The 60,948-nt window shown below is 32.4% G+C and overlaps 5 protein-coding genes across 8 annotated transcripts in view; 3 read left to right on the top strand and 2 right to left on the bottom strand.

The window, feature by feature from the left end:
• Positions 1-1,541: 1,541 nt before the first annotated feature.
• mRpL21 (mitochondrial ribosomal protein L21) lies at positions 1,542-2,447 on the top strand. The gene is made up of 2 exons (XM_073981372.1): positions 1,542-1,719; positions 1,791-2,447. The coding sequence occupies exons 1-2, from the start codon at positions 1,653-1,655 to the stop codon at positions 2,330-2,332; spliced, it is 609 nt and encodes a 202-aa protein (XP_073837473.1). The 5' UTR covers positions 1,542-1,652; the 3' UTR covers positions 2,333-2,447.
• A 2,459-nt stretch (positions 2,448-4,906) lies between these two features.
• On the top strand, positions 4,907-39,065 carry LOC141404212 (uncharacterized). Of its 4 annotated transcripts, none has more exons than XR_012412974.1 (6): positions 4,907-6,418; positions 24,458-25,405; positions 30,412-30,629; positions 30,706-30,915; positions 30,971-32,492; positions 32,870-33,502. XR_012412974.1 is itself a non-coding variant. In XM_073987583.1 (6 exons), the coding sequence occupies exons 1-6, from the start codon at positions 5,398-5,400 to the stop codon at positions 37,973-37,975; spliced, it is 3,834 nt and encodes a 1,277-aa protein (XP_073843684.1). In that variant the 5' UTR covers positions 4,907-5,397; the 3' UTR covers positions 37,976-39,065. The 4 variants fall into 4 exon arrangements, 3 of the variants coding, with proteins under 3 accessions (XP_073843684.1, XP_073843685.1, XP_073843686.1); XM_073987583.1 differs by lacking the exon at positions 32,870-33,502 and adding an exon at positions 37,298-39,065 and having other exon boundaries at positions 30,971-31,729; XM_073987584.1 differs by lacking the exons at positions 4,907-6,418; positions 32,870-33,502 and adding exons at positions 21,881-21,999; positions 37,298-39,065 and having other exon boundaries at positions 30,971-31,729.
• A 5,884-nt stretch (positions 39,066-44,949) lies between these two features.
• Positions 44,950-47,104, bottom strand: ND-39 (NADH:ubiquinone oxidoreductase subunit 39). Its single transcript, XM_073987582.1, has 4 exons — positions 46,774-47,104; positions 46,187-46,625; positions 45,765-46,130; positions 44,950-45,703 (listed from the first exon to the last, which is right to left on the bottom strand). The coding sequence occupies exons 1-4, from the start codon at positions 46,811-46,813 to the stop codon at positions 45,310-45,312; spliced, it is 1,239 nt and encodes a 412-aa protein (XP_073843683.1). The 5' UTR covers positions 46,814-47,104; the 3' UTR covers positions 44,950-45,309.
• A 3,180-nt stretch (positions 47,105-50,284) lies between these two features.
• Positions 50,285-52,373, top strand: Poc1 (Proteome of centrioles 1). Its single transcript, XM_073981550.1, has 3 exons — positions 50,285-50,510; positions 51,020-51,783; positions 51,838-52,373. Exons 1-3 carry the CDS (start codon positions 50,390-50,392, stop codon positions 52,267-52,269), a joined length of 1,317 nt encoding a protein of 438 aa, XP_073837651.1. The 5' UTR covers positions 50,285-50,389; the 3' UTR covers positions 52,270-52,373.
• Positions 52,374-58,692: 6,319 nt separating this feature from the next.
• Positions 58,693-60,948, bottom strand: part of Atox1 (Antioxidant 1 copper chaperone) — a 2,701-nt gene continuing 445 nt past the window's right edge. The window contains exon 3 of the mRNA XM_073979922.1: positions 58,693-59,687. Coding sequence (XP_073836023.1) covers positions 59,554-59,687 — 134 coding nt within the window. The 3' untranslated portion in view covers positions 58,693-59,553. The remainder of the gene's footprint in view (positions 59,688-60,948) is intronic.

The raw sequence follows: 60,948 nt of genomic DNA, 5'->3' as shown, positions 1-60,948 counted from the left end.
TTTTCTATAGAAAACCGTGGTCTCCACCAAGTTTTCTATAGAAAACCGTGGTCTCCACCAAGTTTTCTATAGAAAACCGTGGTCTCCACCAAGTTTTCTATAGAAAACCGTGGTCTCCACCAAGTTTTCTATAGAAAACCGTGGTCTCCACCAAGTTTTCTATAGAAAACCGTGGTCTCCACCAAGTTTTCTATAGAAAACCGTGGTCTCCACCAAGTTTTCTATAGAAAACCGTGGTCTCCACCAAGTTTTCTATAGAAAACCGTGGTCTCCACCAAGTTTTCTATAGAAAACCGTGGTCTCCACCAAGTTTTCTATAGAAAACCGTGGTCTCCACCAAGTTTTCTATTGAAAACCGTGGTCTCCACCAAGTTTTCTATAGAAAATCGTGGTCTCCACCAAGTTTTCAATAGAAAACCGTGGTCTCCACCAAGTTTTCTATAGAAAACCGTGGTCTCCACCAAGTTTTCTATAGAAAACCGTGGTCTCCACCAAGTTTTCTATAGAAAACCGTGGTCTCCACCAAGTTTTCTATAGAAAACCGTGGTCTCCACCAAGTTGTCTATAGAAAACCGTGGTCTCCGCCAAGTTTTCTATAGAAAACCGTGGTCTCCACCAAGTTTTCTATAGAAAACCGTGGTCTCCACCAAGTTTTCTATAGAAAACCGTGGTCTCCACCAAGTTTTCTATAGAAAACCGTGGTCTCCACCAAGTTTTCTATAGAAAACCGTGGTCTCCACCAAGTTTTCTATAGAAAACCGTGGTCTCCACCAAGTTTTCTATAGAAAACCGTGGTCTCCACCAAGTTTTCTATAGAAAACCGTGGTCTCCACCAAGTTTTCTATAGAAAACCGTGGTCTCCACCAAGTTTTCTATAGAAAACCGTGGTCTCCACCAAGTTTTCTATAGAAAACCGTGGTCTCCACCAAGTTTTCTATAGAAAACCGTGGTCTCCACCAAGTTTTCTATAGAAAACCGTGGTCTCCACCAAGTTTTCTATAGAAAACCGTGGTCTCCACCAAGTTTTCTATAGAAAACCGTTGTCTCCACCAAGTTTTCTATAGAAAACCGTTGTCTCCACCAAGTTTTCTATAGAAAACCGTTGTCTCCACCAAGTTTTCTAAAGAAAACTATCTATTAAAAATACAGTCTCTATGCTTTCTATAGAAAATACTGGTCTCCGTCAACACAAGCAGTCTTTTCATAGAGTCATCATTAGTAGTTAATCTTCTGCCATTGTGAATTACTTATCTACCACAAAACTGATATTGTGATTTAACTATACAGTATTTTTGTCATTTATCTCTGTATATCAGTTTCCCCCTTTATCGTCTTCGCTCTCATTGCAAAAATAAAATTTATTATTTATTTTTTAATCAATAGCCAATCTAACTGTAAAAATTATTTCCGTTAATATGATTTATTCAACATAACCTCCCATTGTGAATTGCTTACTGCAATTGCAATTGTGATTTATTTACTCACCACAAGATAAACAGCTGTAATTCTCTCAGCTGACTTTCACACAATTGAACCCAAAAGTTCATTTCAGTGAATAGGTTAATTGAACCAATTCTCACCGCTGACCAACACAACCTAAAAAAAGAAAATTTTGTAAATTTATAACAAATAACTTAAAATTAACACAAAACATGGCTTTTTTGGCCCGAAATTTGTTGGCCATAACACGGCAAGCAAGGCTCTTGGATAATTTAACTCGTAACTATAAAGTTCTATTAAAAACAATTATAAAAAGACATTAACATGTGTCCAATCCCTCTTCTTTGCAGATACAATGAGATGTTTAAGTGTTACGCCACGACTTTGTCAACAGCCGAAATTGGAATTGCCCACAACCCAGTCTCTTCAACAGGAAATTTCCAAAGAAGAACAAACAGAATGCCAGAAAATTTTCGATAAAGTCAATCAACAGTTGGCCCAAAACGAAGAAGGACGCCTGTTTGCTGTAGTTCATTTGTGTGGTAAACAGTTTAAAATTACAGCCGGTGACATTATCCTTGTCGAAGGTTATTGGCCACCAACAATTGGCGATGAAATACGTTTGGAGAAGGTTATGTTGGCTGGAGCCAAAGATTTTACATTGATTGGTGCTCCCCTGCTAGAGCCGGGTTTGGTGGATGTTAAAGCAACCATAATTGAGAAAACTCTGTCGCACACTAAAACCCATTTCAAAAAGAAAAGGAGAAAGCAATATTTACGTATTAATTTCCAACGTTCCCCCCACACCATGATTCGCATTAATTCAATTGAAGTCAAACAACAAGTGGATAAGCCATCACCGCGTCCCATAAATGAAAATAGAATCTTCTAAGAAGAGTTAAGAGCTAAGCAGTAGTTGTCAATAGAATGAAAGTTAGATGAATGAGAATCACACTATATTGTTATTATAACATTTGTTTTGGAATAAAATCTGGAGAGAAAAGGTATTTACCAGGTGGTTTGTTTTAAAGGGGACGCTTTGTAGATATTCTAAAAATGAAGTACCATCATAAGTAATTTGTTAAGAGAAGACCTGTTATAAGTCACATATGGAAAGAACAGAAAATATGTATATGTTTTATATATTCAAAAGGGCCTTCTATAGGCCCTTTACTAGGTCTTCAGATAGGAGACCCCTTACTTGGGTATCCACCAAGACCGAAAATCGAGGTCTCAAAGTTTTCTTAAGAAGAACGAGGTCTCCACCAAGTTTTCTTAAGAAAAACGAGGTCTCCACTAAGTTTTCTTAAGAAAAACGACGCCTCCACCATGTTTTGTTAAGTAAACCAGGGTATCCACCAAACTTTCTTAAGAAAACCAGAGTCTTCACCAAGTTTTCTTTCTTCTATATTTACTTTACTCTAATCTTAATCTATAGAAGATATAAGAAGTTATATATAAGTATTCTATTGAAGATATTTTGTGAGGTATTAGGTGCGTTCGTTTACTCAACAATTTGTACAAGTCCATTAACTTCTTGTAATCGGCAAAGGTCTTTTGCATTGTACTGTAGAGTAAACGAACAACATCCAGTAACAATTTGTACAAATTTTGAGTAAACGAACACGCATATTGTCTACAAAGAACTTTTGGGTGATATTGTACAGATTGAAACTTGTAGGTATTTATAGATCGAGTTCCCCACTACAGCACCTTTATGATATCAGAAACTATTTTGCTCTACTGTGAAACACGACCTAGGAACCCTTGTTTTCATGAAATTGTTTCAATGAAATACTCTAGTGTGACCTTCGACTAAGGAGACCCCTTAGGGAGGACTTTTATCACAGAAGATACTGTTGAGAGTTATATAATCGTTCCCGTTAGCATCACTCTCCTCAATTGCAATTGTTACTAATGCTAGGTTTACATCTGAAATCGATTGGATTTCATTTGACGTTTATGCAATGGAATTGACAATTGAAATCAAGTGTACGAACTCCACTTGATTTCAATTGTCAATTCCATTGCTTAAACGTCAAATGAAATCCAATCGATTTCAGATGAGATTTCATTTGACATATCTTATTTCATGATAAAACTATCTTTAATTGCTATTAGAAAAACAATGACCTCCATATCATGAAAATAATAAGCTCCTCCTAGTTTTCTTACGAACACAGTGGTCCCCACAAAGCTTTCTCATTTCAAATCATTTTATAAGCCGGTTTAATAATTTGCTAACTTGCCATCTTTCCTAAATTACATCTTACGTTTAGATTACGATACGTCTACCACTAATCAACAGGTTTTAAAATGCATTATTGAACATTTCTCATTCACAATAGAGCCTTATCGTTGAATCTATAGACCAAATGTGTTCTTCTTTGACACAGCGGTGCCGAAGTTTTTCGTCAATTTACACACATACGACCCGAATGCATAGAAAGAGCGTACGAAAAAGAGACAATGTTTTGATTTGTTTTTGTTTTGTAGCGTGCGTGCATAAAAACACACTAACACACAGTCATAAGTTGCCAATAGTTTGAATACATTCACATTTTGGGCTGTTCTCTTTTTGGTCACGTCTGATCTAGAGGTTCTCTCTTGTAACGTTAGACTTCTCTTTCTAGATTATGAGCACGGCTTGCTCTGAGTGAGTCCTCTGCTAATATGGAGATGGAGATGGCCTTCAGCGCAGTTGTTGTGCTGCTTACGGATCCTATGCTATTGATGGGCAACTGGAAAGTTATTTCTGATGTGGTTGAATCATTTAATGAGAGATGTTTTATTCGATGTCGAAAATGTTTTCATCAATTCCGTTTGTTCCCATTTTTCTTTCTTTTTGTTTTAAACTATTGATTCTTCATTTTCTTTAGTTTCTCACACTTTTACGTCATGTTCACACGAGCGTTTGAAGTACGTTGTTCGCCTCTCGAAATACGTACACGAATTAACCCGTTTCCACGACACCATTCGTAGTTAAGAGAAACACATGGTACAAATACACAGGTAGTCGCATCGGTAATTGTTGGCAACATAAGATGTCAAAATTTGACATCAATTCAATGCAATTGACACATTATGTTACCATCAGCTGGCATGATAATGCTACCTGTACCATGGAGAAACTTAGTCCCAATTTACATTAGGCGAGTTTACTTGCGGCAATTGTCAGTTTGTAGGTGAGAGAGGGTGCTGAGAGGCAAAGGGTTACCATATGCCTCATCTCTCTCTCCTACAAAATGACAATTGCCGCAAGTAAACTCGCCCAATGTAAATTGGGACATAACTACTCATTCGAACAACGAATGAAGAACGAACGACGTACCGTGAAAATGGGCTTTTACATTTACCCTCCGCAATGAGAAAAGTAACGTAAGACCTCTACTTTACATTACGTTAGCCACTAAACCATATCCAATTAGTGTACATTTATCATTCACAGTGTTATGATGACTCTCTTAAGTCAGCTGTTTGAAAAACAGCTGTTGTTTGCCAAAATAATTTTAATTGGTTATGTTTTCTTGAATTTTGTTAATAAAATAACAAAAATAACATATATATTTTGTTTCTAATTAAAATAATTGCTAAATTAAACATCAAACTATAAGTGACATCATTGTTTACAAAATTAAATGTCAACAAATAGAGAAGAACAAATCAACAACATTTCTTGTGACAGCTAACGTCTTCATGTTTTTTTTCTCTGACAACAACAACAACGAGAGTGCGCCGGTCAAAGATATACAAGATTTTCATTTTCACATTTTAGTGTCTCTGAATGAATGTTCTGGAAGGAAACTTATCAAGTGTCGTTTGTTGCGTGGAGGGCGTTGTGTTAAGATAAAATAAAATATCAAGTTTTTTAATGATATCATAAAATATATTTTTGTTTATTTTGATTTTTCTAATGGAATTTATTATTAACAACAAGAAAAATGGCTAGAAAATAATATGAACGATTTTGTTCATAACCTACCACCACAATTTGAAGAGTGTGTTAAAGATTTGCACGGGTATTTGGAAATTGAAGTGAGCTATATAAGTTTTATAACAAAAATTATTGAAGCAGAAGAAGATTGCGGAAGTGGAAGAAGTGTTATTAACAAGAAGACGACGACGAAGAAGGCTAATGAAAACAAGAATTTGTATAATCGAAATTTGTTGTTGAATAATAATTATTGTGTTAATAATAATATTGAAAAAGAATTTCATAAAAGTTGGCGAAAAATTTATGAGGAGACGGCAGCAATCCCCCACCAAAGAAAAACAACAAGAAAATCTTTGGGAAACGATATTAAATGTGTACAAGTGAAAATTGAAATTGTTTGGTTCGGTGCAGAGAGTGCAGAGAGTGCGGCAAATATTGTGGTCAGCTGTGAGTCGTTGTCGCCAAAACGAATCAACAAAACCCAGCAAAATCAGCTTTTGAGGAAAAAGAAAAATAAACACTGCCAGTATTTCGTTGTGGTGTCCTCCTCATCGGTCTCCTCCGCTGTCAACAATAAACTACGTTACGGTATTCGTACGTCTATTGGTCTATTCTTAGATTACTTGCGTTCTTGCAAACCTATTCAAATAATAGTCTCTAGCAGCAGCAGCAGTTCCCAGAACAACAGCAACAACAACGGCGGCACACTAGTTCTGGGACAAACTTCAATAGCTTTGCCATCAATACTTTTAAGAAAATTTGCATTTAACATTGCAAAAGGTCATAAAAACTTCGAACATAAAAGTAAAATCTATACCTTATATCAAAGGGAACGGGAACAACAACAACATTCAGTGGTGACTACTTCGTCTTCATCTTTGAAATCGGGTGAAATACAATTACGTTTCAAAATGATGTTTGCTCCACCGGCTGCCTCGGTTTCCGTGTCCATGCCCCTGACCACCAAACATCATGTCCTTCATGATAACCATCACCACCACCACCACATGCACCAGCAGCATAAAGCAAAACTTGCCGAACAAGGTAGGTAAAAAGAGAGACTCGCACAGTTTTCAATTTTCCGTTGAACTTTAAATAATTTACTTAATGGCTGTAAGGAAAGAAGAAAATGAGTAATGTTTTCTACATTTGTTGTTTTTTTACCGGCTTATCAAAGTTTATTTCTTCTTTTTATAACATTAACATTGTGTTATTATGCAATAATTGTTGTCAATTATCATTTTTTTCATTCTGCTTTTTTATTGTATTGTATCTAGTATTTTCCTTTTATTTTTGTTCTGTTTACTTTTTTGTTTTTGTTTGCAAATATTTACCTATCGCGGAAAAAGAAACGGTTGACTTCGTTCGGCTGTTTGTGTGTCGTGTTGTCGTCATGTGTTTTCATAATGAATTCGTTATTCTCTCTGTTTGCTCTCCCTACTTCTCCTCTCAATTAAACTTGAATTACGGTACATAGATGCCAGACTTGTAAACATTTTAAAGCCGGCAAAAAAAGTAAACAGGCTCTGTTTAACAGACTGATGTTGTGGGTGGATCTGTTTAACAGAGTATTGCATTGTTAACAGGGTATTACAAAGATGGGATCAATGAATAGTTATCTCATTATTAATGGGGCACTGACTAATAGTACGTTACGTTTACATATACTAACTAGATTTAATAAGGTTAATTCTATTGGGTATTAAGCTTCACAGTGAATGTTAACTTATGCCTGATTTAGACTATGCTGGATTTAGCAAATCCAGTGGATTTAAGTTGTCATTTTCATACAACATATGTCAAATAAAGCCAGATAATTGCTAAATCCAGGGTAGTCTAAATGAGCTTTTAGCAAAATCTAACCATGGAGTTACAGAGTGTTAGACCATTGGCCTGTTCCCGTACTTTATAAAGTGGTAAAAGTCGTAAAAGTTGTAAAAGTCGTAAACGATTTTCATATAAATTTTGTGTACGGGAACGCAAAATGTGTAAAAGTGGTAAAATTTTTTTTTTTAGTTCTGGAACAGAGCTCATGTTTATATTATAGCCTTTTGCAGGGTTATACCCCGATTACACTTAACCGGATTAATCCAGTGGGTTTGGATTTCAAATGTCAATTCCATAGCGCAAACGTCAAATAAATCCTCTCGAAGTGGGTTAACCCGGCAAAAAACTAGTGTAACCATACTATTAACCTTTTTTATGAGTATTTATTTGAATTGAAATATAATAGTACGTTTATATATAAGCGGATTTAACAAGCCCACTGGGTTTCGAATGTCAATTCCTTTAGGTATACGTCAAGTAAATCCTAATTAAGAAGGTTAACCCTGCAAAAGGCTATAATATAAACATGGCTTAAGCAATGGAATTGACAGTGGGTTTGTTAAATCCGGTTATATATAATCGTATTATAGTACGTTTACATATAACCAGATTTAATAAACACACTGGGTTTCAAATGTTGAGATTCCATTGCATATACGTCCAATAAATTCTCATAAAGAATGTTTACCCCACAAAATGAACAAATTGAACTGTGTTTAAAATATATGATACAATTTACAAAATATGTTTACAAAACAAAATTTTTTACAATATACGACAAAAACAAAATGAAAAAAAGAAAAACTAAAATGACAAAGTTTAATGAACTTTTTTTTTGTTTCTATTTTGTCTTATCTCTATCTGGCAACTAAATAAATATGTACTTGAATAATAGTATAAACACACACATACCCCACAAAACTATGTACATACATATCAAACAGTAGTCGTTCCCTGGTCCGATCATTTGACATTTGTGTAAACCCCAGCACTCAAATTGATTGAGTGCGACATATATAATCTATAGCTTACGTCGTCACAAGTTGAGAAACTATTTTGCTTCGTTCTATCATCCGGGAACACTTTTTTGTGTTTTCTTTTCCCCTGTCATCTGTTTCAAACGGTTGACAGACAATATACAAGTAGCAAAACAATTCCATTCATTTGCAAAAAGAAAAACAATGTCTGAATGAACAAAATAAAAATTGAAAACAAATACAAAGAAACTAATCTCAAACTATTGTTGTATTGTTTGCTGGTCGTGCGATTGGCTAGCTAAGGCATCCATCCACGAATAGAACCCATATAACACGTGAAAGCTATGAATTTGAATATTATCATCAGCATTCATTATAAGTCCCATAAATGGCGTTGTGATCTTTTCTCAAACTTACTTATTGTGTAATTCCTCCATTCAAATCTTGATCCAATGGAGGAATATTGATAATTGGTTTGTTCCAGTACTGCATATTTCTACACATTTTTACTATTTTTTTCGATAACATAAAGGAAAAATCGGTTATCGGAGTAAAAATGTGTAGAAATGTGTAGTACTGGAACAGACCAAATGTATGTCTGAATCTGCAAAAAATGAAATCAAATTAGGAAATAAATAAACGCAACTCAAGCTAAATAATTTACTTTATAGGTGCTTTCGATAGGCCCTAACCTATATGATCCATGACATTAACTGTAGAAAAATTTATCGATAAAAAATTACACATAACTGATAAAAACATTTTCTGAAAAAAAAAAAACAAAAATTGATCGATAACAACATATTCTGTTAAAAAGGTTATTAAAAACAACAACAAAGTTTTTCTATAGAAATAGTTGTCGATAACAACTTTTTCTATAGAAATAGTTGTCGATAACAACTTTTTCTATAGAAATAGTTGTCGATAACAACTTTTTCTATAGAAATAGTTGTCGATAACAACTTTTTCTATAGAAATAGTTGTCGATAACAACTTTTTCTATAGAAGTAGTTGTCGATAACAACTTTTTCTATAGAAGTAGTTGTCGATAACAACTTTTTCTATAGAAGTAGTTGTCGATAACAACTTTTTCTATAGAAGTAGTTGTCGATAACAACTTTTTCTATAGAAATAGTTGTCGATAACAACTTTTTCTATAGAAATAGTTGTCGATAACAACTTTTTCTATAGAAATAGTTGTCGATAACAACTTTTTCTATAGAAATAGTTGTCGATAACAACTTTTTCTATAGAAATAGTTGTCGATAACAACTTTTTCTATAGAAATAGTTGTCGATAACAACTTTTTCTATAGAAATAGTTGTCGATAACAACTTTTTCTATAGAAATAGTTGTCGATAACAACTTTTTCTATAGAAATAGTTGTCGATAACAACTTTTTCTATAGAAATAGTTGTCGATAACAACTTTTTCTATAGAAATAGTTGTCGATAACAACTTTTTCTATAGAAATAGTTGTCAATAACAACTTTTTCTATAGAAATAGTTGTCAATAACAACTTTTTCTATAGAAATAGTTGTCGATAACAACTTTTTCTATAGAAATATTTGTCGATAACAAGTTTTTCTTTAGAAATAGTTGTCGATAGCAACTTTTTCTATAGAAATACTTGTCGATAACAACTTTTTCTATCGAAATAGTTGTCGATAACAAGTTTTTTAAACTTTTTTTATAGAAGCAGTTATCGATAACAACATTTTCTATAGAAATAGTTGCCGATAACAACCTTTTTTATAGAAATAGCTGTTAGTTAACAACATTTCATATAGAAAATTTTTAGATAAAAACAATGTCTATAGAAAAGCTAGTTTAATAACATCATTTTCTATAGAAAAGTTGTCCGATAACAACATTTTCTGTAGAAAAGTTGTCCGATAACAACATTTTCTGTAGAAATGGTGTTCGATAACAGCATTTTCTATAGAATCTTACTTCGATAACAACATTTTCTATAGTAAATCCGTTCGATAAGAACATATTCTATTTGAAAAGTTGGTCGATAACAGCACTTTTCTACAGAAAAAAATGTCCGATGGCCACAATTTCAATAGAAAAGTTGTTCGACAAAAATATTTTCTATAAAGAAGTTACTCCATTATCATATTTTCTATATAAATGTTGTTCGATAACAACATTTTCGATACAACATGCTTTTCGATAGATTCGATTTTCTATAGAAATGTGATTCGATAACAATTTCTACAAAAAGATTTATTGTCGATGTCATTTTCTATAAAAAATTTGATCGAAAACATTTTGCATATATTATTCGATAACAACATTTCCTACAGTGAAATTCTTCGATAACAATGTTTTCTATAGAAAACTGTTCAAACTGTTTTCTATAGAAAAATTGTTTGATAACAACTTTTTCTATAGAAAAGTTGTTCGATAACAACTTTATCTATAGAAAACTTGGTCGATAGCAACTTTTTCTATAGAAAACTTGGTCGATAGCAACTTTTTCTATAGAAAAGTTGGTCGATAACAACTTTTTCTATAGAAAAGTTGTTCGATAACAACTTTTTCTATAGAAAAGTTTTTCGATAACAACTTTTTCTACAGAAAAGTTGGTCGATAACAACTTTTTCTATAGAAATGTTGTTCGATAACAACTTTATGTATAGAAAAGTTGGTCGATAACATATTTTTCTATAGAAAAGTTGGTCGATAACAACTTTTTCTATAGAAAAGTTGTTCTATAACAACTTTTTCTATAGAAAAGTTGTTCGATAACAACTTTTTCTATAGAAAAGTTGTTCGATAACAACTTTTTCAATGAGAACATTTCCTACAGAAATGTTGTTCGATAACAACATTTTGTATGGAAAGGTTTATCTAAAACATTATCAAAATGTTGTATTCGAACAAATTTTCTATAGAAAAGCTGGTCGATAACAACATTTTCTATAGAAAAATTCTTCGATAGCAACATTTGCTGTTGAAAATTTGGACAATAACAACATTTTTATAGACAAGTTGTTCGATAACAACATCTTGTATAGAAATGTTGTTCGATAACAACATTTTGTATAGTAATAATATTTTCGATAGTAACATTTTCTTTTGACAGCTAGTTCGATAACAACATTTTCTTTAGAAAAGTTTTTCTAGATAACATTTTCTACAGAAATGTTGTTTTCGATAACATTTTCTATTGAAAATTTGATTATGAACACACTTTTCTTAAAGCGGGGTACACACGATCAGTTTTGCTCAAATTATCGGTTGTTTGTCAGTGTGGCCGTTCTTTTGTGTCAGTCTTCAGTGTGTCATTTATCGATATTTCTGAAAAATGGACAGTCAAAACTGATCGTGTGTACTAGACCTGGCAAAAAATCAATGGCACCATCGATAATATCGATTATTATTTAAAAATTCGATATCGATAGATAGTTTTGCCTGTCGATATTATCGGATAAAAACCCCTAACCTGAAATCCATTCAAATAAATAGAAATTTCGCTGCTTTTCGGTTGTGTGTGTGAAATAGTAAGCCCGTATTCGGTAAAATAAAATTTATTTTTTTATTTTTAATAAAATAAAAGCAATTGTTTATTCTCCTTTACATTTCTGTGAAATACTTGTTCAGTATTTCAAGAAAATCATTGACATTTCCGCCATTTTCATCTCCAAATTAACGTTGATGACAACTTAACGATAATATCGATAGCAATCGATATTTTAAAACATTATATCAAAAATATCTAATGTTGGGAATATCGATGGTTTGCCAGCTCTAGTGTGTACCCCAATTTAGAAAAGTGTGTCCATAATAGGTGTGTTCGTTTACTTTTCCCGTAACATTTACTCAGCAAGAAGTTACTGAGAAAAAAGAGCATTTTGACTCTCACAAGAGAAAAAATTACAAAAAGTAAACGAACAGCACATTACAAAACATTTGTAAGATAACAGCTGATCAATAAAAATAAAGAGATTGGCGCTAATAAATATAAATCGTAATTTCAAGCACTGAAAAATAAAAGGATTTGAACAATAAAAAATGAATAATAAAAGAAAACTGGTTTTTTGAACCTTTCATACTATTTTCTCAGGAAGTAGTGTTTTGCTCCTGATGAAGCTTGTACCGTCGTATGGGTGGCCGTGAATACAAGATGCTACAACAAAAATCAAAACGATTCAAGAGCAGGTCCTAAACTGAACTTTTCCGAATTTTTATGTGGGAGGTACCCGAAGGCGTGGACCGATTGAGTCCATATTGGGGCCTCATCTAAGTTTGGTAGAAATTTCACCATGTGCAAACTTTGGACCAAATCGGTTACTCCCTTCAATAGTTATCGCGCGCACAAATTTTCCGAACATTTGTGGGGGGAGGTACCGAAAGGAGTGGACCGACATAACCCATCTTCGAACTTAAACTAAGTTTGGACAAAATATTGCGAAAGCTAAATTTTGGACCAAAACGGTTCTTCCTTCGAGAGTTATCGTGTGCACTAGCTACTACATATGGTGCCGAACTATAACCAAGAGCATCTTTAAAGAGCCGGTGTTGGTGTGAGGAGCGTCAGCTGGATAATAAATATACTGTTACCACAACACATTCGCAAAAAATTCAAACTTTACACCAAGCTGATTTAAGTGTGAAACAAATATTAAAGTTTGGATTAAGAAAGCATGGACTTGTCCACAAAACACATTACATCACTGTGGACAGGACAGATGTTTCCAATGAAAACATTCTTGGAACTAGATGTACGCTTGGAAGAAGTTTTATTACCTACAATGTTTCGGAATAGATTCAACTTGGTCTAAGTTTGGACAAAATATTACAAGAACCAAATTTAGAACAAATCTAGAGTTATCCTGCGCTCCAACCAGCCGGACAGACAGATGGGCGGATATGGTTAAATCGACTCCAAAAAGTCCGAAACTGATTACAAAGTGTATATTCTCGATGGAAATGTTTGATGTTGTCTGCTCCGAGAATCGTACCAGGACATTCAGTGTGAGAGGCCGATGTGCTACCTTCTATCCTAAACAAATCCAAAATGTTTGAAGACTCTTGGGGTGTCTCGATAAAATCCAACTTCTTGCACCTTTGAATTTTTGTGTGGGACATAACCCCAAGATGTTCCGAGAGTTGTTTTTTAATTGCACTTATGAGATTCTGTGTGGGAGGTACACATAAATGCTCCAAGAGCTGTTCTTCCAAAAATACTTGGGATCCAAAGCCGTTAGTTTATCCAATCTGCTAAAAAACAAATTTAAATTTATATTTTAAAAATTCTTGTTTCTTTTTGTTTACAAAAAAACAACTCAAAACAACTGATTATTCAACAGCTGATCGAACTTACGAATTCTTACTGGACAAATTTTCCCAGCATGAATTTGTAAGTTCTCAGTCACACAACTGTCAAAAGTGCTCTCTCAATTCGCTCTCTTTTGCTGGATAATTGTGTAAACGAACAACATCTCGTAACAATTTGTACAAATTATCGCGTAAACGAACACACCTAATAACTGCTCTGTTCCAAACCTGCAAGAAGCTACTATTTTCTACTACGATAACAGATTTTCCTTTATGTTATCGGAATAATAAAAATTTGTAGATTCTTGTAGTTCTGGAACAGACCATACATTTTCTATTAATAGGATGGTCGATAGCAATATTTTCGGCCAGTTTTGTTCCATTTTATAGTTCTTGTTCACTTACACTTCCGTTACACATGCCAGTAAATTGGTGCCAATTGAGTACATGTATTATACTCGAAAATGCCGAAAAAGTGTTCGACTGGCATGTATTTTTCTTGTGCGTTTACACATGCCAGTGCAAGTTCAATTCCAAAATTATTTTAAGCCGCATATCACACACAAAATTGCATTATATTTCAGATTTAAAACACAATTCACAACATATTTTACTATTTTTATTTTATTTCGTTTTAAAAAGATTGTTTTCAATCATAAACATAATGAATCTGGTATTGCCGCCTTTTCAATATTGTATAATCCCAGAGGGGAAATTATGTATCAACCTATATTTGCATGAAAAACATTAAAATTATTTCTTTACTAACCACTAATATATTGCAGCTACCAAGACGTATTATTTGTGTTTCCTAATCTTTTTGAAAATATGCATTAAATCTTTGCATTCTTAAAAGAAACAAAAATGTACATGGATTAAAAAATAGTCTCGGCAACTCTTTTTTCATTTTCGACATATCATTGGCAGCCAACTCAAAATTTTGCTGGCATGAAAAAGTCGAGTGGAGTCGACAATTCAAAAAATGTAATTGTGGTAGTAAAATATTGTGTATGTATTGAATTTTTCGAACTGTCACTGGCATGTGTAAAGGTTGGGTTTTAGAACTGTCGCCTCTGTGTTAAACTGTTTACAAAACAATTCTTCTTATTCAGAAATTTCATCATAATTTTTTAATCGCAAATCCTCCTATTCTTTATTAGTCTATCATCCTCTTGTTTTGGGTTTTTATTTACATTATCGTCAATTGCACTTCTTCATCCCAACCATAAAAGCAAACACATCCATGCATGCCCCCCACATATCCATAATAAAGAACTAAAAGAAAAAGAAAAACATTTTGTCATTGGCCTTCAAAATAAGCAATTTTGCACACAATCTTCTGACTACAACACCTACCTACCTCCTCCCATCTTCATCCATGGAACTTATATTGTAGCTTATCGGATTTTGTTTTCATTTTAAAACATGTTGCTGCCTGCCTGCTTGCACACAAGAAAAGGAAATCGAAATGCGATTGTTTTTGCATAATTCTTTGCTTGCACTTGGGAATGTCTTGTCTTTTCCTACTCCCTACAGCTGTTTCTCCTCAGACCCACATGATTGCTTGTGGCTTGTGGGTTGACATAACCCAGCTTAATGTGATGCAAGTCAAGTGTGAAGGGGTGGGGGGGGCATTTATTGTCTGGTTCATTTTTCAGTTCTCCCCATTTCCTCTCATTCATTATTGGAGGGGGTTTTGACATAAGCCTGATTAAATGTAACGTAACACTCATGTAAACAATGCAATGTTACGTTTTAATGAGGGGTGCTGTAGACTGTGTGTCTTTTTTGAATGAGTGGATGTTTCTTTATTGTTAAATGGTAGAAATATAAGAAATTATGGCGATTTTAAGGGAATACTTTTAGCGAACGAGTGCTAGAGAAGTGAAAACATAAATGCTGAAGGCATTTTATGTAAAAATAATGCAACTTTAAGATTTCCTTAGAGCCGTTTTGGACTCTATGACATTATGAAAATAGCTATTCGGTAATTAATGAAATAGCTATTTATGTAAATGCCCCCTTATAGCCTGTTTATATTATATCTTTTTGTCGGGTTAACTTTCTTTGTGCGGATTCTTGACGTATAATTGCGGTTATGTGTAAACGTACTATTATAGACTAAGGCCTCATGAATTAGTAGCATGTTCACATTAGAGTTTTTGCTGAGTTACTTATCCAGTGCAATGTAAATGTGCTATTAGACAATGTAAGGAGGATACAAAGAAGATTGCTTCAAAGTCACCATTGTATGCAATTATTTCATTTGTAATTATTTCAAGAATCCTTAGGCATGTTCAGCCAGACATTTCTTGAAGTGTTATGCAAACACAAATTGTAGCTACATTGCTAAGTACGAACCAAACAGCAGTAAACAAAGAAATTAAATTATTTCTTGTGTCTGGCTACTAATCATTTATTCGAGCATTTCTACATCATATGAAGGTCATAATATAGAGGAGGAACACATTCTTTCTTCATATGGTGGTATATATTATAAGCCAAACATAAGTTGTCATAGAATTTTAATCGATAAGAAGGTATAAGCGTCACAATTGTGTATAGATGGGAATGTATGTATGAAAAATGACTAAATACAATCATAATTAGCAAAATGTTTCATCAATCTAATTGTATAATAGGTATATTTGCTTTTTTTTAAACAAAAAAATATTCTTTTTGTTTCCATTTGAAATAGATGTTTTGTTTTGCTGATAAACAATATTTAAATTCGTACAATGACTTACGTGAAATTATAAGGAAATGTTAGAAAACTAATAAAAATGATTGGAGGGGTTTTTACGTTGATCAACATGATTTGTTGCCAGGCTGCTATATATATTTATGAATAATTCATCTTTACAAAGGGCTAAGGTCGTTTCTGGCGTATGAACTGCACCATGTTCTCTCAAGAAGACAAAAAGTATTTACAATGATGGTACTCTTGCATAAACCCCTGTATAATTATTCGCAGAACTACATGAAATTCAATTTAGCCGAATCAGATTTTGTAGAAGCACAAATACCGAAATGTCCTATAGGTTTCGATAAACTAACAATCATTTTAGGGAAATATTTCATGAAAAATGGAAAGACTATTGCCCTGTTCCAGAACCTGCAAGTAGCTTTTTACCACGATAAGATTTTTTCTTTATGTTATCGGAAAAAATAGTAAAAATTAGTAGATTGTATTAGTAGAGTGTATTGACATTTGATGGAACGATGCAACCTAGCCGAACCTTTGTAGATGCCCTAAAAATATTCTTAAAAAATCCACGAGCCTTTGTAGGTGGTCTAAAAATATTTTTAAAAATCCACGAGCCTTCGCAGGTGCACTAAAAATATTTTTAAAAATCCACGAGCCTTCGAAGGTGCCCTAAAAATATTTTTAAAAATTCAAGAGCCTTCGAAGGTGCCCTAAAAATATTTTTAAAAATCCACGAGCCTTTGTAGATGCCCTAAAAATATTTTTAAAAATCCACGAGCCTTTGTAGGTGGTCTAAAAAAATTTTTAAAAAACCTCGAGCCTTTGTAGGTTCCCTAAAAATATTTTTTAAAATCCACGTGCCTTTAAAAGTGCCCTAAAATATTTTTAAAAAATCCACGAGCCTTTGTAGGAGACCTAAAAATGTTTTTAAAAATCCTCGAGCCTTTGTAGGTGCCCTAAAAATATTTTTAAAAATCCACGAGCCTTTCTAGGTGGTCTAAAAATATTTTTAAAAATCCACGAGCCTTTGAAGGTGCCCTAAAATATTTTTAAAAATCCACGAGCCTTTGAATGCGCCCTAAAAATAATTTTAAAAATCCACGAGCCTTTGAAGGTGCCCTAAAAATATTTTTTAAAAATCCACGAGCCTTTGTCGATGCCCTAAAAATGTTTTTAAAAATCCACGAGCCTTTGAAGGTGCCCTAAAAATATTTTTAAAAATCCACAAGCTTTTGTCGATGCCCTAAAAATATTTTTTAAAATCCACGAGCCTTTGTAGATGTCCTAAACATATTTTTAAAAATCCATGAGCCTTTGTAGGTGCCCTAAAAATATTTCTAAAAATCCACGAGCCTTTGTAGGTGCCCTAAAAATATTTTTAAAAATCCACGAGCCATTGAAGGTGCCCTAAAAATATTTTTTAAAAATCCACGAGCCTTTGTAGATGCCCAGAAAATATTTTTAAAAATCATCGAGCCTTTGTAGGTGCCCAGAAAATATTTTTAAAAATCCACGAGCCTTTGTAGGTGCCTTAAAAATATTTTTAAAAATCCACGAGCCTTTTTATGTGACCTAAAAATATTTTTAAAAATCCACGGGCCTTTGTAGGTGCCTTAAAAATATTTTTAAAAATCCACGAGCCTTTGTCGATGCCCTTAAAATATTTTTAAAAATCCACGAGCCTTTGTAGATGCCCTAAAAATATTTTTAAAAAATCCACGAGCCTTTGTAGATGCCCTAAAAATATTTTTAAAAATCCACAAGCCTTTGTTGGAGACCTAAAAATATTTTTAAAAATCCACGAGCCTTTGTAGGAGACCTAAAAATATTTTTAAAAATCCACGAGCCTTTGTAGGAGACCTAAAAATATTTTTAAAAATCCACGAGCCTTTGTAGGAGACCTAAAAATATTTTTAAAAATCCACGAGCCTTTGTAGGAGACCTAAAAATATTTTTAAAAATCCACGAGCCTTTGTAGGAGACCTAAAAATATTTTTAAAAATCCACGAGCCTTTGTAGGAGACCTAAAAATATTTTTAAAAATCCACGAGCCTTTGTAGGAGACCTAAAAATATTTTTAAAATTCACTTCCCTTTTTGATGCCCTAAAAATATTTTTAAAAATCCTCGAGCCCTTGTAGATGCCCTAAAAATTTTTTTTAAAATCCTCGAGCCTTTGTAGGTGCTCTAAAAATATTTTTAAACATCCACGAGCGTTTGTAGATGCCCTAAAAATATTTTTAAAAATCCACGAGCCTTTGTAGATGCCCTAAAAATATTTTTAAAAATCCACGAGCCCTTGTAGATGCCCTAAAAATATTTTTAAAAATCCACGAGCCTTTGTAGATGCCCTAAAAATATTTTTAAAAATCCACGAGCCTTTGTAGATGCCCTAAAAATATTTTTAAAAATCCACCAGCCTTTGTAGATGCCCTAAAAATATTTTTAAAAATCCACGAGCCTTGGTAGTTGCCCTAAAAATATTTTTAAAAATCCACGAGCCTTGGTAGTTGCCCTAAAAATGTTTTTAAATATCCACGAGCCTTTGAAGGTGCCCTAAACATATTTTTAAAGATCCACTAGCCTTTTTAGGTGCCCAAAAATAATATTAAAAATACACGAGCCTTTGTAGTTTTCCTAAAAATATGTCTGAAAATCCACTAACCTTTGTAGGTGCCCTAAAAATATTTTTAAAAATCCACGAGCCTTTGTAGGTGTCCTAAAAATATTTTTAAAAATCCACGAGCCTTTGTAGGTGTCCTAAAAATATTTTTAAAGATCCACTAGCCTTTTTAGGTGCCCCAAAAATAATATTAAAAATCCACGAGCCTTTGTAGTTTTCCTAAAAATATGTCTGAAAATCCACTAACCTTTGTAGGTGCCCTAAAAATATTTTTAAAAATCCACGAGCCTTTGTAGGTGTCCTAAAAATATTTTTAAAAATCCACGAGCCTTTGTAGGTGTCCTAAAAATATTTTTAAAGATCCACTAGTCTTTTTAGGTGCCCCAAAAATAATATTAAAAATCCACGAGCCTTTGTAGTTTTCCTAAAAATATGTCTGAAAATCCACTAACCTTTGTAGGTGCCCTAAAAATATTTTTAAAAATCCACGAGCCTTTGTAGGTGTCCTAAAAATATTTTTAAAAATCCACGAGCCTTTGTAGGTGTCCTAAAAATATTTTTAAAAAAATCCACGAGCCTTTGTAGTTGCCCTAAAAATATTTTTAAAAATCCACGAGCCTTTGTAAGTGCCTTAAAAATATTTTTAAAAATCCACGAGCGTTTGTAGTTGCCCTAAAAATATTTTTAAAAATCCACGAGCCTTTGTAAGTGCCTTAAAAATATTTTTAAAAATCCACGAGCCTTTTTAGGTGCCCCAAAAATAATTTTAAAAATCCACGAGCCTTTGTAAGTGCCTTAAAAATATTTTTAAAAATCCACGAGCCTTTTTAGGTGCCCCAAAAATATTTTTAAAAATCCACGAGCCTTTGTAAGTGCCTTAAAAATATTTTTAAAAATCCACGAGCCTTTTTAGATGCCCCAAAAATAATTTTAAAAATCCACGAGCCTTTGTAAGTGCCTTAAAAATATTTTTAAAAATCCACGAGCCTTTTTAGGTGCCCCAAAAATAATTTTAAAAATCCACGAGCCTTTGTAAGTGCCTTAAAAATATTTTTAAAAATCCACGAGCCTTTTTAGATGCCCCAAAAATAATTTTAAAAATCCACGAGCCTTTGTAGGTGCCTTAAAAATATTTTTAAAAATCCACGAGCCTTTGTAGGTGCCTTAAAAAAATTTTTAAAAATCCACGAGCCTTTGTAGGTGACCTAAAAATATTTCTAAAAATCCACTAGCATTTATAGATGCCGTAAAAATATTTTTAAAAATCCACGAGCCTTGGTAGTTGCCCTAAAAATATTTTTAAAAATCCACGAGCCTTGGTAGTTGCCCTAAAAATATTTTTAAAAATCCACGAGCCTTGGTAGTTGCCCTAAAAATATTTTTAAAAATCCACGAGCCTTGGTAGTTGCCCTAAAAATATTTTTAAAAATCCACGAGCCTTGGTAGTTGCCCTAAAAATATTTTTAAAAATCCACGAGCCTTGGTAGTTGCCCTAAAAATATTTTTAAAAATCCACGAGCCTTGGTAGTTGCCCTAAAAATATTTTTAAAAATCCACGAGCCTTTGTATGTGGCCTAAAAATATTTTTAAAAATCCAAGAGCCTTTGTAGGTGCCCTAAAAATATTTTTAAAAATCCACGAGCCTTTGTATGTGGCCTAAAAATATTTTTAAAAATCCAAGAGCCTTTGTAGGTGCCCTAAAAATATTTTTAAAAATCCACGAGCCTTTGTAGATGCCTTAAAAATATTTTGAAAAATCCAAGAGCCTTTGTCGATGCCCTGAAAATATTTTTTTAAAAAAACGACGAGTCTTTGTAGGTGTTCTAAAAATGTTTTTAATAATCCACGAGCAGTGATGCCGACTGTTCCGAGGTAAAAATCGCTACAGCCACATACGCACCATAGGTCTGTAGCGATTTTTACCTTAAAACAGTTGACATTCCTACTTAAACAGTGGTTTTTGTACGTCAAAAATCACCACAAGTAGCGGGAAAACCACCAACTTGGCACCCCTGTCCACGAGCCTTTGAAGGTGCCCTAAAAATATTTTTAAAAATCCACGAGCCTTTGTATGTGGCCTAAAAATATTTTTAAAAATCCACGAGCCTTTGTAGGTGAACTTAAAAATTTTTAAAAATCCACGAGCCTTTAAAGGTGCCCTAAAAATATTTTTAAAAATCCACGAGCCTTTGAAGGTGCCCTAAAAATTTTTTTTTAAAATCTACGAGCCTTTGTAGGTTGTCTAAAAATATTTTTAAAAATCCACGAGCCTCTGAAGATACCCTAAAAAAAATTTTAAAAATCCACGAGCCCTTGTATATGCTCCAAAAATATTTTTAAAAATCCACGAACCTTTGCAGGTGCACCAAAAATATTTTTAAAAATCCACGAGCCTTAGGAGGTGGAGGCCTATATCTCTGGAAGTATACATTTCCCAAAAAAAAAAAAAAAAAAACACATCATTAGAATCGGCATGAAGAGCACTACCTATGGTAGGTAATTTTTTCATAATTTTCTGCGGTGGGTCGGCAAAGGAAATTTTAGCAGTGCCATCTTTGAAATCAAGGAAAATAAATGCCAAATCTTCTTCGAAAACACTTGTGGACTTATTTGGAATATTTAAGAACGAAGAAGAATTTTTCGTATTTGTTTGCTCTCAAAATAAAAACAAAATATTGCAGCATTGGAAAAAAATCTTATAATCATCAACTAAGGTTCAAATTGGCATTGTCTAGTTTGAACTTTTGTGTGATTTTATTTTTTTGTCTAGACCTCTTTATCACTTTTAGCAATCTTTTTCATTTTAGTTTTATAAAGAAGCTGAGCTCGCTACTCAGTCGCTAAGTCTAAATTTCGCTAAGTGATAATGAGAAACATGGACTTGATAGGAAGCTAGCTAACACCACTATATACATGTTTTGTGTATATGTAAATTTCCAATTTAAATTGTATAATTCCGGTGATAACCAAAAGCTAAGAAGGCAACATCAACAACAATCAATTAAAGCGATGCTGATGATTCAAAATAAAATTGTTTTAGATTATTTGCTACAATTCCCAATCCCCCAATAAGAGAATTTCACTATTTATTGCCATACAATTGCTGCAATTGAACTTATTGTAATCAACACTTTGCAAAAGAAAGGTCGCGTACAGTTTTTTTTCGCAAAACTTGCGCGTTCATATTTATATTTTGTAGCGGGTAAGGATAAAAAAATAGTGTGAAAGTTTTTGTGAGATCCTTATTAAAAAAATAAGAAAGAAATATAAACCGAAAACGAGTGTTAAGTGTTTTTAAGGAAGCGATTGCTGCAAAACCTGCTGGACCCTCCTACAGATTTTTATGTATATTTTGAATTTAATTTTTTTATTTACAATAATGTGCTATTAAGTGATTGCCAATTAAGTATATTGAGTGAAAATTAACAAAGGGTTAAAAAAAAACAAAATTCAAGGTTTTGAAAAAAATTATTCGACATAACCTCAAAACAAATTTTTATAAACAACGAAAAAATTAAATAAAAGTTGGGAAAATTTGTTGAAAACAATGTTGGGCTAAAGATTCCAAAGGAAATATTTCCAGTTTCCTTTAACATAACCTAAAAAAGTGATATTTTGATTTATTTCGTGCTTAGTGGAAAATAAATTTGAGATAAAAAAATATTTCTCAAATTTCTTCTTTACATTTTCCCTCTTTTCTAGGGGATCCAATGTATATACAGATTCGTGTTGTTCGACAGCTCCCCTTTTACACTTATCCGCTAAGATCAAGTATTTTCCAAGATTTCAAAATAATTTGGGAAACCTTTCAAAATTTGCACCCAAAACAACGGGCACATAACCCATTTTATGATAGCGCTATTTTATTAGTATATATTGATCCTACATCTACATATTGTTTGGTGACCTAGGGTGAAATTTGATTCAGAAAATTTCTTCTATTAACACCAACTCCCTAGGCTGAAGTATTGTGGGACATTTTGGCAGATTTCCAAAAAGTTCAAATTAACTTAAAAAATTATTTTCAGTAAATTCCAATTTATTTTTCCACTTTTCTGGGGTATCCAATGTTTCTACAGATTCGTGTTGTTCGACAGCTCATAGTGAAATTTTATGGAGAACCTTTTCTCCTTTTACACTTATCCCCCCAAGATCAAGTATTTTCCAAGATTTCAATAGAATTGGGAAACCTTTCAAAATTTGCACCCAAAACAACAGCTTCGACACATAACCCATTTTATGATAGCGCTATTTTATTGGTATATATTGATCCTACATCTATATGTTGTTTGGTGACCTAGGTTGAAATTTGATGCCGAACATTTCTTCCATTAACACCAACTCCCTAGGCTGAAGTATTGTGGGACATTTTGGCAGATTTCCAAAAAGTACAAATTATCTTAAAAAATTATTTTCAGTAAATTCCATTTTATTTTCCCACTTTTCTGGGGGATCTAATGCATCTACAGATTCGTGTTGTTCGACAGCTCATAGTGAAGTTTAATGGAGATCCTTTTCTCCTTTTACACTTATCCGCAAAGATCAAGTATTTCACAAGATTTCAATAGAATTTGGAAACCTTTCAAAATTTGCACCGAAAACAACGGGCACATAAACCATTTTATGATAGCGCTATTTTATTAGAATATATTGATCCTACATCTACAAATTGTTTGGTGACATAGGGTGAAGTTTGATGCAGAACATTTCTTCCATTAACACCAACTCCCTAGGCTGAAGTATTGGGGGACATTTTGGCAGATTTCCAAAAAGTACAAATTAACTTAAAAAATAATTTTCAGAAAATTCCATTTTATTTTCCCACTTTTCTCGGGGATCTAATCCATCTACAGATTCGTGTTGTTCGACAGCTCATAGTGAAATTTTATGGAGAACATTTTCTCCTTTTACACTTATCGGCTAAGATCAAGTATTTTCCAAGATTTCAATAGAACTGGGAAACCTTTCAAAATTTGCACCCAAAGCAACAGCTTAGACACATATCACATTTTAATAATGGTATTTTATTGATATATATTGTTCCTACCTCTGCGGGTTATTTGGTGACTTATGTTGAAATTTGATGTAGAACATTTCTTCCTTTAACACCAACTCCCTAAGATGAAGTTGTGTGGGCTACTTTGTCAGATTTCCAAAACGTACAGGTTACCTAAAAAAATTCAGTAAAATCCATTTTTTCTGACAATGGATCTACAGATTCCTTTTTTCAATGGGCCATATTGAAATTTGATGGAGAACATTTTCTCCTTTGACCCATACCAGCTTAGATCAGGTATTGTGGCAGATTTTTCAATTGAATTCGGAACCTAAATTTGCCGCCAAAACAACAGTTAAAAATATATAGGTTGTCACATACACCAGATTAACTTGGAATTATGAAGTCCGACGTATCATTAAGCCTTATAAATCAAATAATTATTATATACCAGCGAAGATCTCGTTTTGTGAAAAATTCTAATAACATAACCTCAAAATTTCTTAATTCATATTTTTATAAAATTTTTTTAATTCTCTTCAAAAATTATAAATATTTCCCATAAATAGAACATTGGTGGCGTTTATTTAATTGGGATAGCTGTTACAATTTTGATAAAGATCATTTTAACTAATCTCTCCTTATTTTCCAACTTTCCTTGCAGGTGACAAATCCAAACGTTTATCAACACAAACTAAATCCGAAGAAATTGTTGAGGCCATGAAGAAACTCGATGCTAAATTAGTTGCCTATTTGGCTGGTGAAACTGAACTCACCTCTAAGTTATCTACCAATTGCGAGGTGGTAGAAAATAATGTTGATCATCTCAGCTTGCAAGAAGAAGAAGAACAACAAGATGAACATACCCATACCACCCGCTTGGACGATTTATCGCCCGCTACAAAATTGAACATTTTCAAAACCATACATGGCATTAAACTTGAAATGGAAGCTCTTACCCTACAACCGGAGGGTACAAAATCCATGAATTTAATGGCAAGTGAAATTCGTCCGATTTTCACGGTGGAATGTCAACTCTCCAATGAGCTTATCAAGAAGGTGCCACGCTGTGATATGTTCCATATTATACAATTCGAATCGGAAAAATTCCAAAGTTTAACACAATGTACCCGTTTTGGACAACAAGATGAGAGAGCTGTCAAATTGGATTTAGATGAGAATGGCAATGAATTGAGTGAAATCAATTTGGGACGCATCTATTTTACTGTGTGGTGGCGTGAACCTGGCACCTGCCTTAATGAAATGTTGGGCATGGGCTCTTTGGAATTGTCGGATCTATACAATGCATCACTGCTGGAACAGTGTAAACGCATTGAAATACAACGTCGTGGCCGTCATTTGGCATGTTTGTACTTTAAAATCACTTTGCAACGTGATGGCGGTAAACTCCCTGCGCCCAGGAAACGTGCATTATTTTTACCCAAACAATCCAGTTGTGATAGTGGTGATGAAAAAACACCCTCCTCAACCACATCATCATCGGCTGCTGATAAGCAAAATATGTCAAATAATGCTGCTGCCCAGCAGCAACAACAACAGAATCAATCGAATCAATGCAATTTAGCCACAGATAAATCATCCACAGAAAAAGGTGATTATAGTGAAAATTTCTGGTTTGTAAAACACAGCAAAATCCAATGACTAAGATTGTTGCAAGATCAGAAGATGTATACTTCCACAAATGTTAATAATTTTTATCACAACAAACCCAACAACAACAAAATTTGTATGACAATGACAACTACTGAAACTGGACTCTCCTTCCCCCATGTTGCTATTGTAAAGGACGACATGGACGACATTACAATGATTAATATTGTATGGTTATGCTATTATTATTCAGCAAATAATTTATTGGATTGGTTTATGATTATATGTTTAGAAATAAATATTTTATGCTTTGCAATTATGTTGCAAACAATCGAAAAAATAACAACAACAAAAAACAACCAAAAAAACACACAAAAACAAACGTTTGTTTCCTTTTCTTTATTATTTATTATTTAACAAAAAAATATTGGCGGTTTTCCCCTACAAAGTGGAAGAGATTTCTTTAAATGAGGTTTCTAAAAATGATAAGAATTTCGAAAGACCTTGTAGAACACTTCTTCCATTTACACCAACTCCCTAGGATGAAGTAGTGTGGGACATTTTGGCACAGTACCAAAACGTACAGATTAACCTAGAAAAATAATTTTCCGTAAAATCCAATTTATTTCATTTTCAACACCCATTGAAACTTGATGGAGAGCCTTTTTTCCTTTGCAACTTACCTGTTAAAACAACGGCTTGTGACAGATTTTGAAAGAATTCGGAAACCTTCTAAATTTATTCCCAAAAGAACAGTTTAGATAAATAATCTATAATGATAGTGCGATTTCATTGGTATATATTGTTCCTACGTCTACATGTTGTTTGATGACATATGGTGAAATTTGATGTAGACCAAAACGTCCTTAAAAAAACATTTTCAGTATAGTCCAATTCACTTGTCCCTCTTTTCTGGGGGATCCAATGTATCTATAGATTCGTGTTGTTCGACAGCTCATAGTGAAATTTTATGGAGAACCTTTTCTCCTTTTACACTTATCCGCTAAGATCAAGTATTTTGCAAGATTTCAATAGAATTGGGAAACCTTTCAAAATTTGCACCCAAAGGAACGGCTTCGACACAAACCATTTTATAATAGCCCTATTTTATTAGTATATATTGAACCTACATCTACATATTGTTTGGTGACCTAGGGTGAAATTTGATGCAGAACATTTCTTCCATTAACACCAACTCCCTAGGCTGAAGTAGTGTTGGACATTTTGGCAGATTTCCAAAAAGTAAAAATTAACTTAAAAATTATTTTCAGTAAATTCCATTTTATTTTTCCACTTTTCTGGGGGATCTAATGTATCTATAGATTCGTGTTGTTCGACAGCTCATAGTGAAATTTTATGGAGAACCTTTTCTCCTTTTACACTTATCCGCCAAGATCAAGTATTTTGCAAGATTTCAATAGAATTGGGAAACCTTTCAAAATTTGCACCCAAAACAACGGGCACATAACCCATTTTATGATAGCGCTATTTTATTAGTATATATTGATCCTACATCTACATATTGTTTGGTGACCTAGGCTGAAATTTGATGCAGAACATTTCTTCCGTTAACACCAACTCCCTGGGCTGAAGTATTGTGGGACATTTTGACAGATTTCCAAAAAGTTCAAATATACTTAAAAAATTGTTTTCAGTAAATTCCAATTTATTTTCCCACATTTCTGGGGGATCTAATGCATCTATAGATTCGTGTTGTTCGACAGCTTATAGTGAAATTTTATGGAGAACCTTTTCTCCTTTTACACTTACCCGCTAAGATCAAGTATTTTGCAAGATTTCAATAGAATTGGGAAACCTTTCAAAATTTGCACCCAAAGCAACGGCTTAAACACATGTCACATTTTAATAGTGGTATTTTATTGATATATATTGTTCCTACCTCTGCGGGTTATTTGGTGACTTATGGTGAAATTTGATATAGAAAATTTCTTCCTTTAACACCAACTCCCTAAGATGAAGATGTGTGGGCTACTTTGTGAGATTTCCAAACAGTACAGCAGATTAACCTAAAAAATAAATATCTGTAAAATCCAATTTTTTTTCTCACTTTTATTTTTATGAGAGAGTGAATGCATGTATAGATCCGTGTTGTTCGGAGGCTCATTGTGAATTTCGATGGAGAACATTTTCTCTTTTGATACTTACCCGTTAAGATGAAGTGTTGAGGCAGATTTTATAGAATTCGGAAACCTTTTAAAGTGTACGCAAAACAAAGCATATACACATAACCCATTTTGGTGGGGGAATTTTATTGGTATATATTTATCCCATCTCTACAAATTGTTTGGTGACTTATAGTGAAATTTGATGTAGTACATTTCTTCCATTAACATCAACTCCTTAGGATCAGGTAGTGTGCGACATTTTGCAACATTTCCAAAAAGTAAAAATTAACCTAAAAAATAATTATCTGTAAAATGTGATTTGTTTTACCTATTTTCGGTGGGATTCACTACCTCTACGGATTCGTATTGTTTGGCTGCTCATAGTGAAATGTAATGAGGAACATTTCCTCCTTTTACACTTACCCGTGAAGACCAAGTCTTGAGGCAAATTTTACTAGAATTTGGAAATCGGAAAACAAGAGCTTAGACACATTTTGATAGAGGTATTTAATGGTATATATTTATCCCACATCTACAAGTTGTTTGGTGACCTAGGATGAAATTTGATGCAAAGCATATCTCCAATAAAACACCAACTCCCAGGGCTGAAGTAATGTGGGACATTTTGGCAGATTCCCAAAAATACAAATTAACCTAAAAAATCATTTTCATTACAGTTCAATTTACTTTCCTTCTTTTCTGGGGGATCCAATGTTTCTACAGATTCATGTTGTTCGACAGCTCATAGTGAAATTTTATGGAGAACCTTTTCTCCTTTTACACTTATCCGCCAAGATCAAGTATTTTGCAAGATTTCAATAGAATTGGGAAACCTCTCAAAATTTGCACCCAATACAACAGCTTCGACACATAACCCATTTTGATAGGTGTATTTAATAGTATATAGTTGTCCCACCTCTACAAGTTGTTTGGTGATCTAGGGTGAAATTTAATGTAGAACATTGCTTTCGTTAACACCACCTCCCTAGGATGAAGTGGTGTAGGCTATTTTTTCAGATTTCCAAATTGTGCAAAATTAACCTAAAAATAATTAAAAATCCAAAACCCTATTTTTTCTGTAGGATTGAAAGCACTTACAGATTCGTGTTGTTCGGTGTGTTCGGTGACTCGTAGTGAAATTGGATCAGGAACATTTCCTCCTTTTATACTTACCTGCTAAGATCAAGTCTTTTGCCAGATTTCAATAGAATTAGGAAACCTTTTAAATGTTCGCCGAAAATAACAGCTTAGACATATAACCCAATTTGTGATAGCGGTATTTTATGGGTTATATTGTTCCTACCTCTACAGGTTGTTTGGTGACCTAGGGTGAATTTTGATATTAAACATTTCTTTTATTAACACCAACTCCCTAAGATGATGTTTTGTGGGATGTTTTGACAGATTTCCAAAAACTTCAAATTTATCTAGAAATAATTAAAAATCTAGTTTATTTTTCCTTATTTCTGGAGAATTATTAACATCTATAGATTCGTGTTGTCCTGTGACCAATAGTGAAATTTGATGTAGGACATTTTCTCCTTTGACATATCTTCTCCATGACCAAGTCTTGTACAGATTTTTAGCAGAATTCGAAGATCTCCCAAATTGAAGATCTTAAAACTTTAAAAAATATTTATTTATGATATAAATTTTATATCCGAATTATTTACTTCTTAAGGAACTTATGGTGAAATTTGTTGTAGAAAATATTCTCAATTGTTACCAAGTCTTTAAATTGTAATTGTATGTGCCAGGTTGATAAAATGAAAAACTAACCTAAAAATAAATGAGGTTAATTTTTGTTTGATACCAAAATCCACCTTAAAATTGATTTTAGCTTGATGATGTCAATGGAAAAAAATTTCTACACTAAATTTCACTAGGGGTCTCTGAAGCTATGAAATCGATAGCTATAATATGAATCAAAGAAAATATCATATCAATCTTATTTCTTTGATTTTTTTGTTATCACGACATAGTAACATTTCTCTTGAAACATAAAACTACCATTAAACTTCATTTTTGAGTTCAGGTATCAATGGAAGAAATATTCTTTAGGAAATTTCACTACTAGTCTGGAAAGAAACGAAATCTGTTTCTATAATATTTATCAAGAAAATGTAGATTTTAATGTGGCTATATAAATAGTACAATTTGTTTGGTACATTTTGTAATTTCTTCATCCACAGCCATTTGTCCCATAATAACTCATTTTAAGGTTTTGGTGTTAAAGGAAAAATATTGTTCATCAAATTTCAATGCTAGTCTCTGAAGAAATGAAATCTGTATCTGCAATAACTGTTGAGATGTTTGAGGTTATGTTCAAGTTTTTCATATAACTTCATTCAATGTGTCATTTGTTTGGGAACCATTTCGTTGAAATACATTTATCAAAACATTGGGAGTTTCGTTTTCTGCAGTCACCTGTCTAATTTGATAAAAAACAACATCATTAACGAAAAAAAATTTTGAGGTTAGGAAAACAAATTTCACATAACCTCACTTTCCGAAATGGTATTTGTTTGGGAAACCAATTCCTTGAAATACATGTATCAAAACTTTGAAAATTAAATTTTCTGCAGTCAGCGGTCTAATTTGTTTAAAAATCAACATCATTAACGACAAAAATTGTTGAGGTTAGGGAAACAAATTTCACATAATCTCACATTTCGAAATAATAACCTCAACAAATCATTGAAATGTAACTAACGTATCATTTTTATCACTTACTGGACTGGACTGAATACAAAAAAAGGCATAAAGTAACAAAATCTTGGGGGTATGTGTGAAGGTCCCTACATAACCTCACTTTTTTGGATGGAAATTTTTCTAAAATCTCTCAAGACTTTGTTGTTTAAAATTTCCATTACATTTCCAGGACAAAATAACAACTCGAACAAACAACAAATAGCCCAAACTAACTTTGATGATGAGACCACAAAAATACGTTTGCTCAAGGGTTTCATCTATGTAAATGAGGCACGTAATCTGGAGCAACAACTTCAGCCACAAAAGTTTTTAATATGTCGCCGTTTTTGGTCAGATGAACCGGTGGCAGCCAAGGCTGATGATGGCAACAAATTCAATTATCAGGAGGTAAGAAAAATCTCCCGTTCCACAAAATCAAGTCTCGTTAATAATGTATGTACATCTATTATCCTTCGTGTTTTAGCAATTCTCCGTTATAAATGACGACAAATTCCTACAACGTGTTGACAAACAATATTTGCACTTGGAATTGTGGCAACGCATGAGTTCGGATGATGGCAATGGTAATTGTGAAGAGAAACTTCAGCCCATTGGTGTGGTGCGTATACCATTACATCAGTTTTATATAGCATATCGTGATGCAGCCATTACCAATCATTTGTGCAAGGGAAAGGTAAAAAAGAAAATAAAATATTTTTTCACATTTTATTTAATCGATTTTTCTTTAGCTTCCAGTCATCTCCATAGATGCTTGGGCACCTATTCTAAATTGGGAAAGTGGCATAAAAATTGGTGAACTCAAATGTCTACTGGCTGTGGGTAGTGAGGAACAAATCAAAAATCTTAAAGATACACGAGGACTAAGTGTTACATTTAACTCGGAAATGGCTACAAGTTTGCAGGAGCGAAAGCTGTTATATGATTTAAAACCTTTACAAATTGCAGCAGGCACTTCAAAGAAGGCACAAATGAATGTCACGGGCAAAAACTCTGCCACAACAACACCAAACGCAACATCCACTACGACAGCAGCAGCATCTAAGCTAAAAAAGACTTCAGATCTTTTGGATATGTTGAACAAAGTTTTAATGACACCCCCAGCAGCTACTGCGTCTTCTTCTGATATAATTACTGCACAACCAGCAACAACTTCTGCTGCTGCTAGTAGCACAACTGCATTGAGACCCTTGCAACAATCAAATTTAAAACTTTTCAAATTCGCCTTGGAAATTCAAAAAGCCATGGGTTTGCCATTGAATCCTGCGGGAAAATCTAAAAAAGGTTCCAAACAACGGAATGCCTCTAAGAAATTCCCACCCAATGAGGCACCCAATACCTATGTAACATTCCAAGCTGAAGAGGGACCATATCCCACGTATAAATCACATGAAGGTTTAGTTTATGCCACTAATGTTGTGGAGAAATCATGCCAGCCTCAGTGGCAGCAACGTTATCGTCTCTCGGCCACCATCGATTATCTTTATAATGTAAGTTGAATTTTTTTGTACTATTTATCCCCCATTACGGAAGGGAGAGAAGTATACAAAAATTGTCATATGAAAAGGAAGATGAAGTGTTGAGGCAGATTTTAATAGAATTCGGAAACCTTTTAAAGTGTACCCAAAACAAAGCATAGACACATAACCCATTTTGGTGGGGGAATTTTATTGGTATATATTTATCCCACCTCTATAAGTTGTTTGGTGACTTATAGTGAAATTTGATTTAGTACATTTCTTCCATTAACATTAACTCCTTAGGATCAAGTAGTGTGCGACATTTTGACACATTTCCAAAAAGTAAAAATTAACCTAAAAAATAATTATCTGCAAAAAGGAATTTGTTTTACCTATTTTCGGTGGGATACACTACATCTAAGGATTCGTGTTGTTTGGCTACTCATAGTGAAATGTAATGAGGAACATTTCCTCGTTTTACACTTACCCGTTAAGACCAAGTCTTGAGCAGATTTTACTAGAATTTGGAAATGGCAAAACAACAGCTTCGACACATAACCCATATTGATAGGGGTATTTAATGGTATATGTTTATCCCACCTCTACAAGTTGTTTGGTGACCTAGGGTGAAATTTGATGTAGTACATTTTTTTCGTTAACACCACCTCCCTATGATGGAGTGATGTTGGGTATCTTCTCAGATTTCCAAATTGTGCAAAATTAAACTAAAAATAATTAAAAATAAAAAAACCTAATTTTTCTGTAGGATTGAAAGCATTTACAGATTCGTGTTGTTTGGCTACTCATAGTGAAATTTTATCAGGAACATTTCCTCCTTTTACACTTATCCGCTAAGATCAAGTAATTTGCAAGATTTCAATAGAATTGGGAAACCTTTCAAAATTTGCCCCCAAAACAACGGGCACTTAACTTATTTTATGATAACGCTATTTTATTAGTATATATTGATCCTACATCTATATGTTGTTTGGTGACTTGTGATGAAATTCGATGCAGAACATGTCTTCCTTTAACACCAACTCCTTGAAATGAAGTAGTGTGGGATATTTTGGCAGATTCACAAAAAAATACAAATTAACCTAAAAAATCATTTTCAGTAAAGTCCAATTTTCTTTCCCTCTTTTCTGGGGTGATCTAATGTATCTACAGATTCGTGTTGTTTGACAGCTAATAGTGAAATTTGATCAGGAACATTCCCTCCTTTTACACTTACCCGCTAAGATCAAGTCTTTTGCCAGGTTTCAATAGAATTGGGAAACCTTTTAGATGTTCACCGAAAATAACAGCTTAGACATATAACCCATTTTGTGATAGCGGTATTTTATGGGTTATATTGTTCCTACCTCTACAGGTTGTTTGGTGACCTAGGGTGAATTTTGATATTAAACATTTCTTCTATTAACACCAACTCCCTAAAATGATGTTGTGTGAGATGTTTTGACAGATTTCCAAAAACTTCAAATTAAACTAAAAATAATTAAAAATCTAATTTATTTTTCCTTATTTCTGCAGAATTATTAACATCTATAGATTCGTGTTATCCTGTGACCAATAGTGAAATTTGATATAGAACATTTTCTCGTTTGACATATCTTCTCCATGAACAAGTCTTGTACAGATTTTAGCAGAATTCGAAGATCTCCCAAATTGAAGGTCTTAAACCTAACATTTTATATCCTCATAGTTTACTTCTTAAGAAACTTATTGTGAACTTTGTTGTAGAAAATATTCTCAATTCTCTTTAAAATTAAATTTTATGTGTTAGATTGATGAAATGAAAAATTAACCTAAAAATTAATGGGGTTAATTTTTGATTGATACCAAAATCCACCTTAAACTTGATTTTAGTTTGATAATGTCAATATTCTACACTAAATTACACTAGGGGTCTCTGAAGATATGAAATCGATAGCTGTGGCAACAACGTTATCGTCTCTCGGCCACCATCGATTATCTATCTTTATAATGTAAGTTGGATTTTCTTTGTACTATTTATCCCATTAAGGAAGGGAGAGAAGTATACCAAAATTGTCATATGGAAAGGAAGAAAACCTCTTGAATTGTAGTTTTTAGTTATCAGGTTTATTCAACAATATTGTCAATAACACAACAACCAAATTGGAGAACATCTTAACCCGCTAAATTCTTTCTGAGGGGTTTCTATGCCATCTTTCCAAAAATAAGTATTTTTTTCATAATTTTTGTTAACCCCCTATTTTGATAACTCATTTTGTATGGGTGTTTTTTACATCAACTGATTTTGTTTGGCCTATGACCTAGAACCTTTGTTTCATTTGCACTAATATCGTTAGTTCAGTATTGTTGGAGAGATTGACAGATTTCCGAAATAACCCTAAACTGTTCAATACTTAGTTTTTGTAACCAAATTTGATTGCTAGTATTTAACAAATTTATGTTGAAAATGCAGTCTTATTTTCGTCGGTAGCTTATTTTAAAATTCGATGTAGAACATTTTTTCCATTGACACCAACCATGTAAATTGAAGATTTGTGGGAGAGATTGGCAAAATTCAAAAATAACCTAAAAAAAGCTCTAAAAATAATTCCTTTTCTGTATAACCAAATTAGTTGCTAATTTTTAATCGTTATATGTTGAAACCACAGGTTTTTCTTGTTAGGTGACTTTTTGTAAAATTTGATCTAGAGCCCTTTTTCCATTGACACCAACCTCGTAAATTGAAGATTTGCGGGAGAAATTGGCTAATTCGAAAATAACCTAAAAAAGCTCTAAAAATAGTTCGTTTTGGTATAACCAAGTATTACTAATTTTAATCGTTACATGTTGTAACCACGGATTTATTTTGTTAGGTGACTTGTTGTAAAATTTGATGTAGAAACTTTTTTCCATTGGCACCAACCTTAAAAATTAAAGATTTGTGGGAGATATTTGCAAAATTCGAACTTAACCTAATTTTTTTTCTGGTTGTATATCTCTAAGAGTTACTGACTTTTTATTCGTATATATTAAAGAGACGGTTTCTATTATTCTTCAACGTACCAAGGTGAAATCTGGTGTAGAATCTTTTTTTCATTGGAACCTAACCCATAAATTGGGGAATTGCGTGCACATTTTGCAAAAATTCAAATTAACCCAAAAACCCGTTGTTGCATATAAAAAATAAATTTTTGCTTATATTTCAGTGTAGCTAGTGCATTCTTTCGTTCAGTGACTGAAGGCGAAATTTGCTGAAGGATATTTTCTCCTTTACAAAATCTGAAATTAGCCCAAAAATAGAAGTATTTTTAGAAAAAAATTGCTATTGCTGTTTTTTCACTTATTTATTATTGTTATGGGGATATGTTGTGTGGTGACCTATAATGAAATTTAATGTAGAATATTTCTTCCATTAACACTATCCAGCTAAAATGCAGTGTTGCAGGTTAGTTTGGCAAAATTCCAATTTAAACTAAAAAATATAACCCTAATTTGTTACTGCTATTTTATTGATATGTGACTAAGCTATCGGTTTACGTTGTTCAACGGCCTATAGTAAATTAAATATAGAATACTTTTTCCTTTGACATCAACGCCGTAATGTGAAGTATTGTGGGAGATATTGACAAAATTTCAAATTAACCTCAAAAACTGCTGCTTTCACCTGGTTACCCGATATTTTTGGAATTAGTCTTATAACTAGCAAACTCTTGGGGGCTAAGTGTAAAATTAGTTGTAGAATTTGTTCTTCATTGACACCAACCCTCCAATATAAATTGTTGTGATACTTTCTTTTGGAATTCGAAATTTACCTAAAAATGTATAGAGTAATTTGTTATTGGTGTTTTTATTGATTTCTTTCGTAGCTATAGATTTCTTTGGTTAGGTGACTTGTAGTGAAATTTGATTACGAAACCTTTTCCCATTGGCACCATCCACCGAATTTGAAATATTGTGTCATAGATTGGCCAACTCCATAACTAACCCCAAAAAACAATAAGAAATTCCTTTGCTGCTGTAGCTCAATTTATTACCCATATTTTATTGACAAATATTATAGCTATTGATTTCTTTTTTTTGGGGACCCACATCATTCATTTCCCTCTTTGATATCATTTCGTTAAAAAGACATCTTGTTGGAGATTTTGGCAAAATTGTAGTTTAACCTCAAAAATGTCAAAGAAGAATTTCTTTTTTTAAACCGCAATTTGTTGCTGCTATTTTTATTGATATAGAATGAAGTTAGGCGTTTCTACTGTTCCGTGACTTATGTTGAAATTTTATATAGAATCTTTTTCCCTTTCACACCATCTGCCTATAGCGATGTTTTATGAGAGATTTTGTCATATTTCAAAAAGGTACCAATTTAACCTCAATATTCACTTTTTACTCCGTTTTTATGTTAGGATCCGTATTTGACTTCCGATTTATTCAGAAGTCTGTAGGAGTTTTTGTATAGAACATTTTCTCCCTTGACACCATTTGGCTAAAATACCATATTATTGAAGATGTTGGCAACATTTGAATTTAACCTCAAAAAATTCAAAGAATATTGTTTTATTTATAACACAATTTGTTGATGCTACTTTTATTGATATAGAATGAAGTTAGGGGGTTCTACTGCTCGGTGACTTATGTTGAAATGTTATATAGAATCTTTTTCCCTTTCACATCAATTTCCTAAAAAGACGTTTTATGAGAGATTTTGACATATTTCAAAAAGGTGCCAATATAACCTAAAAATGTACTTTTACTTTTTTCGCCGTTTTTATGCTTGGATCATTATTAGACTTCCGTTGCATTCAGAATCATGTAGGAGCTTTTATGTAGAACATTTTTCCCCTTGAAACCATTTCGCTAAAATGTTACATTGTTGAAGAGTTTTGCTGAATTGGAATTTAACCTTAAACACATTCAAAAAAGATTGTTTTCTTTTATAAAACAATTTGTTACTGCTATTTTTATTTATATAGAATAAAGTTAGGCGTTTCTACTGTTCGGTGACTTATGTTGAAATTTTATATAGAATATTTTTCCCTTTCACACCATCTGCCTATGGCGACGTTTTATGGGAGATTTTGTCATATTTCAAAAAGGTACCAATTTAACTTATAAATTCACATTTTACTCCGTTTTTATGTTAGGATCCGTTTTTGACTTCCGGTTTATTTAGAAGCCTGTAGGAGTTTTTGTATAGAACATTTTCTCCCTTTGCACCATTCAGCTAAAATGCCATATTATTGATGATTTTGGCAACATATGAATTTAACCTCACAAAATTCAAAGAATATTGTTTTATTTATAACACAATTTGTTGATGCTATTTTTATTGATATAGAATAAAGTTAGGGGTTTCTACTGTTCGGTGACTTATGTTGAAATGTTACATAAAATCTTTTTCCCTTTCACACCATCTGCCTATTGCGATTTTTTATGGGAGATTTTGTCATATTTCAAAAAGGTACCAATATAACCTAAAAATGTACTTTTACTTTTTTCGCCGTTTTTATGCTTGGATCATTATTGGACTTCCGGTGCAATTTGAATCCGGAGTATGATGGCTTAAGACCTCTTTTTCGAATATGCAAATTAATTGTTGATTTCTTTTCTTCTTTTTTCCAGCCCCAAAAACGTTTCATACTAAAGGTATGGAAGAAATCTGCCCTAGACATGGCCCAGGGTCGTACACAACCCACGCCCATTGAAGATGCTATTATAGGGTTTGCCGCCCTGGATCTAACAGTTTTCACCAAGGGTTTACACATTGGTGGACGTTTTAATATTGTCGACTTTAATGGACGTATAAATGGCCAGCTAGAGATACGATGTCATCCATTAGAAGAAATACCACCTGCAACAAGTGCAGGAGCAGCATCAACACCCAGTGAATTGGGTATTGGTCCCTCAACATCTGTTGATTCTGTCATTGATCAATTTGAACAAACCTTAGATTTGACCCATTTGAATTTGGGCCAGGCCATTAAACGTAAATTTACCGAATTAGAAGGTATTTCGCAGCGTTTAAGAGCCCGCCTGGGAGATGTAACTGGTAGTGAAATACCAAGAGAATTTGATCCTGAACAATTGGACAAATGGCAACCGTTAACGGCAGATTTAAACGACAATGATGATTTGGATGAGTTTGAACGTGATCTCAATACCCCGGTGGTAGAGGAGGATAACGACAATGAAGAAGGTGACAAGGTGAAGGAAAAGCAGAAAAATCGGGAGAAACCGGAAGCCTCTCCCAAAAAGAAACAAGGGACTTGTGAAACCACCCAGCAAGGCCCCAGTGAATAGTGTTTGTGGTTAGGACAAACCTTCGTTGTCTGTCATTTTAAATATAATTGCACGTTATTTTTACTTCAATTTATTAACTCAGTTATAATTTTATATTCCTCCCTCGCATTTTTGAACAACAGCAACTCTCCTCCTGCAGCAGCGCCCACTAGTAGGAGGCGACGGCACTTAATAGATGTATTTCATTATAAACAAGTTAATACTTCTTATTCATAGCATCACAGCAACAACAAAATTAGTTATAGCCATAGTCTTATAAGTTATGATCATCATATTACTCCCGCTAAAACTAAATTAAGTCATGCCATCACCACCAACAACAACCACACACAAGAGTTTCCTATATTAGTGTCATCATGACAAAGAGGCTCTCACTTCCTTAGTTTCCTTTTTATAGCCTAAATGAAAGTACTTATTAGGATGGATCAAAACTTTTTTTATATACGTAGTCAAAAAGAAAGGAATATAATTCGCAAGGCAAACTAAAAGAAACCTTTAAATAAGCAAATGCAAACAAAACGTGATTTGTTTTTATAAAACACTTTAATTTTTTATCATTAATACACACAATATATATTTAAAAACAACATTTGGATTTACAATTTATATACATGTGTATATTTTTAATTATAGTATTTATTTTTAAAATTATGAGAATTATTTTTTAAACAAAATTATGATAAAATTTTAGCTAAGCTTTTTTTTACAAAAATATTTTTTGTAGAATTTATTTTTTTTTTTGTTAAGTATGTACTTAAAACCAAACCACCACAACCACCAAGCATATACATACATAAATTTATAACACACACACACACTATATAGTCACTAGTATTATAACTTACTTATAATTATTATTATTATTATTCTTAATATTATTGTGAACGAAAAAAAAATGAAGCAACAACAATGAAGGCATATTGAATATGGAATGATATAATATACCCAAGAAAAAATAAATAAATATAGAAATGCTGTACATGCATTCATGAATCTTACGAAATATTGATGTTAAAAAATAAAAAAAAAACTTATGAATTTTCTTGATGATGCAAATAAAACTACAAAATCAAAATAAGAAAAAAAAAAACAAGTTTTGGACATTTTTTATTATATTTTCTAACAAAATTCTCTACAATAACGTTTCAAATTTTACTCACACCTCGGTATACATAATGTAAAACATGACAAAAATGTAAAAAAGGTACTATTTATTTTTTTTTAAGTTATTTTCAAATTGTTACCCCTTTTTCCCATAACCGTCGCTTTTACGGGTACGGTGTCAAATGGAAACAAATTCTACATTAAATTTCACTATTAGTCCCCGAATAAAATAAATCTGTTGGTGTCATATATCTCAACGAAAATTACAATTTTTAATTACATCAACAAAAAATATTTTTTGAGGTTATTTTCAATTTATAACAATTTCTCCCACAACCCTATATTCTAGTGGTATGGACTCAAAGGAAAATATATTCTACATCAAATTTCATTGTAAGTCTTCGAATAGAAGAATTCTGTAGGTGCAATATATTGCAATAAAAATTCCACTTCTTAATTGAATATGTGAAGAAGAAACTTTTTATTCTAATATTTGGAGGTTAATTTCAAATTATACCAATTTCTCCAAGACGATTTCATTTTAGGGTGTTGGTGCCAAAGGGAAAAATGTTCTCCATCAAATTTCAGTACAAGACCCGGAACAAAATAAAACTGTAGGTACCTTATAATTTAATGAAAATGTCACTTTATAATTGAACACATCAATAAAAATACTTTCTTTTACATTTTTTAGGCTATTTTCAATTTATAACAATTTCTCCCACAACCCTAGATTCTAGTGGTATGGAGTCAAAGGAAAATATATTCTACATCAAATTTCATTATAAATCATCGAATAGAAGAATTCTGTAGATGCAATATATAGCAATAAAAAATCCACTTCTTAATTGAATATGTGAAGAAGAAACTTTTCATTCTAATATTTCGAGGTTAATTTCAAATTATACCAATTTCTCCAAGACGCTTTCATTTTAGGGAGTTGGTGCTAAAGGGAAACACGTTCTTCATCAAATTTCAATACAAGCCCCTGAACAAAATAAAACTGTAGGTACCTTATAATTTAATGAAAATGTCACTTTATAATTGAATACATCAATAAAAATACTTTCTTTTACATTTTTAAGGCTATTTTCAATTTATAACAATTTCTCCCACAACCCTAGATTCTAGTGGTATGGAGTCAAAGGAAAATATATTCTACATCAAATTTCATTATAAGTCTTCGAATAGATGAATTCTGTAGGTGCAATATATAGCAATAAAAGTTCCACTTTTTAATTTAATATGTGAAGAAGAAACTTTTCATTTTAATATTTGGAGGTTAATTTCAAATTATAGCAATTTCTCCAAGACGATTTCATTTTAGGGAGTTGGTGCTAAAGGGAAACACGTTCTTCATCAAATTTCAATACAAGCCCCTGAACAAAATAAAACTGTAGGTACCTTATAATTTAATGAAAATGTCACTTTATAATTGAATACATCTATAAAAATACTTTCTTCTACAATTTTTAGGCTATTTTCAATTTATAACAATTTCTCCCACAACCCTAGATTCTAGTGGTGTGGAGTCAAAGGAAACTATGTTCTACATCAAATTTCATTATAAGTCTTCGAATAGAAGAATTCTGTAAGTGCAATATATAGCAACAAAAATTCCACTTCTTAATTGAATATATGAAGAAGAAACTTTTCATTCTAATATTTGGAGGTTAATTTCAAAATATACCAATTTCTCCAAGACGATTTCATTTTAGGGTGTTGGTGCCAAAGGGAAACATGTTCTCCATCAAATTTCAATACAAGTCCCTGAACAAAATAAAACTGTAGGTACCTTATAATTTAATGAAAATGTCATTCTATAATTGAATACATCAATAAAAATACTTTCTTTTACATTTTTTTAGGCTATTTTCAATTTATAACAATTTCTCCCACAACCCTAGATTCTAGTGGTATGGAGTCAAAGGAAAATATATTCTACATCAAATTTCATTATAAGTCTTCGAATAGAAGAATTCTGTAGGTGCAATATATAGCAATAAAAAATCCACTTCTTAATTGAATATGTGAAGAAGAAACTTTTCATTCTAATATTTGGAGGTTAATTTCAAATTATACCAATTTCTCCAAGACGATTTCATTTTAGGAAGTTGGTTCTAAAGGGAAACACGTTCTAGATCAAATTTCAATACAAGTCCCTGAACAAAATAAAACTGTAGGTACCTTATAATTTAATGAAAATGTCACTTTATAATTGAATAAATCAATAAAAATACTTTCTTTTACATTTTTTAGGTTATTTTCAATTTATAACAATTTCTCCTACAACCCTAGATTCTAGTGGTATGGAGTCAAAGGAAAATATATTGTACATCAAATTTCATTATATGTCTTCGAATAGATGAATTCTGTAGGTGCAATATATTGCAATAAAAATTCCACTTTTTAATTTACTATGTGAAGAAGAAACTTTTCATTCTAATATTTGGAGGTTAATTTCAAATTATACCAATTTCTCCAAGACGATTTCATTTTAGGGTGTTGGTGCCAAAGGGAAAAATGTTCTCCGTCAAATTTCAGTACAAGTCCCTGAACAATATAAAACTTTAGATACCTTATAATTTAATGAAAATTTCACTTTATAATTGAGTACACCGTAAAAATACTTTTTTTAATATTTTGGAGGTTATTTTCAAATTATACCAATATCTCCCTTAACCGAAGATTTTAGGGGTATGGTGTCAAAGGAAAACATATTCTACATCGAATTTCATTATAAGTCTTCGAATAGAAGAATTCTGTAGGTGCAATATATTGCAATAAAAATTCCACTTTTTAATTTACTATGTGAAGAAGAAACTTTTCATTCTAATATTTGGAGTTTAATTTCAAATTATACCAATTTCTCCAAGACGATTTCATTTTAGGGTGTTGGTGCCAAAGGGAAAAATGTTCTCCGTCAAATTTCAGTACAAGTCCCTGAACAATATAAAACTTTAGGTACCTTATAATTTAATGAAAATTTCACTTTATAATTGAGTACACCGAAAAAAGGTACTTTTTTATATATTTTGGAGGTTTATTTTCAAATTATAACAATTTCTCCTTAACCGTAGATTTTAGAGGTATGGTGTCAAAGGAAAACATATTCTACATCGAATTTCACTACGGGTCTTCGAATAAAAGAAATCTGTAGGTTTTATTGATATCAAAAAAATGGCTCTTTTTATGAAGACCTTGTTTTACTATTTTGAGGTTAATTTCGAATTATACCAATTTCTCCTAGAGAATTTCATTTTAGGGAGTAGGGGCCAAAGAAAACCAAATTCTCCATCAAATTTTACTATAAGTCCACGAATAAAAGAAATCTCTAGGTCGCATATAAATACATATATCAATGAAAATTACACATTTTAATTGAGAACATCAGAAAAAAACTTTCTTATTTTTTAGGTTATTTCAAAAAATCTAGCAATTTATCCCACAACCGTATATTGTAGGACTATGGTGTCAAAGAAAAACATATTCTACATCAATTCTCACTCTTAGCCCCAAATAAAATGAATCTGCAGATGCCATATATCAATGAAAATTTCATTTCTTAGTTGAGTATATCAAGAAGAAAATATTTATTCTACTATTTCGAGGTTAATTTCAGATTTTACAAATTTCTCCCAGATGATTTCATTTTAGGCAAGTGATCTCAAAGAAAAACAAATTCTCCATCAAATTTTACTATAAGTCCACGAATAAAAGAAATCTGTAGGTACCATATATATCGATGAAAATTATATTTTTTAACTGAGTACATCAACAATAACATCTTATTTGGGGTATTTTCAAATTACAACTATTTCTTCCACAATCGAAGGTTTTAGGGTTAGGGTCTCAAAGAAAAATATGTTTTGGAACAGTCCATAAATATATTTTTTATTTTTTGAGATTATTTTCTAATTTTGTAAACTTTTCCCTCAAACATTGATTTTTTCATACAGTCAACACAGAAGAAAAAAAAAAATACAGTGAACTTTTTCATAAAAAAAAAATTCACCACAGTAAACATTTTTATAGAAAAAAAATCACCACAGTCAACTTTTTCATATAAAAAGTTCACCACAGTTAACTTTTTCATACAAAAAAAAATCACCAAAGTGAACTTTTTCATAGAAAAAAACCCACAGTAAACTTTTTCATAGAAAAAATCATCGAAAATCATAGGAAAAAACTTTTTCAGAGAAAAAACTTCTTCATATAAAAATTCATCACAGTATATTTTTTTATAAAAAAAATTCACCACAGTGCAACTTTCCATAGAAGACATTCACCACAGTAAACTTTTTCATAGAAAAAATTCACCAAAGATATTTTTCGTAGAGAAAATTCACAACAGTGAACTTTTTAATAGAACAATTCACCACAGGGAACTTTTCTTTAGAAAAATTCACCAGAGTGAACGTTTCCTTAGAAGAAATCACCACTGCAAATAGTGAACTTTTTTATAGAAATATTCACCGCAGTATACTTTAAGGAAAAAATTTATCACAGTGAAATTGTTCATAGAAAACATTCACCACAGTAAACTTTTTCATAGAAATAATTCACCAGAGATATTTCTCGTACAAAAAATTCACCACAGTGAACTTTTTCATAGAACAAATTCACCACAGAAACTTTTCTTTAGAAAAAATCACCAGAGTGAACGTTTCCTTAGGAAAAAATTCACCACAGTAAACCTTTTTATAGTAAACAAATCAACACAGTCAACTTTTTCATAGAAAAAATTCATCGAAGTGAACTTTTTCATAGGAAAAAATTCACCACAGTATATTTTTTTATAAAAAAATTCACCACAGTGCAACTTTCCATAGAAAACATTCACCACAGTAAACTTTTTCATAGAAAAAATTCACCAGAGATATTTATGGTAGAGAAAATTCACCACAGTGAACTTTTTCATAGAACAAATTCACCACAGAAACTTTTCTTTAGAAAAAATCACCAGAGTGAACGTTTCCTTAGGAAAAAATTCACCACAGTAAACCTTTTTATAGAAAACAAATCACCACAGTCAACTTTTTCATATAAAAAGTTCAGCACAGTTAACTTTTTCATATAAAATATTCACTAAAGTGAGCATCGCTAAAGTGGGCTTTTTCATAGGAAAAGTTTACCACAGCGGACTTTTTTACAGAAAAAATTGAATTTTGAAGTGAATTTTTTCGCAGAAAATAATCACCACAGTGAACATTTTCACAAAAAATTACCACAGTGAACTATTTTATAGAGAACAATTCAACACGGTAGACGTCTTCATAACAAAATTCACCTCAGTGAACTTTTTCATAGAAAAATATTCACAGGAGAGAACGTTACCATAGAAAGATTCACCACAGTGAATTTTTTCATAGAAAAGCGTAAACACAGTGATCTTTTTCACTTTAAGAATTCCCCACAGTGAACTTTTTCATAAAAAAAATTCAACACTGAACTTTTTTATATAAAAAACCTTGTTCATAGAAAAATTCACCACTATATTTTTTATAAAAAAATTCACCACACTGAATCTTTCCATAGAAAAAATTCACAACAGTGATCTTTTTTTATAGAAACATTCACCGCAGTAGACCTGAAGGAAAAAATTTACCACAGTAACATTTTTCATATAAAACATATACCATTGTAAACTTTTTCATAGAAAAAATTCACAAGAGATATTTTCGTAGAAATTCACCACAGGGAACTTTTCTTTAGAGTGAACGTTCCCTTAGAAAAAAATCACCACAGCAAACTTTTTCGTAGAAACCATTCTTACATCGAAAATATTTCTCTCATTACATCTTTCACCACAACAAAATGAATGCCCATGCCCGTTTCCAAAATTTTCTCGACATTAAAACACCTTTCGCTTGGTAAGGTTTTTGAGTGTTACACTCAGTATTTTTTGTTATTTATTTAGTTTCAATTTAATTTATTTTAACAATTATCCTCTCTTTTACGACTTGTATTGATTTTCGACTGCATTACTCTGTTGAAAAAAAATTCTCAATTTCATTTAAATATTCATCACTAAATACACCATACCACAGCGAACGCACTACCAAAACAATAAACAATAATTCACGTAAACGCAACCGTTTTGCTACTAAACGATGTGCCGGCCACCACGAACCCCAACTTTGTTGTTTTTGGTAACGTTGGCGTTCATGCTGCCCGGCATTCGGAATCGTTCTCATCGTTTCAGTATCGTGGTAGCGTTTACGATCATCTTATGCAGCAAGTCGCTGTTCTTCACGGGGTGTGACTGTTTTTGGTGGTGCTGGTTTTTCGAATTCATTAAGATCGGCATCGTAGTACAAAGCAGCACGATACGGACGCAATTCCCATGGTACTTGATTTTCCATGGGTGTCAATTGTACACCCAAATCTTCTAGTGTGGGAACATTGTTGAGTACTTTATCTGTGACACACTCAAGTTCAATGCGTTCGGGATGGAGGTTACCGACGGGTGCACCGGGACAAATCATTTCGGTAAGTTTGGCTTTCAAAACAAAGGAGGGATCGAAACGGGAATCGTAACGTTGATAACCCCACCATTCAGAATCTTTGCGCATAATGCGATGGAACCAGTCGACCAATTCGCTTAATTGGTAACGTTTGGGGCTGTAATCAATGGGGAATGAATTAATGAAGGAACTTTCAATTACATATTTGAAATACCTACCCCACAGCTTGGTAAACTTGACCGGCAGTATCGGGATCCTTGGCACAATTGACAATGGCTTGGGCCACATCCGATACATAGACGGGCTGCTTGAAGGTACGTTCACCCTTGTGCCACAAAGGCATGGAACGCATTTGACGACGCCAGATGTGGGCATAATAACGCAAGAAACGATCTTCTGCACCATAGATATCAGCTGGCCTGATAATGGTGGCATCGGGGAATTCTTCACGTACGGCCTGTTCGCCCCAGTATTTGCTGCGCAAGAAATTGCTGCCACCCTCAATGATGTAGCTCTTGGGATTGGGATCGGCATTCAAGGCCGAGACATGGATCAAGCGATCAACGCCCATTTCACGGGAAATGCTGAAACCGAAACATGTTACAACAAAACAAAAGGTTATAAATTTGTCCTTACTCACCGTGCAATACGACGGGCACCATCAACATGGACATCATTGAATTTGAAATTCTTGGTTTCATATTCGCGTCCCACCAAATTAATGACCACATTGGAGTATTTGACAGCCTTGCGAATGGCCTCTTCATCACACAAATGATAGAATTGGAACAGAACTTGGCCCAAATCACCACAAACCTTCAAACGAATGGCTTCGGAATCTTCACCACGATAGGGCAAGATCATTTGGGTGCCGGATTTACCCAATTTGTTGCACACGTAACGACCCAAGAAGCCGGTACAACCGAACACTGTGGCTACAATACCATTGAAACTGCTGCGTCCACCGGTACCGCGTTTCATTGCAGCCAAGTTAGTGGTCTTGAGGGGACGTGGGGCATCACTGGAATAGTTAGCCGAACGCATACACAGTACACCCAAAACGCCATTGGTTTGTTGTTCTGTAAAGAATAAAATGAGTAAACGGATCTAATTCCAATATATGATCAAAAAGTGGTGGAGCCTTTACGTAACATAATTTTGTTTGCAATTTTTTTGAGAAATTCTTAGTAAAATCTTTGGGGGCCACCATTTAGTTTGTTTACTTACTTGCCAACTGGACATTCCTTGTTAAAATCAGCGCAGCCATTTTTTTCCTTGGAATGCTACGCCACCAAACCTGAAAGAATGTGGAATTGTTCCTTCAACCTAAAGAAAAATAAAAAATCTCACAGTCTGGTATCGGGTGTTATCAATTATTTGTGGATGGCCCAGATGTTGTCAATTGCTATGAATGTAATGCAAAGTGGAATGATGACAGAAAGTTGATTATAAATACTCAGTTCCGATAGTTTATTTCATGAGTAGTTCCAATTCCTTAAGCGGGGTACACACGATCAGTTTTGACTGACAGCTTTGCTCAAATAATCGGTTGCTTGCCAGTGTGGTCGTTCATTTTTGTCAGTCATCAGGCAACCACAAAATTTTTTGTGGATGTTGGACAGTCAGCTGTTGGTTGTTTGTTTGTTTGACCGTGTGAACGAAACAACGTCAGTCAAGGAATAAATTAGCAGAGTAAATATCAAATAAAAGTTAAAAAGTCGTGTGTTTTTATTAATTTGATTGATTATTATTGCAAATAAGAGATAAAAATAGCAGACAAAAATCTGTTCCTTCATTTTAATATCGGCCAAGCAAAAAATTGCAAACAAAACGACAAACATGGACAACGAAAATGAATTTTTAAAGGAATTTTTATGTTGCTACGAAATGCTAAGATGCCTCTGGGACATAACCAGTCCAGAATATATGATGCGCGACATTAAAACAAAAGCATATGTAGAATTACTAAATGTTACGAAGAAATACAAGAAGGATTGTTCTATTGACGACGTCAAGAAGAAAATAAACGTAATCCGCTCATCGTACAGAAGGGAATTGAAAAAAATAAAGCAATCTGAATCTTCTAGAGCTGGAGTGGACATCGTTTGGCTCAGAATCTCGAATTTCTTTTAAAATATTAACATGTGAATATTGTTTTCGGGAGGCTATCCATTTTTTTACCCATTTCCTTCTTCTTGTCACTTTATTTCCTTCCTCTAAAAGCGAAATGATCAAAAATGCACATCCGATCTTTTTGTCATCCATATTTATTAATAAAAGTTGTTATTTATATGATTTTATAGCTATGTGAACACAGTAATTTTTCAACTTGACTGTTGGTTTGTCATCCAACTTGAATGACTGTTTGGCCGCTACGAACAGCACAACAAAACTGAAACAATCGATATTTGACCACAAGCTGTCAGCCAAAACTGATCGTCTGAACCCCACTTAAGTGGGGTACAAACGATCAGTTTTGACTGTCAGTTTTGCTCAAATAATCGGTTGCTTGCCAGTGTGGCCGCTCATTTTTGTCAGTCATCAGGCAACCACAAAATATTTTGTGGTTGCTGGACAGTTTGACATTTATCGATATTTCCGAAAAATCGACAGTAGATGCATCAGCTGATCGAATGTAAAATGTCAAAATAGACAGGGAATTCGCCATGAAACATCAAAACAAATACTCAAACGTCAAAAATAATCAAAAAACATATGATTCACATACTCTGCGTTTTGATTAGTAAAATAAATTTGCCACGAAGTTCATATGACAAGGCGAATTGTTTTGTGTTTCGTCTTGTTTACAATTTTTGACATTTTGCATTACAGAAAAAGTTGCTTTGTTGCGTCTACGTCATGGCACAATCATACAGGTACCCGCATCAGCCCAGCTGATGTACTGTGAGCTGTCAAAAAAGTTGTTGTAATTGAAAACACAAAATTAAAAAACAAAAATTTAAGAGAAAAATTGTGAATTTTTGACGGATTTTTGTAATTATGTGTTTATTAGTAACTGACTAAAAAAATTTTGTTGAAAAAATTGGGAACAAGTGTCGTTTAGGGGCACCTCTCTCGAAATTTTACCCATAAGTGGCCCATGGGACCCTGAACACAACGATATATAATTTTCCGGGGGGATGACCATACATCCCGAGATATGGGTCTTGACATTTCGGAAATTTCGTACTTGTAACACCTTTATGTTGTTTATGGGCACCTCTGGGATCGGGCTGAAATTTGAACACAACGATATATAGATTTCCGTGGGGAAGTCCGTACTTCCCGAGATATGGGTCTTGACTTTTTTACTTTTATCACCATTATTTTTAAAACCTATGCAATATTGGACTCGTTTTAAAGCTCACGAAGAGTACTTTCCAATGCCGCAAATAATTGATAATGGTAATTACATTTTCTAATAATTGCTCTGTTCCTTTACGTGCCTGAGGTTACCATTTCTTACTATTTTTAACCTGTAAAGTGTTCCCTTACTTTTAATAGCATACAATTTATATGATAGCAGTTTACCACTTTTACCATTTTCTGCCACTGTTACCATTTTTAAAAGTAAAGGAACAGACCAAATAATTTATTAAGTTATTATTGGCCTACACAATCAAAACTCTCTTTTAAATTGAAAGTGTTCTTAAGTAGCCGGACTTCGGCCGTGGATTTAAGAATTTCTCCTATGGACAGGGACAAACGTGGGCTACTCGATCAAAACTCTCTTTTAAATTGAAAGTGTTCCTAAGTAGCCGGCCTTTGGCCGGGGATTTAAGACTTTCTCCTATGGACAGGGACAAAAGTGGGCTACGCGATCAAAACTCTCTTTTATACTATGTTTACATTTACGAAATCCTTTCGATTTCAACTGTCAATTCCATTGCTCAAACGTCAAATGAAATCCAATCGATTTCAGATGAGTTTTCATTTGACGTATACACAAAGGAATTGACAGATGAAACCGAGTGGATTTCGTAAATGTAAACATAGTATTAAATTGATGGTGTTCTTATGGGTACTTTACACGATATGTTTTTTACATATGGGTTGTCACTTTTTATATACAAAATGTATATGCAAAGTGACAACACATATGTTAAATAACATATCGTGTAAATTACCCATTAAGTAGCCGGCCTTCTTTAAGACTTTCTTCTATGGACAGGGACAAAAGTGGGCTACGCGATCAAAACTCTCTTTTAAATTGAAAGTGTTCTTAAATAGCCGACCTTTGGCCGGGGATTTAAGACTTCCTTCTATGGACAATGACAAAAGTGGGCTACGCAAACAAAACTTTCTTGTAAATTTAAAGTTTCCTAAGTAGCCGGCTTTGAACAGGAATTTAATACATTCTCCTATAAACAGGTGTAAAAATAGGTCGCGTGTATAAAAGTATTCTCCATAAGCTTTAAAACGATGCCCATATTGCCCACTTTAGAATTGTAAAATGTCAAGACCCATATCTCGGGAAGGATGGACTTCCCCCGGAAAATTATATATCGTTGTATTCAGTATGCCAAGGACTATATACTGTAAATATTTCAGCCCGATCCGAGAGGTGCCCCTAAACGACATTTAGGCCAAAAATTGTGTGAATCGCTTTATTTTTGGAAAACATTTTTGACATTTCACAGTACTGAACTCGTTTTTGTTGTAGTTGCTGGCTGATGCATCTACCTGCTGATTGTGCCATGGTCTACGTTTAATAGTGCAAATAGTTTTGATAGTTCATTCGACAGAATCATTCCTTTGAATTTGTTCATTGTTTGGCGCTTCACTTTGTTACTTTTTTCCATTTTTCAAAATACAACCAACTGAAAATACTGAAAATAGAATCATGGCCAGCTGCTCTGAATTTGCTGATCCTTGCCTAGAAAGGCATTTTGCTGGGCATCGCAATGCAATTACGCAGGTGCGCTTCAATCCCGAAGGAAACAGAATAGCCACAAGTTCTTTAGGTGAGAAAAAATAATTGGGAACAAAATTTCGGAACAAAGAAATGTTTACCACAGATAGATCGTCCTAATTAAAAAATATAAAGTTCTTCCCGAGATATGGGTCTTTGAAGTCCCATCAAGCCACATCATTTTGCACACCACAAGCATTTCGTTCACCCCATTTACGCTTATTTTTCGAATATTTTATGGACGGACTAGGGTGTACTCTTTTTAAATACCCTAATGAATCTTGACCCCAATAACTTCGCAAAAATGGAGTAAATGGGTTGAATAAAATGCTTGAGGCGTGAAGTGTGTCTCAGAAGAACACACCCATATCTTGGGAAGTATGGACTTCCGCAACAAATGTTATATACATATATATGTATGTATATGTGATCAGGGTGACGAGATCTACCTGTGAAAAAATTTCATCCCGATCAGAGCCTAGTGCGTAAACTCGCTTTACGCCAATATTTGAATATTTTCTGACAATTCTGTGGATTAAAATGCTCTTTTCCTTTGTTTAGATTCCTCTGTGATATTGTGGGACTTAAAACAAGCGGCGCGATGTATTCGCTTTGCAGCCCACAGTGAAGGTGTATATGGTGTCAGCTGGTCACCAAGATCAAATTTGGTAGCATCCTGTTCCAAGGATAAATCTGTAAAAATATGGGAACCCAAGCTGAGAGGTGTATCGGGCGAGTTTTTAGCTCATGCCAAAGCGGTGAGATCTGTGGACTTTGATCCGACGGGAACAATGGTGGTGACCGCTTCAGATGATAAATCCCTTAAAATATGGAAAGTGGCACAACGTAAATTCCTTCAATCATTTGCCCATCACACAAACTGGGTACGATCCGCCAAATTCAGTCCTTGTGGTCAATTAGTAGCCTCCTGTGGTGATGACAAAACACTACGTATCTATGACATAAATTCCGGACAATGTGTTCGCTGTTTTACCGAAGAAAAGGGTATGGGAAGGCAATTGGCTTGGCATCCTGAGGGAAATATGATTGCAGTGGGCATGACTTGTAATCGTGTGAAAATTTTCGATTTGGTTGCCCAGCAACTGATACAGCTGTATCAGGTGCACGCCGCACCTGTCAATGATTTGGCATTTCATCCAAACGGGAAATTTATGCTTACCTGTAGCGATGATGAAACCATGAAAATTTTGGATTTATTAGAAGGTCGTCCCGTGTACACACTTACGGGACATACAGGCAAAGTCTCGGCTGTGGCGTTCAATCATGATGGTTCTCGCTTTGCCACGACTGGGCATGATAAACAGGTGAATATTTTATCATACATTTCCATAACTTTACTAAATATCAAATTTCTTTAGCTACTTGTTTGGAAATCGAATCTCCACACCTATGACATAGAATTGCTTACGGAAAAGGTGAATAGAGAATGCCAACTGAGAGAAAGTGGTGTAGAGCCTCATGCGACGACATCAACAACCATCACAACCACCACCAATGCCAGTGATCAATCAATACTCATTGATCCAAGACAATCTGTGGCCTATAGACATCATGATGAAAATTTTCAGGTGCTTGATTGTGAATACTCTGAAAATGCAGCACAACACCACCCTTATGATGGAACACCTACAAAATCTTCACCACAACCAAAAACATCTTCACACTCGACCACAACAGAGTCATATGGTAATGACGGCAGTTCCCTGTTACATTTGACCGCTACAAAAAATGCTAAGGGGGGTTGCACACCAAACAAAACCTTTAGTCCACGTAGAGACAACTTTTTTTAAGCATCTTTTTAACCTAGTTTTGTAATGTTTACTTATCTACATATACAAGTTTTTTTTTTAGTTTTAGAAGGGGTATTTTTTTCAAATAAAAATAACTACAGAACTTATAAGAGTTTTTATTTTTCAAATATGACATATTCGGACCATAGATATCTTTTTTGAACTCAGCGAATATATAATAGTTTTTTGAAGCTTTTTAGGGGACCACAAAGTATTCTATAGACGGCCTAAAGATAGTTTTTATAGGCGATCAGAAGGAATTCTTTTTAGACGAGCTGAATAAAGTCTTTTATTTTTTGGGGGCCAGAAAGGCGTCTTTATGGACCAATAGGGAGTTTTTAGGCGACCAAAAGGATGTTCTTTTATACCCAAAATTTATTTTTTTTTTACCATTAGAAGGAGATATTTAGAACAAACAGAATATTTATGGATTCCCCTACCGTATCAGTTAACTGTGGTGATTGATTTCTATAAAAAAAAAGTTCACTGTGTTTATATTTCTATGGAAAACTCCACTGTGGTGATGATTTTCTATAAAAAAGTTCACTGTAGTGAATTTTTTCATGAACAAGTTCACTGTAATGAATTTTTTTCTATGAAAAAGTTCACTTTGGTGAATTTTTTCTATGAAAAAGTTCATTGTGGTGAATTTTTTCTATGAAAAATTTCACTGTGTTGAATTTTTTCTATGAAAACTTTCACTGTGGTGAATTTTTTCTATGAAAAATTTCACTGTGGTTAATTTTTTCTATAAAAAATGTCAATGTGGTAAATTTTTTCTATAAAAAATTTCACTGTGGTAAATTTTTTCTATAAAAAATTTCACTGTGGTGAATTTTTTCTATGAAAAATTTCACTGTGTGAATTTTTTCTATGAAAAATTTCACTGTGGCTAATTTTTTCTGTGAAAAAGTTCACCTAGATGAATTTTTTAAATGAAATAGTTTATGGTGAGTTTTTTCTATTACAAAGTTCACTGTGTTGAATTTTTTCTATGAAAAAGTTCACTGTAGTGAATTGTTTCTATGAAAATGTTCAATGTGGTGAATTGTTTCTATAAAAAAGGTCACTGTAGTGAATTTTTTCTATAAAAAAGTTTGATATGGGGGGTTATCATGAACGGCAATTCCCCGTGAATTTTTTCACTTTTTCCCTTAAGTTGCAATGGCGGAAAAACAAAACTCACGGCGAAATTTCATTTGTGATAACCCCCATGGTGAATAATTTCTGTGAAATAGTTCACTGTGGTAATTTGATTCTATGGAAAATTTTACTGTAGTGAATTTTTTCTGTGAAAAGTTTCACTGTAGTGAATTTTTTCTATGAAAAGTTTTACTGTGGTGAATTTTTTCTATGAAAAATTTCACTGTGGTGAATTTTTTCTATGAAAAATTTCACTGTGGTGAATTTTTTCTATGAAAAATTTCACTGTGGTGAATTTTTTCTATGAAAAATGTCACTGCGGTGAATTTTTTCTATGAAAAATGTCGCTGCGGTGAATTTTTTGTATGAAAAATGTCACTGCGGTGAATTTTTTCTATGAAAACTTTCACTGTGGTGAATTATTTCTATGAAAAATTTTACTGTGGTGAATTATTTCTATGAAAAATTTTACTCTGGTGAATTTTTTCTATGAAAAATTTCACTGTGCTGAAGTTTTTCTATAAAAATTTCACTGTGTTGAATTTTTTCTATGAAAAATTTCACTGTGGTCAATTTTTCTATGACAAATTTCACTTTGGTGAATTTTTTCTATGAAAAATTTCACTGTGGTGAATTTTTTTTCTATGAAAAATTTCACTGTGGTGAATTTTTCTATGAAAAATTTCACTGTGGTTAAATTTTTCTATAAAAAAATTTACTGTGGTCAATTTTTTCTATGAAAATTTCACTGTGGTGAATTTTTCTATGACAAATTTCACTGTGGTGAATTTTTTCTATGAAAAATTTCACTGTGGTAAATTTTTTCTATAAAAAATTTCACTATGGTGAATTTTTTCTATGAAAAATTTCTCTGTGGTGAATTTTTTCTATGAAAAATTTCACTGTGGTGAATTTTTTCTATGAAAAATTTCACTGTGTTGATTTTTTTCTATGAAAAATTTCTCTGTGGTGAATTTTTTCTATGAAAAATTTCTCTGTGGTGAATTTTTTCTATGAAAAATTTCACTGTGCTGAATTTTTTCTATAAAAATTTCACTGTAGTGAATTTTTTCTGTGAAAAGTTTCACTGTGGTGAATTTTTTCTATGAAAAATTTCACTGTGGTGAATTTTTCTATGAAAAAGGTCACTGTGGTTAATTTTTTCTATGAAAAAGTTCACATTGGTGAATTTTTTCTATGAAAATTTCACTGTGGTGGATTTTTTCTATGAAAAATTTCACTGTGGTTAATTTTTTCTGTAAAAAGTTCACCTAGATGAATTTTTTCCATGAAATATTTTCTGTGAAAGAGTTCACTGTGGTAATTTTATTCTATGGAAAATGTCACTGTGGTTAATTTTTTCTATGGAAAATATTACTGTTGTGAATTTTTTCTATGAAAAATTTAACTGTGGTTAATTTTTTCTATGGAAAATATTACTGTGGTGAATTTTTTCTATGAAAAATGTTACTGTGGTGAATTTTTTCTATGAAAAATTACACTGTGGTGAATTTTTTCTATAAAAACTTTCAGTGTGGTTAATGTTCTCTATGAAAATTTCACTGTGGTGAATTTTTTCTATGAAAAATTTCACTGTGCTGAATTTTTTCTTTGAAAATTTTCACTGTGCTGAATTTTTTCTATGAAAAATTTCACTGTGCTGAATTTTTTCTATAAAAATTTCACTGTGGTGAATTTTTTCTATGAAAAATTTCACTGTGTTGAATTTTTTCTATGAAAAATTTCACTGTGGTGAACTTTTTCTATGAAAAATTTCACTGTGGTGAATTTTTTCTATGAAAAATTTCACTGTGGTGAATTTTTTCTATGAAAAATTTCACTGTGGTGAATTTTTTTCCATGAAAAATTTCACTGTGGTGAATTTTTTCTATAAAAATTTCACTGTGGTGAATTTTTTCTATGAAAAATTTCACTGTGTTGAATTTTTTCTATGAAAAATTTCACTGTGGTGAACTTTTTCTATGAAAAATTTTACTGTGGTGAATTATTTCTATGAAAAATTTTACTCTGGTGAATTTTTTCTATGAAAAATTTCACTGTGCTGAAGTTTTTCTATAAAAATTTCACTGTGTTGAATTTTTTCTATGAAAAATTTCACTGTGGTCAATTTTTCTATGACAAATTTCACTTTGGTGAATTTTTTCTATGAAAAATTTCACTGTGGTGAATTTTTTTTCTATGAAAAATTTCACTTTGGTGAATTTTTCTTTGAAAAATTTCACTGTGGTTAAATTTTTCTATGAAAAATTTTACTGTGGTGAATTTTTTTCTATGAGAAAGTTCACTGTGGTGAATTTTTTCTATAAAAAATTCACAGTTTTGAATTTTTTCTATGAAAAGTTTTACTGTGGTGAATTTTTTCTATGAAAAATTTCACTGTGGTGAATTTTTTCTATGAAAAATTTCACTGTGGTGAATTTTTTCTATGAAAAATTTCACTGTGGTGAATTTTTTGTATGAAAAATGTCACTGCGGTGAATTTTTTCTATGAAAACTTTCACTGTGGTGAATTATTTCTATGAAAAATTTTACTGTGGTGAATTATTTCTATGAAAAATTTTACTCTGGTGAATTTTTTCTATGAAAAATTTCACTGTGCTGAAGTTTTTCTATAAAAATTTCACTGTGTTGAATTTTTTCTATGAAAAATTTCACTGTGGTCAATTTTTCTATGACAAATTTCACTTTGGTGAATTTTTTCTATGAAAAATTTCACTGTGGTTAATTTTTTTCTATGAAAAATTTCACTGTGGTGAATTTTTCTATGAAAAATTTCACTGTGGTTAAATTTTTCTATGAAAAATTTTACTGTGGTGAATTTTTTTCTATGAGAAAGTTCACTGTGGTGAATTTTTTCTATAAAAAATTCACAGTTTTGAATTTTTTCTATGAAAAATTTCACTGTGGTGAATTTTTTCTATGAAAAATGTCACTGTGGTGATTTTTTTCTATAAAAATTTCACTGTGTTGAATTTTTTCTATTAAAAATTTCACTGTGGTGAATTTTTTCTATGAAAAATTTCACTGTGGTGAATTTTTTCTATGAAAATTTTCACTGTGGTGATTTTTTTTTTTTGAAAAATTTCACTGTGGTGAATTTTTTCTATGAAAAATTTTACTGTGATGAATTTTTTCTATGAAAAAGTTCACTGTGTTGAATTTTTTCTATGAAAGTTCACTTTCCTAAATTTTTTCTATGAAAAATTTCACTGTGGTGAATTTTTTCTATGAAAATTTCACTGTGGTGAATTTTTCTATGACAAATTTCACTGTGGTGAATTTTTTCTATGAAAAATTTCACTGTGGTAAATTTTTTCTATGAAAAATTTCTCTGTGGTGAATTTTTTCTATGAAAAATTTCACTGTGGTGAATTTTTTCTATGAAAAATTTTACTGTGATGAATTTTTTCTATGAAAGTTCACTTTCCTAAATTTTTTCTATAAAAAAATTTACTGTGGTCAATTTTTTCTATGAAAATTTCACTGTGGTGAATTTTTCTATGACAAATTTCACTGTGGTGAATTTTTTCTATGAAAAATTTCACTGTGGTAAATTTTTTCTATAAAAAATTTCACTATGGTGAATTTTTTCTATGAAAAATTTCTCTGTGGTGAATTTTTTCTATGAAAAATTTCACTGTGGTGAATTTTTTCTATGAAAAATTTCACTGTGTTGATTTTTTTCTAAGAAAAATTTCTCTGTGGTGAATTTTTTCTATGAAAAATTTCTCTGTGGTGAATTTTTTCTATGAAAAATTTCACTGTGCTGAATTTTTTCTATAAAAATTTCACTGTAGTGAATTTTTTCTGTGAAAAGTTTCACTGTGGTGAATTTTTTCTATGAAAAATTTCACTGTGGTGAATTTTTCTATGAAAAAGGTCACTGTGGTTAATTTTTTCTATGAAAAAGTTCACATTGGTGAATTTTTTCTATGAACATTTCACTGTGGTGGATTTTTTCTATGAAAAATTTCACTGTGGTTAATTTTTTCTGTAAAAAAGTTCACCTAGATGAATTTTTTCCATGAAATATTTTCTGTGAAAGAGTTCACTGTGGTAATTTTATTCTATGGAAAATGTCACTGTGGTTAATTTTTTCTATGGAAAATATTACTGTGGTGAATTTTTTCTATGAAAAATTTTACTGTGGTTAATTTTTTCTATGGAAAATATTACTATGGTGAATTTTTTCTATGAAAAATGTTACTGTGGTGAATTTTTTCTATGAAAAATTACACTGTGGTGAATTTTTTCTATAAAAACTTTCAGTGTGGTTAATGTTCTCTATGAAAATTTCACTGTGGTGAATTTTTTCTATGAAAAATTTCACTGTGCTGAATTTTTTCTTTGAAAATTTTCACTGTGCTGAATTTTTTCTTTGAAAATTTTCACTGTGCTGAATTTTTTCTATGAAAAATTTCACTGTGCTGAATTTTTTCTATAAAAATTTCACTGTGGTGAATTTTTTCTATGAAAAATTTCACTGTGTTGAATTTTTTCTATGAAAAATTTCACTGTGGTGAACTTTTTCTATGAAAAATTTCACTGTGGTGAATTTTTTCTATGAAAAATTTCACTGTGGTGAATTTTTTCTATGAAAAATTTCACTGTGGTGAATTTTTTCTATGAAAAATTTCACTGTGGTGAATTTTTTTCCATGAAAAATTTCACTGTGGTGAATTTTTTTCCATGAAAAATTTCACTGTGTTGAATTTTTCTATGAAAAATTTCACTGGTGTTGTATTTTTTCTATGAAAATTTCCACTGTAATGAATTTTCGTTTCCAAATTTCATCGATTTTTACCTTTACCTTTGAAATATCGACTCCAAACTACCTTATATTGCGTTACCTATGGTATTTTAAGCAACACCTCTTTTAAACAATATTTTTTTGATAACGATTTGAATTTAACTTAAATTTCTTTTTTGTTGTTATTCTTAGCTAAGTGATGTCACTCTTCATCCTGATAATGATTTGTCCTCTTCCGTCAGAGAGCTACAGCAAGAAATGGCAAAAATAGTAATATTATTGAATAATATGGAACAAAGGGTCCACCATTTAGAGCAATGTGTTGTGTGGCAACATAAACAAGTATAAGTTATTAGTCTGTTCCAGAACTGCAAGAATCTACTAATTTTTACCATTTCTTCGATATCATAAAAGAAGTTATATCCCTGTAAATATTTGTAGATTCTGGCAGTTTCTGGAACAGGCATTATATGTATATAGATTTTGAATTTAATATAAATAAAAAAAACTTTTTGTTTAATTTGAATTAAATTCACAAAAATTTGTTTTATTTTTTATTATTTTTATAACATTATTTTGTATTTGATACTAATTTGACAAAGAATTGAAAATTTGTTATTAAATTTGTAATTGATAATAAATTTGAGAGCTGTATGTTTTTTTTTTTGGAAAACTTGGCCCTAGAAAATATTTGTTGTCTAAACAAATATTTCAAAATAAGCCCAGTTTTTTCCATTTCTTGATAATAATTACTTGGTATTATTAATTTTTTTATAACAATAATGAATATTACTTTTAGTAAATATATAATATGTATGTAATATTTTTTTAAATATATACTAAGTATGTATATAGATTATTTTGTAAGTGTATAATTTATTTGATATTTAAATATATAGATTTTATATTCATAAGATTTAAGACCATACAATTTTGGCATTGAAATATATTTTGGAATTTTGTCTACTAAAATTTTCGTTTCTACTAAGTTTCGTTTAACTTTTTGTTTAAAAAAGAAAGGAGGGCAAGAAGAAACACTACATACGAAAAAAATGAAACAATTTTAATCATTCTTCAAAAAATTATTTTGCATGTTGAACAAATGCATTTGTATTCCCGAGGTGTATTTTGTTTGTTTAAACCCTTTTCTATGTTTTGTTGTTTGTTTGTTTGTTTTTAAATCAAAAACCAAAAATCTATAGATAAATAAAGTAAATTGCTTGTATTGTGTTGTTTGTTGATTGTTCCACATTCCAGCTGCAGCTTTTATGTTTTGTTGGCATCGTCTTGTGTCTTTTGTCCCACGACATACTTCTTCATACTTCTAATTTGAGTTTTGCTATGCGTCGAAAACGACAAAACATCTCGTTTCATTCTTTTACACCCACATATTGTGCCGGCTTGCCGGTCTTCTTGATAACTTCCAATAGTTCTTCACCAGACATATTGGATGTAACCAGGACAGTTTTATCATCTAAATCAATGCTAACTTTTTCAACTTTATCTGTAATGGAAAAAAATATATGATTATTATTTACGATAAGATAGATGTAGGCTATGATAAGAAGAAGTCTAGTGGTATAGAAAGTGTTGTGTTGATAAGGCAAAATATTTATGTACTAAAACAACTACGTTCAATGACCGCTTGACAACATTGCAAAAACAAAAAAAGTGTCTCGGCATAATTTCACTAATTCCATTAGGCTCCAGTAAAGAACCTATGCAAAACACACATAAGTCTCAATGCAGTACGGATGGAGTGGATACCATTTAAAAAAAAAAATTATCTAAAAATTTCTTCAATATGTTGGAACCTTTATATGGAGTATATACAAATACATGGACCTGGAGAAGTTTCGTGGAGTTGCGTTGCCGACAGCAATTTTAATAATTAATTTCCATTTCCGCATAGAAATTCATACTGTCTCACAATTAAATAGCTGAAGGTTCAAAACAATGATGCTGAATGAATTCGATACCAATTTCTGTCGTTTTGCTCATTTTAATTGCATGATTTTTTCCTCTACAGTTGAGTTGCAGTCCATAATCGACCACTAAATTGCTGCATTTTCGATCCTAATAACTGGATCATTAACACTTTTAATTCCTTTCTAAGTGGCTGATTTTTTTCCACATATAATGCCTGAGAAAATTTTACTGGGAGCAAGTTGAATGTAGTGGCTGGATTTGAAACTTTTTTCACAAAAAGTTTTCAAAAATTAATTTTTTGTCGAAAATAAGACTTTCTCCTATGGACAGATGCTAAACAGGGCTAACGCGATCATATTTTTTTCAAAATTAATTTTTTTGTCAAAAATCATATGGTTTTTCGGAACTTCCGAAGCCTATATCTCGGGAAATACGGATTTCCCATGAATGATATAAATATTGGCGTAATCAGCATTCCAAGACCTAACAGTGGACTACATTCATCTTATGCCTTTTACTGATACTTGCCTCTTTTATTATTATCTATAGTTTTAATTTCGGAAGTCTCAGCAACAAAACTCATTTCAGCAGCAACAGCAATTTTTTTTATAAGGAATTTCATCATAGCCATGTTTTTTAACACACTAATAACAACTCCCATAGCTATACAATCCTATGACCATTTCTCTAAGCGATTCACTTGCATGTAAAGATTTCCACTTGTTTTGGGTGATATCATCTAGTATTGAAATTCTACAAAAAAACTCTTTTATTAAAATTTTGCAACAATTACAATCATTGTCCCTTTGTTCCAAAACTACGGAACTAACCTTTAC

Source organism: Musca autumnalis, unplaced genomic scaffold, assembly GCF_047663935.1.
Source record: "Musca autumnalis isolate F117 unplaced genomic scaffold, ASM4766393v1 scaffold_4, whole genome shotgun sequence".
Classification (NCBI taxonomy): Eukaryota; Metazoa; Arthropoda; class Insecta; order Diptera; family Muscidae; genus Musca; species Musca autumnalis.
Note: the sequence above shows the minus strand (reverse complement) of the source record. Positions and strands in the feature narration are given on the sequence as shown.

Bases quoted from the DNA above. Each gene is read 5' to 3' on its own strand.
- mRpL21 (XM_073981372.1), top strand. From the start codon at position 1,653: ATGGCTTTTTTGGCCCGAAATTTGTTGGCCATAACACGGCAAGCAAGG. The intron at 1,720-1,790 runs GTAACTATAAAG...TCTTCTTTGCAG, and splicing joins GCTCTTGGATAATTTAACTC to ATACAATGAGATGTTTAAGT.
- LOC141404212 (XM_073987583.1), top strand. From the start codon at position 5,398: ATGAACGATTTTGTTCATAACCTACCACCACAATTTGAAGAGTGTGTT. The intron at 6,419-24,457 runs GTAGGTAAAAAG...CTTTCCTTGCAG, and splicing joins AGCAAAACTTGCCGAACAAG to GTGACAAATCCAAACGTTTA. The intron at 31,730-37,297 runs GTAAGTTGAATT...TCTTTTTTCCAG, and splicing joins CCATCGATTATCTTTATAAT to CCCCAAAAACGTTTCATACT.
- ND-39 (XM_073987582.1), bottom strand. From the start codon at position 46,813: ATGGCTGCGCTGATTTTAACAAGGAATGTCCAGTTGGCAA. The intron at 46,626-46,773 runs GTAAGTAAACAA...TATTCTTTACAG, and splicing joins AAGGAATGTCCAGTTGGCAA to AACAACAAACCAATGGCGTT. The intron at 45,704-45,764 runs GTAGGTATTTCA...CATTGATTACAG, and splicing joins CAAGTTTACCAAGCTGTGGG to CCCCAAACGTTACCAATTAA.
- Poc1 (XM_073981550.1), top strand. From the start codon at position 50,390: ATGGCCAGCTGCTCTGAATTTGCTGATCCTTGCCTAGAAAGGCATTTT. The intron at 50,511-51,019 runs GTGAGAAAAAAT...TCCTTTGTTTAG, and splicing joins AATAGCCACAAGTTCTTTAG to ATTCCTCTGTGATATTGTGG. The intron at 51,784-51,837 runs GTGAATATTTTA...AAATTTCTTTAG, and splicing joins CGACTGGGCATGATAAACAG to CTACTTGTTTGGAAATCGAA.